Here is a 72,089-nt window from a genome sequence, read left to right on the forward strand (position 1 = left end):
AAAGAAACTTGAGTTTGCATGTGGGCTGTTTTTCCCCTTTTTGTGCTGTTTTGCTTGCCTTGCCTTTGGTTACATAACGACGATTTTTATTAAAAGTAAATAGCCTCCTGTGTTCACTAACTGCTGGATTGTCGACTGGTACTTGCTGCGTTTCCCAACGGCAACGCCAATGGTCTTGAATCTCCTGTATAATTTATAACCCAATCATACAATATAATACATGATAAAAAATGTTTGTGTACACCGAACTGAGTCTAATATAAAAAATTATTTAAATTAAGCGCAATTTATCACGTCATTAGTATGTATTGTGTAATTGATCAAAGAGCTATTGTTTAATAGTATTCACCTGTTTGAGACGAGCTTGCGACGATCGTCCTTTCTTCTGGAGTAGAAGAACTCGACGTGTTTATGGACGAAATTTGTTCAGCCACCTTCAGAAGCGTGTCTCTAACTTCGCTCAATCCTGAACGATCCGCCATATTGACTTCGAAAGGATGAATGAAAGCGCGGGAAAAAATCTGAGCCAGCGATTAACGAATCGATATGGATTGCGGTTGGATTAAAAATGTTGTTTGAAAAAAGTTGCAGTGAAAATACAGTTATACTGCGAAAATAAAGTTGTGTCGGGAATACGATGTTGTTGAAACTAAAAATTTCTATGTTAAAGATGTTTCTTGTCTGAAATTCCGTGTTAAATAGGAAAAGTTGTCAGAAAAAAGTTATGTTGAAAAAAATAAGTTGTTGAAAATAAGGAAGTTGATTTTTGGCGGGGATTGGACACCATAATAAAGTGTTCCTGTTCAACAAATGGAAAGGAGATGTAACTTGGTGCTCTATGTCTGACGTTGTGAATGGCTTCATTTACTTATCGGGGAAATGATTTTTCTCATTCAGCTGTTATTTTATGGCATGCAGGTAAGCCAGTTTTTATAACAATTTCAGTTTTTTCGCCTTTGAACTCGAATATAAACTGATTACCAAAGGTTCTGAGCCATATAAATCCATCAACATGTATGGTACTAACAGCAAATATATTATTTTAGACCTTTGGTACATGTGCAATGTTATATAGTACTCAAACTTTATAATTTTGTTGACTTGTGTGGGGAAGGAATTCAATTCCTGGCAATGTCAATCTTTGAGTTTGGTCTATTTTGTTTTCATGATAGCAAACAATAATGTAAATAGGTAAACCTTCCTCCTAGATTCAAGCATTAATTAACATGATCTGAGTGACAAAAGTGGGTACTGATACAAAGTAATAAGATTTTTGCTGCAAACAGTGTAAATTTCAACCTCTGATGATGGTGGCTGTTAAAACCTAGTTAATATATTACCCTGTTTGCCTTGTCAAATTCAAATCTATTTATCAATTATCACTGGCTTATAATTAATTGATATTTTAGCTTCTTGCACCTTGTGAATAAATCTTGATCAGATCTCCATTTATATTTTTCAGGATGAAGATGCCACGAAATAAAGCAAGCTAGAGATGGCTTTTTAATTGTCATGCAATTTGCTGGAACATTGAACTGAGATGTATTAAGCACATTATACACATTGTTATAAATCTGCATTGTTATCCTTAATTACTATGTTATTTTATTTTGTTGTTGGCTGGTATTTTTATAACCATTGTTATATTTATAAAAGAAATAAATATAAACATGCATTGTGTGAGCAGTGTATCTTCAATCTGCAGCCACTTTTATAATTTTCTGTTTATGGTATCAAACTTCAAGAGGGCTAAGTTCAATGGGCTAATCAGTAGTAATTGAGTCTATGAAGGGATGAATATTTTTCATTAATAAGACCAGGGGTCCAGGGGGGCAATTAGATAATATTGAAAACCTTTATACCCCATTGAGGTACAATTGATCTTAATGAAAAGTATAATATAAAATAATAAACAATTATTGGATGAGGTTTTTGTGATACGCAGAGTTATGAAGGTCGAGGTAAGCGTTATCAGCCGAGCCGAAGGCGAGCATAATTATAATCTAATATCTAACAAGCAACTGAAAGTGAAAGTTAGAAACCTGCAACAGCAATCACGTCGCTGCAAAACCAAAATAGCAAATATGTTAGACATAATTAATAACTTACAAGATAACTTAATTGTCAAAAAAAAATTGCAGACCATTTGCACAAGTCTTTTGACAAACTACAGCTATCAATTTTTCACAATGCAAAAAACAATACCATGACATCACCCTGTGGCAGGAGGTACACCAATGATATTAAAAAAATTTTCCCTCACATCATACTACTATTCACCCAAGGCCTATGAATATGTTAGATCCATCTTACCTTTACCAAATCCATCACTAATTGGAAAATGGTCAAGTTCTGTGAACTGTGAACCAGGATGCTTGAATGAGGCATTTAAATCATTAAAAGTTCATGTGGAGAAACTGCCAGAGAGAAAGGACTGCTAATTAATTATTGATGCCATGTCAATACGAAAGCAGACTTTACTGGAGCCAAACAAAGAACGCTATACAGGATTTGTAAACTATGGTCCAATTCCACCAATCCATAGGGAAACAGTAGCAACAGAGGCACTAACATTTCTGTTGGTAGGATCCCGTTCCAGTTGGAAATGTCCCATTGGGTACTTCTTAACAAACAAGATGAATGCCACAACCCAAGCACAGTTGGTAAGAATGGCCCTTGAGAAGGCAGCTGATGCTGGATTGAGAGTGTTGTCTGTTACAGCTAATGGAACTTCAGTCAACATTTCCACTTTTTCACAACTAGGTTGTATATTTGGTACTGAATACAACTCCATGATTACAAAATTTAAACATCCATCAAAAGATTACCATGTATATGTAATATTAGATCATTGCCACATGTTGAAGCTTGCCAGAAATGCATTGGGTCATATAAAATCCTTTTATGATAGAGATGGTGGGGAAATCAGATGGTAATTTTTCCAACAGTTACATGATCTCCAAGAAGCTGAAGGATTTAACTTGGGCAACAAATTCACGTCACAACATCTACAATTTGAGAAACATAAGATGAATGTTAGACTGGCAGCTCAAACATTCAGTTCATCAGTTGCTGATGCTATAGAGTTTCTAGATGTACCACCGTTCAACAACAGTCAAGCTACAGTTAGATTTACTAGAATGATTGATCGACCATTCAATATACTTATATCCAGAAACCCAATTGCTAAAGGTTACAAGCAACCCCTCCAACCCCAATCTAGAAGCACATAGCAACCTATACTCAGAGATACTGGTGACAATGACTAAAGAAAAGAAACAACTTCTTTCAACGCACAGTGCCCCTTTGGTTGAGGAAAATGTGGCATCTCAAAACAGTTTTACCCAATCAGAAGAAATATTTGCAGAACAGTTGAAAACGACAAAACATTCAGAATTTGTTGAGAATATCCTATATTATATTGGTGGATTTATCATGAGAAAGCTTGTAAAAATAATTACCTGCAAAGCTTGCAAAGAATGCCTCATCTCACGTCCCATATCAACGCAGTTGATTGACCACAAATACCAAGAGTTGATCATCAACGTGGGTATGCCTTCATGCATTTCATAAACCAAGGAGGTTTGACATATCCGTCAACATCAGTCTTTTCTGTGCTAAAGTATGCCGAGACTGTCTTCAGAACTTGTGTCAGCAAAGATGGGCGGCGAATTAGTTCAAGCGATCAATTACAAAGCAAGATGATATTAGAAGTTAGCAATAATTTCTTCATTGATAAATCCTCTCTATCAACTGTTTTTGTGGATCACGATCAAGGCTTGAATGCATTGGATGATGATCATAGGGTTAAACTGATCAAACATACGGCTGACAAGTATTCCACACTTTGGCTTTTCACATACGGGAAGCTACATTGCGAGACCGTTCTAGGAGAAGGAAAACCAAGTGAGAGACATCAGTTGACAAAATTAATTTTGTTTAAAAATCAGTAACGGACATTTAACTTATGCTAAATTAAATAAGGTAATAATTGTACTTATCTTGATTGTGATTCAAAACGTTTCATAAACGTTTAATTGCTTTATTTGATTGCTTTATTTTCAAAAGCAGTGCCGCTGTTACAGTGTTACTGTAAAAACTGTAAATATTCAAGTATATTTGTATCTGCTTTAGTAGCTGCTTTCGTTCATTAGCTTCCTTCTCATGTTTTCGAACATTCAAATCCAGTTCTAGCTTTTGAAGTTCCAACTCTTTCTCTTGTAACTCTGCCTTACGCTGGTATTTCTCTGAAAGCATCTACCTTGGATGCTTGTCGTTTTTTACCTTTCAAGTGAACTGGCTCAGAAGTATTTTGCTATTTCTGGCAGTAGTTCACTAGTTCACTGTCCAAGAGACAGTGATGCCAAACAAAACGATCCCAAACAAACGAAATGAATCCTTTTGAAATATCAACTACTAAGCTATATTGTTCAAATATTAAAACTGAGTAGTAACTGTCTTGCTGCATCCAGCATGCAAAATTAACTGCAATAATGTCAACTAATTGTACTTAACATCATTAATTCAGTTTTGTGATACAGTGAAGCCACATCCAAAACAAACAAAATAAAACCTTTTGTGATTGTTTTGCTGTTTTTCACTTAACTTAACTATGTTCATATCAGTGTTGGCTCTGCTGATTTGATGTAGGTGTGTTCAGCCCTGTAAGGGTGGTACCATCATGAGTGGTAGCTTGTTGGGAATCATGTTGAATGAAATTAAAACCACCATATGGGTACATGTTGTGAAGTGATTGTTATTGAGCCATTTGGACATTTGAAGACTCTTTTGAAAAACAGGTTTGGTTTCAAGTTTACCTTTATGTTTTCTTTTGGTTGGACTACTCGAACTATCGTTTGTGCTAGCTTTTAGGACATCATCAGGTGCGGATCTAGGGGTAGGCAACATAGTCAAATGACTAGGGTAATATATCCCAGATGATTATTATTCAATTTTCATAATTAGAAATTATTCATTAGTAGAAACACGTCGGTTTATTTTTCTTACATCACAGTCCAGTAAACTCCAGTTATGTATAGCTATATAGCTCATCAGTATTTAGGCAAGCCAATGAGAGGCAGCTATTTTTCCTACGTCTGGCAGTCGATACAGCCTTTTGATTGGCTAATAGGTTTTTTGCCTAAGTTGACATAATCTGTAAGCCTTCTGATTGGATAATTCTTTAGAATTCTATTCTTTCATTGGCTTTTAATTTTTGCCTAACTTGGGCGAGTTGAACCAATCACTGTGCTTGCCTGTGTCAGTCATGTTAGGCAAAGAGTGGAGACTGCCTCTTTTGATCTCTTCTGGGCATCGAAGGAGTAAATTTCGAAGTTAGCTTCTTCTTTTTCGCGTTTGGTTTGTTCTATTGTGATATTTCACAATGTCTTCATCGTCTTGTAGTAATTTGTACAAGACAGTCCGGTCTGCGTTTGCGAAGAACAATTTAGAGTGTCTAAATGACCTTTATTTGCGTTTTTTATGCGACATTCGACCTCTGTATTCAAGCCAACAGCTGTTGGATAATATTTATGACAGCAGCCATGCTCTGAGCCAAAATTTTGATTTTAGAATTCACATCTCAAAACTTTATGGAATGTACATGAGTAAACCACACATATAAATATGTTCATATGAATGAATATTTATATGATATGAACATATTCATAATTGAACATATTTATAATTATTTATACACATCATAATATCCACATTCTACACTCTACCGTCAGTAATCTAGCATGATTTTGATTTCCTGTTTTGACTTTTGAATATTTTCTTTCCTTATAGATCTGATGCCTCTAGTAATTGTCTTTATAGTTCAGCTTTCCTGGTAGCATTTGTAATGGCACCACTGTTAGTGAAATTATATTTATCATTTATTGCTTTCATTTAGATCCTGCTTTGTCCGAGTGTAGAAATAAACAAAGGGCAAAAGAGTGTCTTATCTAGTCAAATCTTATCTGCCAAAGATTTTGTTTATTCAGCACTTCCATTAATTTGGTCATGGGAGGTGCTGTGCACACATTCTGTAACTGGCCGGAAGTCCAATGCACATAAAGAAAGAGAAGCAAAGCCCCAACTTGATGCTGAGAAAGTGGATAGTCTTTGCAGTAAGTACATAAATATTAAGACTAGAAGTTACTATCGCAAGGGGAGTGCTGCCATGCGCATAGAGAATTTTGTACAAACAAGGATCGATGATTAACAAAGACACTGTTACTGAACATGCTGAATTTCATCCTGTTATTTGCCTTTTGGTTGCTTTTACACGACAAAATTCCCTTGTCAAATTTTTCTCCTGTTGTATGTAAAGTAGATTAGTTATGAATGTATTTTATAATTCGCTTTACTGAGCAACCATATTGTTTTGAACTTGAATACGCTCAATCACATGCATCAAGATGAGAAATTTGTCAAAGACAAAGAGTATTTGACCGTGCAAAAGCAGCCTTAATCAAGTCAACTAGACCAACAAGCGTTATAAAAACAATTCAACATGAATCATGTTGAATTGTTTTTATTTACATGATTGCTCTCATGAAGGCTTGCAGTTTACAGCCGAAATTTAAGTTGTATTTAAAGGATTTCACCGCTTTAAACTTGGAATGTTTTTAACTAGATCAGTTTCAAAACTTAAATATTTTATCATGTACTCTACTGATTGCCAGAATAACAGCATATACATATATTCAATTTAGTTTCAAGTGGGATTTGTTTAGAGGTTGCTTCAACAACAATTTAACCTTTGGCAGATGACGGTTTGTCATCAGGCTTCAAGTTGTATCCTGCTTGGAATTAAATTGGATTATATGTAGAATTCAGATTTTGTTCTTGTTGTTTTAGCTGGGGTAGAAAATAATTTGTACTATAGAAAAAAACAGTTTCTAGCTAGTGGGATTTGTTAAGAGGTTTTTACTTTTATTTTAACAACAATCATTAGCATATAACTGTTTGTCATCAGGCTTCAAGTATTATTCAATTACATAGAATTCAGATTTTCTTCTTTTAGTTCAGGTTGTTTTACTTGGGGTAAAAAATAATTTGTGCTGTTGGAATATAGCTGTTCTGTTTTCAATACGAACTGAAATACATGTTTATTTTTTATTATGTCCACACTTTGGTTGTCTCCATTGGACCAATCCTGGGGTCATTTGTGTAAAACTTTTAACTTCTAAATTGTAGTAACTCCAAAATTCACAATTCTTTTTAGCTAATTTCTTTCATAACTATACTTATACATAACTGTTCTTTATACCACTGGCTTCGACTCTACCTTTCTGATTTTAAACAAAGTAACAAAGTAGACAAAAGTAGCTATAGTATCGTTACCATTAATTGAAAATCAAAACAACACATGCTAAGCACTTTTGCAACATGTTATTAAATTAAAATAAAATTATATTTGGTACTATATGCATATACAAAAGGATAAAATGATATAGAAATTATTACATGCAATGGATTCCAAATGTGGTATGCCTCAAACTAATAGTGAAAAACATGTAATGTCTTGATCAGCATAATTTTATACCTCTGCCCTGATGTACAACTGAAACATTTTCATTATTGTTAATAATTTTATTTTGTACAGGCTATATCACAATCATTGTCCACAGCTAGAAAAAGATAATAGATCAACACCTGGATTTAGAACAATTAGGCCACTATTTAGAGCTGTTAATTACATTATTTTAGTTGCAGTAAGACATTCAAAGTTGTTTTTGATCAATCTATACATTTCTTTTTAGCTAATTTCTTTCCTAACTATACTTATACATAACTGTTCTTTATACCACTGGGTCCAGGTAGAGCTGCTCCCATCGGTTAATTTTCATAATCGATTAATCGTTGTCAACAATCGATTAATATCGATTAATCGTATTGATAATTAATTTAAATATGACATGGTGGTTTGTCATTAACGTTTTTGCTAAATTTTTGGGGGTTGCACCAGTCACTATAAACGTTTTAAATCTGCGTTTAAAATGAACGTTAATCACAATTATACTTATAGATTGCCGATTGCGCACTTTCTCGCGCTCTTACGCTTCACACAAGAGACATGCATGAAAAGACAGAGACGATATTAAGGATGTTTAATTGTTTATGAATTATGACAGGTTTAATTAACTAAGACGTATTCGTAATCATAGTCCCTTATTACCTATCTGTTTAACAAAACTGTCAAATTGAAAACAAGATGTTTTAAGAATAATATTATCACTCTACAATAATTTTTCAAGTGAACAAAAAGTCAAAAACTAAAGAACGTAACAAATACAATGTATGTAAACTGTCTAAATTCTAATGCAGTTAATTGAAAACGTGACTCTCACCCAGAGTCTACATGTTATTTTTGTTTAAAAATAAAAGTGCGTCTACAACGGCTGGCTTAAGTGCGGCACGTTTCTTTGAGACGACAAGTCCAGCCTTGCTGAAAATCTGCTCGCTTGGCACAGACGTCGGCGGAGCTGCTAACACTCTGGCGGCAAGGTTCCGTACGAGAGGGTATCGTTTCTCGTTTTCTTTCCACCACATTAACGGATCTTCCGTCAAACCAATTGGTGCCTCGTTGCTGAGCTGCTGAATCTCCTTATCAATCCTTTGGTTCTTTTCCGCGCGAGATTCTACTTCGCAGGTGGATTCCCCAGAGCTGTTCAACGATTTTCCTTTACCAAGCAACTCTTCCATGGCTACCTCTGACTTGGACTTTTTCTTTGGCGGTGGCAAGATCTCCGGTTCCAATGAAGTGGCAGCAGCAACATCGCTGCTTGCAGGTGATGATGGCATGGCTTTCAGGGTCTTTGACGCAAACTCCACTAATGCACTCCGCTCGGTTTCGCTCAGAAATGACAGATCACGAAACCTGGGATCCATGAATGAAGCCAACAGATAAAATGGAACCGTTTCACAGGTGTCTGTTTGTTCACCGGTAACATCCAATTGGTCGAGAAAGAATCTGTCAGTCAGCGACTGGACCAGGGTATCCCTAAAATTCTGACCTGGCGGAGTGGTTGCTCGCCGTCGGCCATCGGTTACCGCACGCTCGAACGTCATGGCTTTCAATTGATGAACTAAACCGGTAATAGCAGGCAGGACAACACCGGATGTTGTTTTGGACTGCGAGCTAAAAAGAACAGTAGCCAGCTCCACCTTCCTAAGAACTGGAACTACTTCCTCAGCAAGTTTCCAAGATTCAACGGGCATATCTAGGACCCTTGCTTCTTGTGGCTTGGTCAGAGATTGATCAGACAACACCGCAACGACTGGCCAACGCAACAGCGACAGACGCTCCAACATGTAAAATGTTGAGTTCCACCTGGTAGACACGTCCTGAATCAATCCCTTGCCATGATGTTCAGACGCCATCATCTCTTTCACTTTAGCACGAAGACCATTTGTTGCCAGACTGGACATTTTAAAGTGCCCCACTAGCCTCCTGGCTGCAGCAACCATCTTTTCAAAGGGCTGGTCAACCCCTTTCTTCATTGCATCTCCGATCGATAAATTCAGACTATGCGCCGCACAGCCGATATTGAAGGCTATCGGTCTCTCTTTTGTGCCATTGATCATTTGGCCGGCGAGATTAACATTTGCAGCGTTATCGTGAATACAGGCAAACACATGATCTTCAAGGCCAAATTCTTTCATCGTCTCGTTCACCTCAACAGCTAAATTCACCCCGGTATGACGATCAAGGCTTGCTCTTGTCGCGAGGACTTTGCATGTCATTTCCCATTCACGAAGAAAGTGCACTATAAAAAATATTAAAATAAGATATAAATTAGCAGAGCAAAACATGAAAACAGGTGTAGATTGAAAGTTAACTTAGGAAGAAACTGTCAATTTAAATCTGTGACTTACCGGTAATTGTGCAGTAACTATCCTGAGCCATACTAGTCCAGCCGTCAGTTGTAATAGAGACGTCTGATTTCAATCTTTCCAGTTCGCTCTTTAATGCTTTTATGCCTGCAGTGTGCCGAAGCATGATCAGTTGGCGGATCGTTTCTCGTTTTGGAATTTGATAGGTTGGCCATGCATGCTTAATGAGAGCACGGAACCCAGCATCTTTAACAATACTAAATGGACGCAAATCTTTAACACAGACGTTGGCAATATGCGCAGTGATCTCTTTTGCTTTGTCTCCTGATGGGTCAATCTTCTTTTGAAAAAAGCTCGTTATCGATGAACTGCCAGCGCTAGTTGATGCGGTTGGTTGGTAAACATTCGAGTGGCGTCTAATAAGGTGTTTTCGAAGATTTGTTGTATTGCCATGTCGGCGAATTGTTGCATCGCAGTGCTTGCATTTTGCTGATGTTTGATTCTCGGCAACAAAATGATCCCAGACGTCACTTCGGCTTTTAGACATGACGAAAAAACAGAAAACTGTGCGACAAAGCGCAAGGTGAATGCCTCTCTAAGACTCTAACTTGATTAAAACTTGCGTCCAACCTTGCAGCATGCGGATTTTAAAACCTTATTCACGTTTCAAAACGTTTGTTTCACCACGCCAGGTGTCATGTTTGAGCAATGAAACTGACGTTTGGGCGGTTAAGTTAGCTAACAATAACAAACATGTTTTGCTCATGGGCATGGCATGCACTTGAAAGGCTTCCCGATTTTTTCGCACGTTTGTAAGCAAGTATTATACCTGTGGGCTGTGGCATTACTGAATAAAGAATACAGTTGTATTTCAAAACTTGATTGAACGTAACATCAGCATCATAACTTTATTCTTTATTACCTTACAACGTTGCTTACAAACGTGCGAAAAAAAAGGAAACCTTTCTCTCACGCTGCGATTGAATTTGATATTTGCCTTAAGGTCGACACAGACCGGACGCGAAGCGGCAAAGCGACGCGAATTTTGAGTTTTCAGAAGCATATAAATTAAATACTGGACGCAAAATTTGGAAACTATGGACGCTAGAGCAGTCAAAATGTTTTATTGTTATGTAATCTACAAGAATATTATGATAGGTTAAAATTTATTTGATTTTGAAAAATTAAAAACGTTGAAAATTCGCGCCGCGTTGCCAATTCGCGTCCTGTCTGTGTGGGCCATTAATGTTTGTCATTTGATCACAATCTTGTCGCAATATTTTTAATCCGGAAAGAAATTAACTAATTCCCGCATCACGCTGTGTGGTGTTATAGATGATCCGATTATCTGATTACTGTTAAGCATAATCGATTGTGGAAAAATAATCGATTAATCGATCAATCGATTAATCGGGAGCAGCTCTAGGTCCAGGTCTACCCTGATGTTAAACAAAGTAACAGAGTAGACAAAAGTAGCTATAGTATATTTAATTGTTACCATTGATTGAAAATCAAAACAACACATGCTTAGTGCTAAGCACTTTTGCAACAATTTATCAAACTTAAATAAAATTACATTTGGTGCTATATGCACAAACAAAAGGATGAAACCATATAGTAATTATTACAAGCACATTCCAAATGTGGTATGCCTCAAACAAATAGTGAAAAACATGTAATGTCTCCGCATAATTTTATTCCTCTGTCCTGATGTACAACTGAATCATTTTGTATAGGCTATATCACAATCATTGTCGACAGAGAAAGAGAATAGATCAACACTTGAGTCTAGAACAACTAGGCCACTACTTAGAGCTGTTAATTACATTATTTTTGTCGCAATAAGTTGATTGTTTTTTATCAATCTATGCATTAGGGCCATTTATACGAGCGAAAATAAATCGCAGCCTAAATAAACCCAACCTTTTATAGTAGAGCTCGTCCAAAATAAGCCGCGGCAAACATTGGTGTTCAGCATCAATTTACACTGCAAAAACTGTCTTGGCCGCCGGGACTTGCGACCGCAAATTTGAGTCGTTTATACGAGTGTTTGCATGCGACCAATTTGAAATAATATAAACAATATCCCAAATAAACGCGCTGTTCGCGATTTAAATAAGCAGCGGCTTATTTTCGCTCGAATAAACAGCCTTGTTGCTTACCTCCATATTGAACACAAAAATGTTCAGTACTTTGATGTAAATCAGCCGTATTGAAAGGCCTATTTAAAAAATTCTCTTCCGATTCCTATCAGCATATGGGTGAAATATTAAAAACGCACTCATTCCGTAAAAAAAACCCCCGGAAATCTGTGACAGACAGAAAAACAGACAAAAAATCGAGATTTCGACTATATATACGTCCAATGTCAAGAATAGTGTGCTGCCGTGCTGGTGCACGGCAGCAATAAACAATATTATCAAGTGCTGCAAACAACAAAAAATTGTTGAACAAAAAAATGATTAAGTATAATATATGAAACGTTTATTTATACGACCCATATATAGGTAATATATATTATATGTACCAGTATTTATTTAAATCCTATTGCTCTATTTTAAATTATCTGTTGATTTAAATTAGCCCCTATTTACACTATACCGGATTCGCCTCGCATCACGAAATTTTCGTTTGCCGTTAAAGAAGCAATTAATGATTATAGTAGCAAATGCATATGTAAGCTTGACAGATTTGCCATAATTTTTTCAGTCTTTGACATTAAAAATCCTGACAGTCCATCAATACCTAGATGTAACCCACTCCTATAACATTCCAGTATAGTGTAAACGAGGCCTTATTAGGCTTATATATGTAATGTACATCCATGTCAGTATTGTAGAAAAAAGGACAGGCCTGCATGGACAGGCCCAACATTAAATTATTGTTAACATTAGAAGAAAATATCCTCATTATTATTATTTATATTTGTGCCATTGGTAAATTCCGGACATTTGCAAAATATTTCTTTAGGATTCTATAAGAATTAACATGGGATTCCACAGGAATTCCTGTAGGATATACTTTAGAATTCAATAGGAATTCGTTTTGGGTTCTATAGGAATTTCTTTACGATTCCGTAGAAATTCCTTTAGCATTCCAACATGAGCTCCTGACCGAATTTACTATATTGATAAAATGTCAAATGGCACTAAATTGACTAATATAATAAATTCGCAGCACCGACCGTGTAGATCTTTCAACATCCTGGGACGAGTGACGCACACGGTCGGCGTTAGATCATATCGAACTAACGTACATGACGTCATAAATTTTGCAATAACGGAAGTATAATAACAGAAGTCTTACATGAAGTCTTTCTAGAGCTGGTTCATAAAAATGATAAAATAAAAATGGCGATGAATGATGTCTTATGATGATACATTTATACATTTATAAATGTACACGAAAGTGTAAATGTCTGTTACCCTCATACCCAGTATAGGAGTGATCATATACTTATGTAATAGTATCTCTGGCTTTACCTTAATTATCGATCTTAGTTGAACGACGTGGATTACCACATTGTGAATTTTTTCGACCAGTATACTTTAATGCAGGGCTGCAGGAGGACGTCAGGTACGTTCGATAAATACTTGAATATAAGTTATATAACATATATATTCTTCATTTTCATATAGAACTTTCATCTTTTAATATTATGGGGTAGGTGTATTTGACCATTAAATCTGATATAAACAAATTACTAAATTTACAAATTACTAGTATTATAATACATGTATGACAAAGTTCTGTGTAACTATATAAATAGTTTTTTACAGTTTATATACACTATACAGTTGGTAGCAGTAGCATATGCCTTGACCATCTAGGAATCTAATAGGAACTGAAATGTCCTATGCTGTAAAAGTCATATTTAATACTATTTAATCAATTTAGGACTCTAACTAACTTAGGTACAATTATAGAATACCAAACCAGTGAGTCATGCATTGGGTTACATGTCTGTATGTTGTTGCTCTCACCAAATTTTGTTGAATACATACAGTTTAGGTTAGATTTTGGGGTTATGGTTTATATTTTATATTTATATATAGATGATATATATATATATAGATGGTATACCATGTGTGTGTATACCATTAACATTGAGTGTTTGAAGTGGCTTGGTTTTCTATCATTGTTTTGGTTGAGGTTATCCAATTGTCCTGTTCAGTTAATTAGAAACCTAGTTTATAGCTTTTAAATTGGTTCCCTTGGTTGTTTTTTGTATGTGGAAACATGGCCATTTTTTTATTTACAAAACATTCATGAAGATGGACTCTCATTTTGATTTGATCCCATACTAAGGAAGCTGGATCTACTCCATAAACCAGTGATGTGGCATTTGCAATAGAAAATAGGCCACAGTCATTCATGCCTTTTTGAAGCTGCTGCAGGATGACAGTTACTGTGAGGCTTCTGTTGTCAGCGCATTCTCTGTACAAGTGCATTAGCTGTTGGACCAGAGTGTTGTTCAGTCCAATTTTCAAAGTATCATACACTATTACTTTCCCATCTTTGGATGTTGAAACAACCCAGTGTCCCCCAATGTTGTGACACTAAATTGTCTGACCATTCTTGTTAGCTACAGCGACTTTAGCTTTCTTGAAGTGGGTCATGACAACTATATCATTTAGACCAGCCACATTAGCTCCATTTGATTTGAGTAAACGTGTTGCTGCATCCATGTGATCATCTGTTAACCAGCCATTTGGATCCAATATGATTTCCTCCAGCTGCTTTGTCAGTGTAATGCCCTCGACTGTTATCCATGCTGGTGTCTTGTCATCCAGTTGTTCATCTATGACATGCACTTCTTTGGTATCCTCCTTAAAATTTTCAGTGATGGTTATATTTGATGCCTTTTCTCGTTTGTCAGCTGCAACACCCAATCGCTTCTTTTTTCATTTCCTCTCAGCCCGTAGCGACAAGTTAGTTTTTGAACGTGGATGTGGGTATTTCTTTACTTTAGATTTTTTCTTTCTGGGCGATAAAGACTTGTCCTTTAAAGGTAATTTGTTTTCGGCTGGGTGATTCTGCCTTGCATAAGTCAACGCCTTTGTCATCATGTCATTTATGGTAGCTAATACGCCACGGTCTGTTATCATATACAGCTCGTCATGCAATGCCTTTACTGTTGAAACACACTTATTTCTACCGTTACTTAGCATTGAACTTTGTCTCCTTCGTTTTAATGGGTTGAACTTGGCTTCACTGTCGTTTTTACAATTGTTTTCTGGCGGCGTTGTGGGCAAGTTGTCGGATGATTCATGCAAAATTTTGTCGTCTTCAGGCAAAGCATTACTTTCACATTTTTCATTACCGAATGAAATGCTTGGTACAACAATAGGATCTAATCTAAATAGAGGATAGTTTCTGAAACTAGCGCCAACAGATTCCCATCCGACATCAGGGAGATTAACTACTGCACATATGTGCTTGCACGGGAGCTTGTTTCTCTTGTAATCGAAACACTGGCAACTTGGTAGCTGCGTTTCTGAACCAAGCCAAACCTGGTATTTCTCATCAGCGGTGGAGCTTTTAACCATGAAGAGGCCATTGCCACAAGGCTGGATGTAGCTACTGGGATACGGTGGATAGGATCTATTCATTATATGCTGAACAACATCTTTTGGACGATTGCGTAGGAAGTTTGGGACCTTTTCATCATATCTTCTGTGCATTTCTGAGGATCGCAAATTAAGTTCTTTGTACCTGGCATAAAATTTTTAGTTTTGCATTATATATTTGGCTTGATGACTTGAGCCAACAATTCTGTCTTTCAATGCCGTTGTTGGTATATATGGCAATTCGCAGGGATGTGTCGTGGTAAAATCTCACCCATTTCTAATTTTAAAAAAAAAACAACGTCGTCTTTCGAATGGATCGATGCGGAAACCTCGGATTAGTCCTACTAAACACGATTTCACTTTGTCTCATTGCCCTCAGCTTTTCGGCTGTGTATCGACGACGTTATTACGTTTAACCCACAACAACACACTTTATATTTATACCTTTGTTCAAATTACATGAATACCTCGATATGTTGTTGCCAGTGCTCAGTGAAATATTTTTGTAAACGACGTGATTGCTTCCAGATTTCACTATTCTTGAAAATGTTGATATTCTTCTCAAGCATCTGTTTATTCGCACTGGTGGCTATGCTTCGCAAGTACACCAGTATTTCCTCCTTGTGACTTGACAAACCATGATCTCCCTTCGACAACCATTCGTTCCAAGCCTTTTCTCGATGGAAGTCACATAAATGGATTTTGCAATCTGAAAAAAATATTAAATTTTATTGCAACTGCAGTAATAAGAGTGCAGTAATTTGTTCACATTTCAAAGTTCAAATGAATTACACAGTAGTAGTAAAGTCTCTACAGTAACAGTAACTAATTTACTATAAAAGCGTCCATTAGTTTATGGTTAGCATTGTACACCTTAGTGAATACGTAAAAAACAATTAAGAAACTAACGTGGCAGTGTTTTTTCAATTGCAGCAATCTCAGCCATTGAAAAATCAACTAAAAAATTCCTTGGATTCCATCCTGGGTTGAACAATTTTATTTTTTCCAGCACTTCTTCCAATGACTCTGTATCTTCATTTTCCGGTATGAACACCGCCACGACAATGTAGCCAACATTTCCACGAACACAAATAAAAAACAGTGGAACTGCATACCTGCGAAATTTACATAGGAACGTAAAGAGTGAGTAAATATTCGAAGCATTAACCGATTACACTTATTGCTAGACTTACCTGCACACTCGATAAGTCGCATCTAAAAGGCACATCTCTTGACCATACAGCAGAAGCAACCTTTTCATCCACGCAGATCGGTATATGAATAAAAATTTATCCTTGTCTTTTATTGATGGCTACCATATAAAAAACAACAAATTAAGACGTGAAAGTATACTGTATATTCTGGAGCGCTATATGTTATCATATGAATAACAAAATGCCAACTTCAGAAGTGTGGAGTCAACACTTTTTCTATTTATGCATTACCTGCAGGCTTATAAAATTTACTTGAAAGATCATGCAGTTTTATAAAGCATTTTTTGTATCAAAAGTTCACACAGGAGAAACATTTTCAAATGGTAAACTTCTGTTCAATTTTAATGACGAACAGAATTTTTTTTACTTTTGGCGTATTAATAGAAGTATACAGGTGTTTGCTGCCGGTAATCCACAACTAGCTATAGTGTTCAAGTGTAAATAAGTTGTTTGATTTCTATTTTACCCTGTAGAATATCGAGTCGTTTATGTTATTTTCTTGCCATTTTTCACAATAGATGCCAAGATTTTCTTGATCATCGTTCGCTTGCCAAGCACCTGTACGTTGCGTATTTAATATGTTGCGTATATCCTCGGTTGTTGGGTAATATCTTCTGCGGGATGGAGAAGGTGGTTGGTCACCTCGAAACAATTCATTTTGAACATAGTCCTTGACGTGTCGTTGGACTTCAGCAACATTTTTAACTCCGACCTGATGCAATTGTCGAATCTTCTTCATAATGGTATCATCGATTGGTTCGCGAAGATTGGCACTCTAAAATCATGACGCAATAATGTTGAGGAGAAGAAAATAAAAATTTGACGCGCTAAACGGTTACTTTAATTTATAGTTCAATTTATTCAGTTCCGCATTTTGTGGTGCACCATTTCAATCCCATAGACTTGCTGCCCAGTTGACTGGAAAACCGAGGGGGGCTAGGTTTTAACATCCTTACCCGAGAAGACATGAAAGTATGACTAATTAGTCATATCTGAGTAGTAGAGATCTGACCAAGGTTTCAGGTGCCACAAAAGTTTGTTTAAACCAATGAAAAATATGATAATATTAGTGAAGGAAGAACTGTATGTGTGATGTAGTTTGATGATCAATGCAGTTGTTAATGATTTCTTTCTCTCCTCCTAAGGCTGTTTCTTTTGGCCTATCCATGTGGCTATGCTTAATTGTAATTATAAAGTTATTTAATGTAACCTATTGAACTTACTTCTCCTTCAATAGCATGGTACTGATGGCTGTTCTTTCCTGGTAATTTGAGGGCAAATTGCTAAACAATTGTTTTTACTTTTCTATCTTGAATGTTTGCTTTCAAGGATGATGCCATTGATCTCATCTGCCTATCAGGCTTTTTACCATTAGGACCCACCTGGACCTATTTTTGTTAAATTAGAAAACTGTCACAGGGGCAGTGGAACTGGGGGGGGGGGCATGTCATGCTCTTCTGCCCCTGTGGCAGACCATCCAGCAACCCCAGATTACTCTTAACAGCTTTACTCAGATCATGGGTATTTTAGGCTTGGGGGATGAAAGAAAGGAAATGGGTGAACAGGGTTGGGTGAGAGCATTTCCCAAATTTTAGGATTTTTCTTTATTAGGGGGCCTCTCCCACTTGGCCACTTTTGTCTAATACTAGCCAAACTAAACTGTTTTAATTATTTTAAGTACCATTGCATATGGGCCAGTTAATAATTCTAAGGAAATGTAGTATGCTAGATGATAAATTATGAGGCAAGTGGAGGGGGAAAATGCACCCTTGTTTTATGTGGCAATTGTCCTCTACCCCTCCTTTAAAATTATCCTGGTATACCTTGTAATCTGGAAATTTCAGAATCCTTGAGAAATACACTTTGCTAGGACAACCTAATTTTTTTGATGGTTGTATTAATGTTCTCCTTTTCAAAAATACATGGTCTTGTTCCTTTAATGAAATACACATATTAACTTGTATTGTATTGTTTAATTCTCGAGATGCTCTGTTAATGAAGAGACAACTTGATAAAGAAAGCACAGCCTGCCGTGCATCCTGCATGTAGCTATAGAGGCTCCTGACATAGGATGAGGTGAAATTATATAAAATAGGAAAATGCATCCTTTCTGGCAATTCTTGGAATAGGTTGGTAGCTAACACCCAACTTACTCAGGAGAATAGAGAGCCAACCAAGACAGGCAAATTGAGAAACCTTTTCACACCCTCTATAGTCCATATGACCACATGTTAATCGTACCACTGACATACAGTGACCTTTCTTAGTACTATTGAAATACACTGGCGCAAAAATAAGCACCTGCATTTCATCTTTCTTTTGTTTCCTCTTATTTTTCTGGACTAAATCTATATCAACACCCTGGTGACAATGAAATCTGACAGTACCAGCAGACATAATTGGCACACCATCAAATTCAAATGCTACTCCCTCATTCCTAGCGGATATTGACCATTTGATCCTTGAAGTATCCTTTGCAGCTTTGATAATTTCGTTTACATCCATGTCTAGAAGATGTTTTCAGTTACATAAATTGCCCGTGCAAAGACCGTCGTCTGAGCATTTATGCAATGCATAGTCAACAGTTTATCATTGATAATATCATACTAAACTGGGAAATGTGATCAATAGACTATTAAAGGCGGATTTCCACTTACAGCGAAATCGTTCGCTGGCGAAATATTTGCATATTTTCTTTTGAATTGAGAACACTCAAGTCGCACTAATTTATTTATGCTGTTTAAATTCAAAAGAAAATATGTAAATATTTCGCTAGCGAACGATTTCGCTGTAAGTGGAAATCCGCCTTAAGACTAGCAACTGAATGCATAACTTAGTGAAACACCTTATCTAAATTTCTTATGAATTATTCAAGCATAGTCAACTTACCAAAATTCTTCTCTTTTCCCACACATCGCCATCCGCTACAAGTATCTCTTTTAAATTCCTCAAACGCATTCAGCAATTCATCTTTCGTCGAAAACAGAAGTAACTTTTCTTCTTCCATTCTAACAATTCTTGTTTATACTAATATAATGCGTCGTATTTATCGCTATTTCCTAATTCCCGCAAAAAATTTAAATCCCCCGCTTTCCCCGCCATTATAGACTGACTTCCGGTTTTGCACTTCCTGTGCTCTTAAATTTATGACGTCATGTACGTTAGTTCGATATGATCTAACGCCGACCGACGCACACTCTCTATCAAGAATCAAGATGGCGGAAAAACAAAAACGTTCTGGTAAGTTTATGAATATTGATTTATGGTAATGGTTTAGCAATTTGCATCGATTGTAAATTTTTACCGGTTCGATCACTTAAATAAATTTACTACCTCTCTTTTCTATTTTGGTTGTCTTTTGGGCCATTCTGTCTAATGTTTATAAAAACGAGTATTTGCTCCAGATTTCAGTCATTTCACAGACACAAATAATTCGGATTTTATTCATTTAAATTTTAATATACTTTCCAGTTTCCACATAGAACAAACTGTATATTTTAATACAAAGGTAACGTTAGCATTTACCGTAGTTAATAAAAAAATCAGCAAGGATGTTTATACTTTAATACTTGTATTATTTTGAAATCAGTTAGCAATGTATTGTTGTATCCATTTTAATACCAGACTGCAGAGTTAGGCAGTTTTCGAGGGGATCTTGGGTGTGGAAAACAGATTGCAAAAACCAGAAAAAACCTAGGTTTAGGTGCCCAATTCATTTCCCAAGTGTAAGCAATGAGGTCACAAAAGTAGCCAAATATGTGTCAATAAAAACAATGAAAATTAAAGATTTAGGGACCAATCACAGTGCAAAAATTGGCGTATAGTACACCCTAGGTGCGCTAAACGTTTTGGGTGCGACATTGCCCAACTTTTAATTATGTGATACAAAATGCAAATGGTTACTCAGGAAAAAAGTAAAACACCAGCCTATACATACAGTATTCAGTCTGCATTTTATACTAGTTTGAACTTAAAAGCATCTAGGGCTTTCCAGTTGTCACAAGCCTCATGTTTTAGGGCAAAATAATACAGTAAATAGTGCTAATGCCCACAGTGGGGGCCAAAAACAAGTGAAAAAACCCATGAGTAGGTTCATTAATCAGTGGCAAATTCCCCACCCCAAGAAACTGGATGTCATAACAAAATATGAATAAATGAGAGGATATTACATGAACATGATTATATGAATATATATGAACATGACTATATGAATATATATCCCCCTCCTGGCAGCTAGTTATGTTCCTGAGAACGAAAACATCAATAATATTTTTAAGGGGTAAAATATGCATGTTTTAACATGGCAATGTGTTTAACAATCTATATTGTAGATGACCTGCAACATTTATGTTGCTGGTACACAAGCAACATGTTAGCATCAACACCAGTAAAAATACTCTAAAATAGCACTGTTAGTATCATAAAGTCCATTCTAGAAAATGATATTACAGTCAAGATGTGAGAAGGTTCATGGAAAAAAATTAATGCAAATTGATTCCAATTTTTAAATATATTCTGGTCAATGTTCTAATAATCTAATTCATTTCACATTATAGATTCAAAATCTGTTTAGTTAAGGAAAGGCTTTAAGGTTAGAATATATAATTATATACAGTAAGGTTAGAAAGGTATGCATGCTATAGAAAATATTTTGGCAAAGTTCTTTTTCTATGTGTTAGCTACATCATCCAGTGGCATCGCCAGCTTGATAAGTGAGGGGGACATATTCATATATTCGTGTTTTACATTATTTATTTTCAAATTGATTGTTTTAACGGTCTGTGAACAAGAATATATGAATATGTCCCCCCCCCATATGAATATACCCCCCCCACGATGCTGGTGATGCCACTGGCATCATCTAACAGTAGGTACAATTATAGAATACCTGGCCATAGTGTTAATGTTAGGATTAAGGGTAGGGTTTGGATTGGATTAATTGGCCTGGTACTCCAAAATTGCTGATCTTTTAGTCTAAACGCTTTGTATGAATAAAGACTATGTAACTCTGTATAATTATTGGCACTTCAGAAATTATAAGAGTTGCGCGCAGAATAAATGAGCAATTTGGCAACATTTTTAAATTTGGCAAACACACAAGCACAAATATACATACTAACACAGAAGCATGTAATATCCAGGGTTGGTAGTGTATATTTGTATCCTGGTAATATCTTCCTACTCTCTACACCTGGTATAATGTAGAAATTTTTTGGAATAATTCATTAAAGCTTTAACATGCATATCCTTAGGATAACTTATTTTAGTGTACTTTAATTCTTTATAATGAAAGCCACTAGAAAAAAACATAGAATGTTTTCATGGATTGATTTAGTAAATTCAGCTGCTATATGTTACCAGCACTGAAAGAGTACAGTGCATAAATATTTATGCATAATAATCAGTTGCAAATATAGTCTGATTTATAATTTCATATGCTGCATTTTTCTACAGTAGCTGAATCATGTTTTTATATTATTTTTCTATCAAGTGTCAACCTTTCGAATGTAAACAGTAATGTTGTTTTTTATGTGCATAGAGCTGATAATCATGAAGGACAGGTTTAACATAAACCTTAAACACCATAACCTACATAAACAGTATAGCAAATCTCATGCTGCACTGGCCATAGAAGAGGTTTTGTAAGCGATATACATGTTTTTTTCCTGTAGAGATGTTCTAGCTGTGGAACAGAGCAAGGAATACGAAAGAAAGTTTGTGCTGGTGTGAACTGTGGCTTTCCTTTTAAGAAAAAAGAAAAGGATATGGAGTCGATTATAAATATGAGCAATCCAAATCCAACGCACCAACGTGGGTTGATGGAAAAGCGGGTAAGGAAATGAGACTTCACATCTATAGTGAAACCAGTTCAGCATGTTGCTTTTGAAAACCTTTTGTACTCTAATTGGTTAGAAACCAAGTACCACTTATTAACCAATTTTGTATACAGTGTATGTGTGTACACATGCATTAATTATACCCCAATACTCATATTTCTCAGTATGTGCAGTGGAAGAACCGTTGCAAAGAGTATTCATACTATATCCCACCTGTTAATTGAATAGACTGCTGTAAAATTGCAGTTACTGTAGCCCTGTATTCAATGAGACTTACTTATTGAGTTTGCTGTATGTTTTTTAAATATTAATTGCATAAATAGCGTGGTTGTGATTGAGAACGTTTGATTGGAAGGCGCGTTTGCGAGTCTTTTCTGATGCTATTTGTGATATTTACAATCATGGCTTAAATGTATAAAAACTTCAATTCTACCAACTAGGATTTAAAATATTTTTTTAAAAATGGGGTTATTTCATAGTCCTTTTGAGGTATGTGCCATTTTTGTACCGACTTTTTTATCAGTGCTTTCCGTGATGGATCAGCTAGAGTCAATGAACAAAAACATGTTAGGAGTGGACGTTTTCCCTAGTTCAGTGTTGAAATAACTTACTGATCTGATAGTGCCGCAATTTTAAACCCTGCCAACAAAAATTGAAATACAACTGTACTTGGACATTATAAATGCTCCAACAGGTGTAATGTTTCAGTAATATATTGTTTTGTATGTCAAAACACACACTCACAATTATAAAAAGCTATTAATTATAGCTCTTAGTTAAATATTCTTAATTCCTTATTTTAGGCAGATATTTTAAATATCCACAATGATTGTGAAGCTGTGATTTTAATGTTCCATAAGCATGGCAGTGGAGATACGGTTACGTTTTATGGAACTGAAGGGGCTGGAGTATCCTTTATTGGAAATAAAGAAAATATCCCAACATCAGAGGGAGGGGAAATCGTGATAAAGTTATTTAGAAAATTTATGAAAGGTACGTTATATGATTAGCGCAATTTCATTAAATTGTATTAAATGCATTTAACACTGCATGTAAAGGGCCGAGGTTGCCTAATTTGGCCTAAACAGCCAATTGTCAGTTTTGCAAAATCTAGACATGTAAGTTAAATGCTAAGGCATCATCGCATGCAGTCACATAGTGTACGTCGTGTAAATTAAAACATTAAACGTTAATTCCTGTGTGTAATACAGATTACAAACAAGAAAAGTTGCAGGAGAAAGCGGAACAAACCCGGTTGGCAACACAGCAAGAACAACGTGAGCACCAACCACGGCAGCCGCAACAAGCACAGAAACAACAACAACAACCACAGGAACAGCAAACACAGCCGCAACAAGAACAGAGGCAACAAGCACAGAAGCAGCAACAACAACCACAGCAACAGCAAACACAGCCACAACAAGCACAGCAACAAGCACAGAAGCAGAAACAACAACCACAGCAACAACAAACACAGCCACAACAAGCACAGAGACAAAAACAACAACCACAGCAGAAACAACCACAGCAGCGACAAGCACAACAGCAACCACGAAAACAACAATCACAGAAGCAACCACAGCAACAACTACAGCCAAAGAAGCAACAACAACAGCAGCAACAACAAGTACAGCAGCAACTAACACAAGAACCACAGTATCAGCAACAACTACAGCAGCAAAATCTGCAAAAGCAACCTGGTATGTATTATATAAATGTCTTCTCTCGCTATGTTCTGGAGGCTGCATGCATGCACCAGAGATAAAGTATTTAAAGAACGTTGCGACTCCGCATAACCACACGATAGAAGCTTGATCAGATTGAAAAGCAATTGGACATATTTTGATATATTTTCTAGAGTTAACGCCTGTTGCATATATGGCGGCAAATTCCATTGTTGCTGCAGGCAAACTGATGCATGAAAGAAGGACACTGCATGGAACCAGCATCCCCACAGATCATGTACGCGTCATGCTAACCTCAGCCCAACAAAATTATCCAGCATCATTACTACTTGGCGACGAGTCCGAAAACTCAGTTCTTGTTGCTGGCCAGTTTTTTGCATTGCCAATTAAGTCACTTAGGCTGGTTTCTAAAAATTCCAATACTTTGCATTTAAAAGCAATAACATGATAACAATATATATGTAATTAAAAAACCTAAAGTGTGGTTTCTATCACGTGTTTCCATTTAGTTTTAACAGTGGTAGGCACATCAAAATGGCTGATGTACACTTATTAGATGTCAATATACCTCTGCATTATAACCGAGTGATTACAAGGACGAAATATAAGTCCAGAGTATTTTACGTTGTCGAATGTGACCTTTTGCATTTCTCACTTTCTTATGGTAACTTTATGGGTTACTAGTTACATTTTGCGAAGTGGTAACTGTAACTAGTTATATTTTTGCTAAAAATGAAACTATAGCGCGTTACTTACTTCAGTTAGCAGCGCTCACGTTACTTTTCCATTACATTTCTGATCGCTTTTACGCTCTAACATTATTAACATACGAACATCTTCAAGATCTGATATTTCAGGGCGAATAATAGATTGTCAAGTAGTAAAACCAGGCTGCTCATTTGAAATTCGGGTTGCTCAGGATTCTTGGAACATTAATGGAATTACGACAGAAGACAGTCAGACTGTTCTGACATTCTGTTACTTCATTCTGCTATATCAATGAAGGTTGTCAGTGACAGTAGTCAAATTCAATATGTTTAAAACATCAGCGGTTTGCAGAATGACAAATGCATAGTTATTACGTATAGTGACATTTGCATCTAAATACAATATTTGTAATCCCACGAGACTATACTGATGTGTTAAACACTTAAACATATTTAAAACTATGACTTTTTCCATCATTCTTTTGTGCTTAACTGTACACTTGACTATTGTCAGTGACAACCCCAACTGAAATAGCTGTATAAATTTAGATGTATTCAGTTTAGTTAAAATCCGATACACTCCACTGGAAATGGAGTAAGTTACTATTCTCATTTTTAATGCACTGTATATCTTCCGAACAGATCAATATGCCGTCCATATATAGATGAATATTGAGCTTCTGTTGTGGTTTTGTAGCTTTCGTTGCATATCTTGCAGTGGTAAAAGTCGATGCAGCCAGTATGTGCACCCACACTTTTCCCATGTGGAGAAAGGCATCTTTTGCAATTGAAGATGTCTGGGCATCGGACGGCTTTTGCTGCTTTGTAAAAGGCATCGGTTGCAATGGGGCAGTCGCAGTTTGTTTTCTTTCCACACGCTAGACAGTTACCAATGATGAGATTGCTGGTATCAAATGGGAAACACGCGTATTTTGCCTTACGATAAAACGCAACTAGGTATTTCCTATATCTATATATTTCAATCAATGTGGATAAGGAGATGTCGCCAAATATCTCCCTACAAATTAATGAAGCATGAAAACTTGAAATGGAACCTCTTTGTACATGCGCACACAAAGCTAAAACACCATAATGTGTTGTTTGGTGCTTAAGGTAGCATAATCGCACAAAAGAGAATTTGTCATCAGTTATTTTATCCATTTCATGATGGTCTGTATTGAAACTTCTGCCGCTTTGTGAAAGACGACCAGGTGGTAATGAATTTTTAGTACTAGTTGAAGGTGTTGTGAGAGATGAAACAGTGGATTGCGGAGATTCAGGAATATGAGATGGGGACATAGTTCGGGTAGGTATGACAGTATCAGAGGTAGATACAAAATGGGTAGATGCACAAGTTTCGTCAGAAGGCAATGAAATATTGTTGTTTAACATCACCTTATATTTTCTAACAGAGGGCTCATGGGATTCATTTTCTTTCATATAATGGGTTTTCTTTAGATACTCTTCCATTCCAATCTTGTGCATATTTTTCAAATGTTGTCTCAAGTGAATGACTTCTTTTCCACAACCAAACAATAAGCATTTCACCCTTTTTTCGTTCACAGGTTTCGACTTTAGTTGCTTGTTGTCATTCTCGCCTCTTGTAACACCACGATGATAACAGTATAAGTGGTTGTCAAGCCTTTTTAAAAATTTTCCAAATTGTGCGCAGTCAGAAATATGGCATCTACCAGCTTGTCCCTGCAAAAAAAGTAACACTGGTAAAGGTACACTGCTACTGATTTCAAAGCAAGTTAGTTGAAAATGCTAATAAATAAATTATAAATGTTGAAATTAGTCTTTGTGATACTCTGGTATATGATATGTGTAATATATAGGGGTAATTTTTGTTCAATGTTAATGCCTGCCCTTGTGGCCCCATCAAAAATTCTTAAAAAGAATAAGTTAATATCCATTAAGATATTTCATTGCATATACGTGTTGGAACATGCAGCTGTTGCCTTGATAGTCAAGAAATGGTAAAGAATATAATAGATTAATTAAGATACATGTATATCAGGTAGTATGATTAAATGTGGATTTATGGATCACTTTATAAAAACTTTAAATAGTGAATGTGCCTTTTGTTATTGCATGTCAGTGGTGGTGAAGTACCAGTATTATGAATGACTTCATTATTCACATGACCTATTTACAAGGCATTGCTAAAGCTTAGTATAATTGCATTGCTAAAGCTAAGTATTGCTTAAGCAAAGTATATTCAAAATTTACAAATTCTAACATCTAATTTTTCATTTCCACCAGCCTTAAAAATAATCATAAGCCTATAATTAGGCTTTTCTGGTTGTAAAATCATTAATACAGCTTTTTACACAGCTACAGTAGTCAGCTATCACCAAAATGTTTTAAGAAACTATTGGTATCTATCAAATTGATTCATTTGTTCAGTATAATATTCCTCAATCTAGTGTGCTAGATGATTTTACTTGCAATGTATGGTACCATATACTGCCAATTACTGTCAATTTCACAAAACCTTGACCCGCATGCATTTTTGTGAGGGCATACAAAATTGGGCATAGATATGATATTTCACTTCAAAGCAACACAAATAAAAACATTTACAAGTATTATATACCAGTTTCATATTACTGGTGCCAATTGATATTAGATGTGCAATTAAATTAGACTGACTATATATAACCTTCAGAGTAAAAAATCTTTTGAAATGCTAGCTAGTAGGGGCCAATTTTAATATGCATGTATAAAGGTATTCAAATCTTCAACGTCATGCATGCATATTTTAAAATAAAGTAAGGAAATGCACTTACTTTTGAAGGAAAATTCTTCCGATATCTCTTCATTTAGAACTGATACCAAAGAAAAATCTATGGTAAAACAAGCGACAAGAAATAACTAAACAGCAGATATTAAACTGTGTATATATATGGCAGCCAGTATTTTCATTCAGCAATTGTAGCCGGATTCACGCGCGTAAATTTGGCGCGAAAACTTCAAATGAGCCGTTAATCTAATTTGCGACCCTCCACCACCATCGAGGGCCATGGATAATCAGGGAGTGGGACAGCGCCTAAGAATGAAATATCAAAGAGGTAGACTATGTAATTATCCCCACTCAAAAAATTGATCATATTCAAGGGGTAAAAGGGAAGCTACAGCATCATATTAAACTACTGAAAGTGGGGTGCTGTCCCTAACCAGTGCACCGCTATATTTCTTAAAATATCAAGAATTGGCAGAATATTTGAAACTATTTTAGTTTCCTATCCTTCTAAATGAATATGAGCTAGGGTTTATGTTCAGAAGTATCAAATAATAATCATCCATACCGTTTTTATCAATAACCGAAAATCAGGGTGTGTTCATGTGCTCTCTTCAGTACTGCATATAATAAATAAATAAATAAATAGCATATAAGGCTATTGTGCGCACGGGCGTCGTTTTCGAGCGTTTTCAAAATCGTTTCTGTTTCTTTCACCAGTTTTAACGCCCTGTTCACATCGTTCAAGGCAAAATATTCTCAATATACTAATTATACCTCTGTCCTATAATGAAAACAAAAAAAAACGCTCGCAAATGTTACCGTATGCACGTAGTCCAAGAATGGTCAAATGATTACAGCACATGGACACTAGTCAGTCTTAAAGTTGATAAGCATGCATATTAATCGGATCTGTTATATTGTAATGTTTTCATATGCCTCCACATCGTCATCGCTGAAGTCAGATTCTTCATCGGAAATGCTATCATCATTTTCATAATTAGCATCTTCGGTTGTATCTTCTACATTACATATTCGGATAAACTCCTCTAAGTCATCCATTGGATAGTCCAAATGTGAACTGAAATATTTAATTCCAGCAACAATTTGGCCAAGAACAAATTGAATCCCTTCGTTGACCAAGGCAAGTTTTCTGCGCAAAATTCCTTCTTCCTCTAACCTTGTAGAGTAGGAGGCATTCTACATGAACAAAAAGAAAATGTCAGTTGATATAGCGATGATATACCAAATATTAACTTCTTGGAGATATTTTATTGAATATAATACAGTATGATTGTCATTTGTTAACAGACTCATTCAGGGGAATTGTAAGATTAAGCAATAGCAAGATTATGCTAAAAGCATGGTTTGGATGATCTTTATAAACTTGGTTGAAATACCTTTGGAATCGTATATGAAGTTTTATTAATAGTATTCCTGACATTAGACGTTGTACCCACGTTCACTGGAAAGTTAAAAAAAACACATGAAATTACAAAGTCGAATAAAAAAAACGAGAGAGAGAGGAATTAAAAAAATGATCGAAACATTCTACTGCATAGGAAATTGTAAAAGTTGGCTACTTTCATTGTCAGTCGCGAAAAATGTTTTCTGCCCTCGTACGCCTAAAACCTCAAATGAGAAATTGCATAGAAGTTTAGAAAAGACACTCTTCTTAACAAGCTTAGCTTTCATTCGCCTCCCCCTATATATCTAAAGGTTTTTTCTTTTTCGTGCCCCATGCCAAAAACTAACATCATTGATACACTCTAGTTGCCCAAGGATATGAAAGAAATGCATGCATGGGTATCTGATTTGCATAATTACAATTAGATATTTTTTTACATAAAATCAACACATACTTTGTAAAGTAATTTTGAGAGATTAACGCTTTCTCTGCAGTTCTGGAAACTTCCTTCTTGTGTAAAATGTAAGGAAGCGAATCATTTCTTGTTGAAGAACATGAATTTCTTCCTTAAATCTTTCACATTCCATGTATTTGTCCACAAGCGAACGTTTGATAGACATAGGTACTATAAAAGTACGCATGCGATAAACCAAATTAATTAACAAATCATCGAAAAAGAAAGAAATGGCAACATATATATAAGTATACTAAAAAATAAAACGTTTAAAGGTAGGCCCAGAGAAGTAATTAATTGCAATGCACTCGTGTATGAAGGAAAAGATAAAAATTGTTTCTTTTTGACTATTACCATCCAGGTGATCTGAAAAGGCAGGAAAAGACTGGAACTAGTTGTCAAATACAAATCCATTTCTCAATTAAAACAAATATACTTTTTTTCGGTTCCAAATTTATGTCAGAGATATGGGTTCAAATACGAACGCAAGATCACCGTGATACTGACTACAGCCACTGATTTTCATAATAAGTAATGACTTACCTTGATCAAAAAAGTCTGAATCATTTTTCCAGGGAAATTTACCGTTAAGGATATCATTAACGTTTTTCAGTGGTTCGGGCGAGACTTTATTGAAATTAAACAACGTATTCTCTAAGCTACTTTTCTCGTTGGAAATCTTCTTTCGGATTCTTTTACGTTGCTTTGACGAATCTAAAAGTTATATATGCATTACTGTACTTACGATAATTAGAAAACAGTAAAAATGCACAATACAATACAGTACGAAAGTTACTGTAGGCATATTAATTGAGAGACTATCTAGAATGATAGTGTGTTATTTATAACACAAAGTCTCTTAGAATTGTAAGGCTACAAATATTATGACATTGCATTTAAAGAGTTCAAATGAGCAAATTATACCTGCCAGCTTCCCCATATTGAACGCGAGTTGGGTGATAGAAGCATGGCGATGTTCCATATCCAACTTGAAAAAGTCCAAAGCGTTTTCCCTTAATTTCTTTTCACCAAGGGAATATTCGAGTTGCTTTTTCGCTTCCAGTTGTTTAACATGCTTTCCATATAGTTTCCCGGCCACATCAAACAGAATTTTTTGCTTTGGTGTAAATGCATCCAGTGAAAGTAAGTGCTGTAAAAACGTTTTCTCTTCGGGTGACAATATCGCTTTTTTATTCAGTGATTCCTGTTTTACTAAAAATATACACATGGAAGAAAATTAGGCTATGATAAAAATGAAAAAACATTAGAAACAAATGCAAGTTGCTGTTCTAGCATATAAAGTACTACAGTACCGTAGAGACGCATATACAGAATATGTTTAATACTTGAATTTACAACTCTTACTGCGAGCAGCTATTAAAAATTCATTCTTCCATATTGACAATTGACCACCCATCGTATCTTTGTCCAAGTCATCAACACCTTCAACATCTTTTTTTAATTGTTCTCTAAGGGAGGTTGCTTTGCTTTTGATCTTAAACATAGACATACAATATGTTTGACATCATGCCATGATCATGACTTAAAATTTCTCGATTTTAGTAATATAACTATATAAATTAGGACCTATTTTCGTGGAGAATACAACATGTGTAATTTGGTAAGTGGTATGATATCCTACCTTGGTATATCTCTTAGACAAACTGCTAGCAAGTTTTTGAATCTTGTTCCTGTTCCAAAATAACGCATGCTCGGTAAGCAACTCTTCTCGACCTATAGTAAAAGTATATAACATAACATCAATTAAGAGAAATATTGGCCAAACCTCAATAACCCCTGATACATTTCTTTAAATAGGGACCCAAATATAGTCCAAAGTTTTAAGGTAATGGATATAAGTCAACGTTACACGGTACCTGATAAATTTCATGAACCGTGTAAACATACAGTAGCCGAGGTTTTATACTTTCAAGGTTTTGTACTTACTTATTTACTGTATGATGACATGTCCACGCATTTAAAAATCAATGCTTCATTAAATTAAGGTTGAATGACATCCACACTGATATTAATAGCAGAATACCAAGCAGTTCTAAACACGTCTACTTTTAGTACGCGTTTAGTTCTAAAACTGCTGAATGTTTCAAGTGTAATCGTAAGTAATACTAACTATTCATATAATTGTATACAGTTATACTGGGTGTATTACATAAGTAATACAATTTGCTGCGTATATTATCTCGGAATACCTTCAGGTAACATGTGCTTTGTAGACGTTCCCAATCTTGAAAAATGGCTGTTTATTGCCTCCACTTCTTCACCTGTTGTTGCTGCTGCACCGACCTGCCATTAGCCACCCCAAATATCCTATAGAATATGTACAGTATTTGTTTAAGTTAGTGTGGATCAACTAAAAATATTGCCCTGATTGTTATCTGCTTCAATCAATGAGTGCAAATCTTCACTTGGTTTTTTTTTGTCTGTGCATGGTTTTTTTTTATGAGTGGATCCATGCGATTGACGGTACAGTCACAAGGTTTTAGTTGTTACTGTAGTGTAAGCAGTGCAATTTATATGGTATTCTTTTTAAATTTCGTTATGTATATTTGGTTATATTCAATGTAATCATCATTGTTCGACATCACTATTCACAAGAAAGTTTAATACACTACCTGACAGTACCAAGCATGAGCTTTAGCATGCATAACAGATAAAGCAGGTTTCATAAGCTGTTTTGTCTTCTTATCAAATTTTCCTAACGAAGGCCAGTATTGCAAATGACATCATACCAGAAATACTCCACCTTTGGGCTGACGTAATGGTTCACTTGCATGTAGTGAGCGTACCCATATATTTCACCCCGAGTCATACTGACAGCATGTTGGGCCAGACCGTGTCTACATCCAGCAATTTCTAGATCACTCTCGTCTAGATTTTTCTTCTTCGGATTATTTGACGCTGCATGCCAAGTTGAGTCACCACATTTAATATCTTCGTCCTCAAATCTCTATCAATATTTTAAGAATTTACAAGAATATTACTTAATGTTGATATATATACAGTGTACTGTATATGTAGCTTCAAACACACTACATCAAAAACTTTTCCAGACCATTCGAGAATTTTATTCCTAAAATGCCATATTGTATCTTTTAAAAAAGTTACAATTCAAAAAGATTTTCAATCAAAATCAAAATGTTAGTCTATCGAATGAGACACATAGAAAAAGACTACATCATACAAGAGGCCAATTTTTGAGAATGTCAGAAAGAAGTTTATCAACCTTTTCTTGTGAGGCAATGGATACCTCATCATAATAGCAATTCTTTCTGCGGCTGTAACAAAAATATGTAGGGAAAGACCCACATTAGTGGCAATAAATATTTCAAATACTGTAAATAACTTGTATGATCTTAGATTCACAGTGCAGCCATGCATTCTCAAAATGCATTAGACATGTACTGTAGTCTCAATCCACCAAGCAAACACACTAGAGAATATTTTGGGAATCAAAATTCTGAAACATTACCCACTTAAATACCAACAGGATAAAGATGGATTTTTAGAAATTACTGGTGTTGCTGAGCTAAAAAGGTTGTGTATATAGGAATATACTGTGAATTACATTACATTCCTTATGGACTTCTTCATTACTGTACCTTGTGAACCACACCAGATAGACTTACTGTTATTCTCAGATTAAAGTATATATAGAAGCTACTGTATGTAACACATACTTTCCTGCTGATTTATAACGGTATAATTTCATATTTCCATCTATATGAACAGAATGTTGATGTTCTGTACAGCATGGGCACTCCATCCAGTTCATTTCTCTCATACAATCTAACTCAAACTGGAGGTATTTCCACTCACGAAAGGAAGCTGAAAACGCCTTGTCATTTATCACACCAACCTAGTAAGCATAAAGTATCACAACCTTTTCTATTAGAAAAAAATCATGGCTTAAGGGAGTATCTACTGTTTGGTATCTAATATCGAATACATTGTGATACGCCTGCAAATTTCAGATGTTATTCAATGTTTTTTCCCATTAAGAGAGAACAACACATTTATATTTTACATACCCTTCCTTTCTTTATTGAGTAACATTCCAATGACTTGATAAAACTGGTTTGAGAAATTCCAGGCACACTTTTTTGGAGAATATCCCAGTGGAGAAATAGGTCTTGATGAAAGACATATTTTATATCTGTGACACTTCCAGGCCAAAATCCCAATTGCACAAGCACTAAATAATCAGCTGTCAAAAAGACACAATCACATTTTGGGCAGATATACTTCGCATGACAAACATCAAAACGACCTGAAAGATAAAAACATGCAATGCCTGAGTCAGACAAAAACAATATTTGACAATGACAAAATTATGTCAAAGGCAACAATGGCCCATACACAAAATTATTTTAAAGAAATTTTGGTATAGAAGTTTACAGACCTTTCATTGTAACAGCAATGCAATGACCTATCTGAACACCTGATTCAACTTGCTGTAATGCAGTACACATTACATTGCATGAGGGACATGTAACTTCACTGACTGGGAGAAATTGTCCTTAAAACAAATATTTACAATTTAATAAATATTTATGTTTAGTAAGACTATTTATTAAACATTAAGCATACAAGAGATGATGGGTAGCAACTTTTTTGGGCATTAAACCTCAGGAAATGAGCGTTTGTGCATTTGCCTCTATCTACAGTATATGATGTTGAGCACTCCTCAGTATTTTGTGGAACTGGTGCTCACTAAAGCCTGGTTTCCATATGCTCATAAACGTGCCGTAACTGTCGTAGAAATAGACTGCAAGTCTATCTCTACGACAGTTACAACACAGCCCCATTATGCTTTGCACATGCATATACAGTACATCCTGATGTCTCCATGTTGTACTGCTATTAATGCATTGCACAAATATTGTGTAGAAACAGGAGTGAAAGTATAATTCAGTGAGACTGTTTTACACCATATATTCTAGCAAATGAAAAAGATTTCACTCAGGCCAGTGAAAAATTATGCATTTTAACTAGCAGCTAGATTTGAAATTTTGCATTCTTACCAACAGCAGGTTTCCAATTATGATCATGGTTGTCCATTATTAAACTTGTGGAAATTGGTTCAAAATAACCATTACTTATAGCCTCTCTATCATGAAACAGGAAATGTTTATGCACCTTGACATCACAATTCTCACACAAGTACCTCTTGAGGCCACATTCCTCACATCTGACAACTGCTGTTTCACCACAGTGTTTGCATAGTAATTTACTTTGAGTAACACCAAACTTTGTCTTCAATATTGTCTCCAAAAGGGGCTGCCTAATTTCAGCCCAACTTTGATTCAACAACTCCATCCTTTCATTCCAAGTCTTGTTTATTTTCTTTTTATTTTCCCATTCCAGCAAAAGTCCACTTGCTTCACTAAAAATGCTTTTTAGTGAATCTTTAGATGTAAATTCTAATAAAACAGAATGCTATTTTTGAAAATAAAAACAGATGACACAAGAAAAACAGTTAACATTTTGAATGACACTACAAAAACAGTTATCATTAGGAATAATGCTACAGAAATGTAAGGTGCTGAATATGCAGAGATATCAAATTATAATATGACAATTTAGTTTAAGAGACACTTTAGTTCTGTAGTTCTTTAGTTTAGACACTTTAGTTCTGTAGTTAAGTTTCGGTTTCTCAAGGTGGATACAGAGACTCTTTGGCATGGATCATAACAAAGACCAATGACTTATCTAGCATTCTACAGTTGTTAAAAATCAGTAACTCAGAAGTTAAGTGGTTAAATGCTAATAATAATAAATGCTGTTCACAGAAGCAGTGGCATAACTTTGTGCCAAAAGGCTCCAGGCCTAAGATGATTGCAGAACCCTCCCCCACCTGTTGACAAAATTTATACACATTTCAGGCATATTACTATGCTTATACCAAGAATTCTGTATTCCACTATTTATTCAATGGGACTCTTTGGCAGCTGTGCCCCTAGGAGTTATATTAGCTGGCTTAATTTTGTTCTAGATGATAAATAAAGATCATTTCACACATTTAAAAGAAAAAAGAAATGGGTCCCCTGGAAATCCTGAACCCAATGGCCCTAGCATTGGTTAGGTTGGTTCCTCAGCAGTTATGCCACTGCTGGCACTGCACAGAAGCTTGTGGCATCATATTGGTAAGTTTCTACTTCAGTTAGGGTACATGTGATATTGTGATTTGGACAAAACTGCAAATAGCACTGTTAGTAATGCATGTAAGGTCATTTCATTTGTAAAAACTAAAAAATGTAAGTAGATGTTAAAGACTCCATCACTCCAATTTACTAATCTTCGTCAAAAATATTTTATGAGTACACTTGCCTTCAAAGTTTGGCTCTATAGTTTCTCCAAGATAATCAAAGGGGCTGCTATCATGTACTACCTGTGTCGAACTTTGCGTCGGCAGATGACCATGGAGGCATGGACCTTGTGGTGTGTAGGTATTTTTGCAATTGCTATTACCAGTTGTTGGATCAGTACTAAACTCATAGTGCACTGGCTTTCGCTTTCTTTTTCTTTCCCCTAACAAATTCTTTCCCTGCTGAACGAGTTCTTCAATAGGAGGCAACTTTTTCTTTCTACACTTTTTCGAAACTTTATCACTCTTGGCTTCCGCCATCTTGATTCTTGATAGAGCGTGTGCGTCACTCGTCCCAGGATGTTGAAAGATCTACACGGTCGGTGCTGCGAATTTATTATATTAGTCAATTTAGTGCCATTTGACATTTTATCAATATAGTAAATTCGGTCAGGAGCTCATGTTGAGCATTCAATAGGAATTCGTTTAGGATTCCGTAGAAATTCCTTTACGATTCCGTAGAAATTCCTTTAGCATTCAATAGGAATTCGTTTAGGATTCCGTAGGAATTCCTTTAGCATTTAATAGGAATTCGTTTAGGATTCCGTAGAAATTCCTTTAGCATTTAATAGGAATTCCTTGAGGATTCTATAGGAATTCCTTTAGGATCCTATAGGAATTCCTTTTAGATTCTATAGGAATTCCTTTCGGATTCTACAGGAATTCCTTTAGGATTCTATAAGAATTCCTTTAGGAAATCCCATCAAAATTCGTGTTACAATTCCTATTGGAAAAGTCCGAAAATCCTATAGAATATCCTGTAGGAATTTCCTATAGGAATTCCTATAGGATTTTTTCGTAAGGGACTAGTAGGTAACAATACCTTAGTCCCACCTTTGAGAATATTAACATCACTTTAGCTATTCATTCATGCCAGTTTTTATGCTCAACACCCATGTTTTTTGTCTGTTTTAACTGAGCACAGTGATTACTTTGCCAAAAGTTCTAAAAATCTTTTACCATTGTCTGTGTCAAAGGAATGTTTGGATACTGGTTGCACCACCCAAGAACTGGTAAAACAAGAGGGTATTTTAAATTGTAATGACAAGAAGTGGTCATCCTTTCTTTGTATTTTGGGCCTATCTTCTGTTTTAGGTAGAAATATTCTTACTTATTATCCTGATTGCGGTGAACAAAGATATAAATTACTATTTAATGGTCTGGTTGAACCTCGTATTTCTAACAAGAAAGGTTTGGAAGATATTCATAATTCATTTTGTCATGAAGGAGCTGTAAAACCTGGCGAGTCCTTTCAATCCAATCATTTTGTGCCCCTTATTTTTCATGAAAACAGGCTTAAGCGAAAATCAACAGCCTGCAAAAGCTCAAGCACCTTTAAAGAAAAGAGTAACAATTTTGCCAAAGACCACCCAAAATACAACAGCTGATATATCAATTTTTTTCCCTTTAGCCAAGAAGCCTCTTGCCAAACAACTTCAAGGATGCCAAATGAGAGTTTTTCTTCAGCTGTAGCTCTTGCTGCTCAGAATTTAGATAAAGTAGACCCTCTTCCCTCCACTTCATCACAAGCTTCTATTTCTAACACAACATCTTCTGTAGTTACAGGAAATACATTGAATGTTCCAGCAGACTTTCCAACTTCAACTTCTTTTAAACAAGCTAGTAAGGAACACAATTCTGATGTACAACCTAATTTTATACATCATTTTGATATTGCTCTGTATAGGGAGAAAGTTGAAGGTATGGATGTTTCAGAGATATGTAATTTGGTTAAAAATGTATTTACACCAAATAAAGAATTCTCTTTTCCAAAATTTAATGGCAGATCCTTCAGATACAATTGGCTAGAGTTGCATCAATGGCTTTGCTATTCACCATTAAAGAATGGTGCATATTGTCTCTCATGTGTATTGTTTGGAGATGAATTTCCAGGAAAAGCCAGTAAAGTGAGATTATTTTCATTTATTGAAAAAATGCTACTTACTCTTTCAATCAACATGCTGGTCAGGGTAAGGGGAGAGAGATAGGGTTGCATACATCTACATTTCCAATTTTACTTTCTCAAATATCAGGTACCCTGGAGCCAATTGAAATAACCTTGGATACTGGTATTAAAAAAGAAAAAGTGCAAAATAGAGAAATACTCTCCATTGTTGATTCTGCCATTTTTTTGTGGTTGTCTAGGTTTACCTCTTCGTGGCATGGAAGTATCACCCATCTGTTGGTTGTTATTCTTCTGGGGGAGTTGGTAATTTTATTGAAACTCTTAATTATGGAGTACGCGGAGAGGGGATAAAGTTTTAGAAAACCATTTGAAGAACTGTGGTAAGAACAGAAGTTATATCTCTAAAACTAGTCAGAACAAAATCATTAAATGCTGTGGCCAGGTAATCAGCAATCAAATTAATGATGTAAAAGAAAGTAAGTTTTTTTCTATCATTGCAGACGAAGCATCTGATTCTTCACACAAAGAGCAAATGTCTCTTGTTTTGCGTTTTATTGATACTAATATGAATATTAGGAAAGAATTCATTTAATTTCTTCATTGTAAGTGGATTTGAGTGGTTCTCAACCTGCCAAATTACTTTTAGAAGCCTTGAAGGAATTAACTTTACCCATTGAGGATTGCCAACGACAAGGGTATGATGGGCTGGTGCTGTGGCAGGTTGTACCAATGGCTTAGCTGCTCACATTTTAAGGCTTAACCCCAAGGCATATGGGCCATTTCACATCCATGAAATGTCCCATATAGTCACCCATTTTTTTCAGGTAATTTCCAGGGCAGTACATTTTCGTTTACATTTACATTTTCCCTTCGACTTTTATCTTTCCCGTTGGTTTTCTTCTTTGAACTTGTCAGATTTTAAGTACTTTTCAAGATCTTTTGCAATTCCTTCGTAAACAGACAAATTTGCAGACTTTTTTAACATGAGTGTTTCTAGTTGAACAGCGTACTGCTTCCTGTCATCTGCTAGTACAATTGCAAAATATTTTAGCTCGGTTTTGGTCCAAACTCGCTCTTTTTTAACCTTGTTTCTTTTGTTTGAATTACCAACACGAGTATTGCTTGCATCAGAAGCATCAGCCATATTGGATTTTTTGGGCTAAATCCGCTGAGTGCGAGTAGCGAAATATCGGTTTTTCCGGAGTTTGTTCACATGCTGTATTTATACTCACAGACGGATGATCCGTCCAGACGAACTACGCATGCAAGTTTGTCTAAGTAGACGAACTACGCAGATAATTCGTCTTGACGGATGATCCGTCTGTTTGCCCGCGCTTATACACAGACGAACTAGAAGACAAACTATCTTTCGCTTGCCCAAGTTCACCCAGACGGATGATCCATCTCTAGTAAAAATCCGGCCAATTTATCTTTAGCAATTAACCATAACGAAAAAGATGGCGCCGCGCAAGGCATGCTGGTAAAATGTACATGTTGTCAAAAAGAAAACAAACATGGTTGGTCATTTGCTGGCAAGGTTAGACTACACAAATGCCCAATAAAAAATGCGTTGTCGCAAGATGTACTCATACAAGTAGGCGACATAAAACGCTGACTTTCTATTGCTTTCCGAAGGACGATAAACTACAGCGGAAATGGATTAAAGCTGTTTCTTTGAGGGCGTTATTAAACTACCGATGGAAGCCGAGTGACCGAATATGCAGCGCTCATTTTCCAAACGGACGCAAGCTTGGAAAGAACAACATCCCTTCCATCTTTCCCAGATGGGATTTCAAAAAGAAACAAGTTGTGTGGCCTGTTGATATCTCGAGTTTGCTGAAGGAAAATTTGTATCCTGTTGATAATAATGACGTGTTTACTTCCAAATCTGATATTGAAAACAAACCTATTCATGGCGAAGATGAAGTTGACCGTCCTAGTGAGATAAACGAAACAAATATTTTCCATATCAGTACCGAAAACACAACGATTGTTGATGAGAGCGAAGATTTGAGGGATGAAGTCGAATGTAACAGCACAGGAAATAAAGAGAAAGTAAGTATAAATGATGGTGACTGTCCTAACTGTGGCACGCTACGACAACGTGTGCAGGACTTAGAAAAGCAGCGAGATATTCAAAGGTTTGGAGTAAAAAGATTCATGCTCTCCGATAGTGACATGAGATTTTACACTGGTTTGCCAGATTATCGAACTTTCCTTGCATTGTATAATTTTTTGAAGCCACAACCAGGGTTTCAGTTGAACTACTATAATAACTATACAAATAAAACTGCTTCTGAACACCAAGTGGTAAGAGGAAGACCTAGAAGTCTGAACAGTATTGACGAATTATTTTTGACATTGATTAGACTACGGCTAAACTTGTTTGAAAAGGACCTTGGAGATAGGTTCAACATTTCCCAGTCTACTGTGTCTGAGATATTCTCAACCTGGATAGACCGCATGCATGATTGTCTTGGGCAGTTGAAGTTCACTGCAAATCCCAGTATGATGAAACAATACTTACCAGCATGTTTCAAGTCAGGGCATGAAGATGTTTCTCTAATTATTGATTGTACTGAGATATTCCTGGAAAGGCCTTCTCAGGTTATTCAACAATCAGCCACCTGGTCGGATTACAAAAGTCATAATACTGGAAAGGCCTTGTTAGCTCTATCTCCTGTTATGCTCCCAGTATTTACATCTGACATATTTCCTGGCAGTATATCAGATGAAGAAATGGTAATTGAGTGTGGTGTCCTACAGTATGCACAGAATGGTGATAGATGGTTGGCAGACAAAGGTTTTTTAATTCAGCATATTTTAAATAAGTATGGAGTAAGAGTTGACACACCAGAAAAATTAGAGGGAATGGGCCAGTTTAACTATCAAGAAGATTGCAAGAACCGAAAGAATTCACAGGTGAGAGTTCATGTTGAAAGAGGTATTCGTTGAGTAAAATTGTTTAATATTTTAAAAGGGAATATGCCAATTCGATACCACCATCTTTTATCAAAGATTTGGAAAGTCTGTTGTTATCTAACTGCCTTTCTTCCACCACTAATCAAAGATAAAAGTGATATTAATATCCAGGACGATGAAGAGTAACACCATTTTACAAATTAATTAAGTAACAAATGTTGTGATTTCTTGTTTGACAAAATGCAATGGTTTCTTACAGTATTGTGTGTTAAACTATTTCTAAGCTGTTTTAATGTAAGAGTGTAAATATACAGCAGAATGCAATGAATAATCTAATGTGAAGAAATTATTTAATATATATTGTAATAAATATGTACAAAGCAATTTAATATTAAAATGAATGGAATGTTTACATTGTTTTATTTAAATACGATGCATGCTGACTTGGGACTCAATTTTTGCCACAAAGGTCTCTAATCAAAAGTGATTCTTCTATTGTAACAAGGTTTCACAAGGTAAATTTCGGCCATTAGAAAACATACTGTACAATTACTTAAGAAAAAGCTATTTCTGTACAAGATTTAGAAAGTTGATTTGCTTCTTGTCTTAATGGTAGCATACTTTCAAATTCAGGAACATTTCCAGCCAAAGTATCACAAAGTTTCTGGGATATTTTGCATTCTGCTTGAGGAATAGTGCCAATTTTTTCATTGTTGAGGACTGCATTACAGACATGCATGAACAAGGCAATAAAGTATTTATTTCTAATTATTAGAAAATACTTGAAAACTTTATTTTCTGGAACAAAAGACTGTAGTATACCAAAAGAAGCATCTGCACATTCCAGTTGTAACTGAATTTGTGTGTAATGTGCTCCTGTTACTGATAACAGTGGCTCCATATAACCCTCAGCTCTAGTTTTAGTTTCCAGAACACAACGACCAGATAGAATATGTGTGTTGTTTGTTTGAACTTCAGTGACTGTTTTGCAGGATTCGCCTTGAAATATTCTATCTGGTGAAGCTCCATAATTTGGGTCAGAATCCAGACAGAAAAATCCACATTCTTCAACATCTGCTCCACTTTCCCTTGAAAAACAGACTGCTGCTTCATCTTCAAATTTTATACGTCTTTCAAAGTTTCTTAAGAACTTTTTGGGTTCTGGTTTTTTTTCTTTTACACAATGCCATGTAACATCATATTCCTTTCTTCCCATCAAGCCAATTAATGCTGGGGCTTTAGACCCAGTAATTTTACCAATTCGTTCAGTAAACCATTGCACACTCCTTTGGGCAGGTCTTGTTTGGGTTTCAGCTTCAGGTATGTTTGCACTTGCTTTAGTATGGCATGCATCTCCACTGGTGTACAGTATGTTTTCTGTGCTGATGGCTGTTTTTGCAGTACTGGGCTCAGAACTGTCTGTAAAGTTCAATCTTAATATGTCAATGACACTCTGGGAGCATTTTGAGCCTGACAAATCCTTGCACAACTCGTGAACACGTTTTTGATCCACATTTGGTTCACCACATGGTCTGGAGATGTAAGTGGAACTTACTTCAACTGGAAGTTTTCTCTTACGACCCCCTGCTTCATCTCTATGTGCTAAGTGTTTTTCAAATGTTAGTTGCTGAAAAGGCTTGCGTTTCATAAGCTCCTTCTCAGGATCTTGTTTCGATTTGAGAGAGGGCAAACCCCACATTTGTCTAACCTCGGTGTAGCTAACAGGCTTTGGAAGTTCTTGTTCTGCAGACATTGTTGCCTCGGCCAGTTTATACGATAGGGCAGCAACGTGTTTACAAAAACCCCGCCTTCCAGCTGCACAAGAGAAGTCTCTAGCTCCAAGTATTTCCGCAGTTTTCTTGTCAAAAAGTACACATATTTTATATGTTTCATCTTGTTTAGTTTGTTTCATTGCTGCCCGTGTATATCCACGAAGCAAGAGCATGTTGTGCTCCTGCAAGACATTGATTTCAATCCTTTTCCCTGAAGTTTCAAATTTTTTGGTTTTTGAAAACGCATAACCTTCTAGTAAGTGCCTCTTCCCTTCTGCTTTTGCAAAATAATTTTCCACAATTGAATGGGTTATTACTGGTATGCCATGAAGTGAAATAGTCCAGTTTTCTTTGTTGATAACGTCTTCTGTTTCGAGGATTTTTTCGATTAAATTTTGTTCCTCGCTGAGGCTTTCTTTCCTCTTCTTCTCGTACGTATCGCCACTTGGATCTTTTAAAAAATTTTTGTCCCATCCCATTGAAATGTAAACCTTAATTCTGGCAAGAAACATTAACAGAAAACATTTCAATTAGATATATTCTATATAAAACAACGTAAAGACATTTCGTATAGGCTTTCAGCAAGTGTCACCAACTTACTTCTCTATCAACTCTCCGCGTCTAAGTCCACTTAAATTTCGACAGCCTCTGCATTTCAACCATAAAACAGCTTCTGCCTTTGTTATTTCATCGACCTTTTTACAAAGTTTTGCACCTGGAATATCATTTTCATTCAACAAAATGTTCGAACTGTTTTCTCCCGCCATATTGTTCTTTTTGACAACATGTACATTTTACCAGCATGCCTTGCGCGGCGCCATCTTTTTCGTTATGGTGAATTGCTTGTAAATTAGCCATGCTTGTCAGCCATATTTTTGTTTTGACATTTGACATTGACTGAATTCCAAACAAATATTTCTGTCAAAGATAGCTGTATTTTATTTTATTCTTTGCAAGAAAGAAAGATATAATGATAATAAAAATAAGTGCAATAATCATCAGCGAGAAAAGTATAGAAAAGAGGGTAAAAACCTTGAGGGAAACTACTTACTTGAAAACAGCCTCCTTCGTGTAAAAATGTGTACTTCGAACATCTAAGCTGACGACAAGATACTTATCACATGATTTTTAGCTGTTTGCGGTAAACACGAAAATACGCCAATCTAAGACTCTCTACTGTTAATTGAGACAGAACCAGAGGCAGAAGGCATTTGCAATCAGCCCAACTGCCTATGCCTGAAGACCAATTCCGTGGGTTAGATCTAGTGATTCACCGCTCCACCTTATTAAAGGACATGAAAACAGCATTTTCTGATCCAACAATATTAGAAGTTTTAACATTTTTCAAAGTTGTTTATGCACACAGTGTTATAGATGAGGGTGAGGGAAGGGGTGTGACTCGGGAAGTTCTAACTGAGTTTTGGCACCTTTTCTATCAGTCGCTAACCATTGGAGTATCTACCAAGGTACCAGTGAACCGTCATGATTATCAAAAGCATCAGTGGAAAGCTGTGGCCAGAATTTTATTGTATGGCTACTGTAAAGAAGGAGTATATCCCACTCCACTGTCTTCAGCGTTTGTTGCTTGCACTATTCTAGGTGAAAATCATGTTCCTAACGAAGTCCTAATGAGCTCTTTTATGGCCTACATAGCCCAAGATGAGAGAGAAGTAGTTGACAAATGTTTAAAAAATAGGTCAACAATTGCTGATAACAAAGATCTATTAATGTTTTAGGAGGATACAAATGCCATCGTAAACCTGACGAGGAAAATATTGAAGACATATTACACCAATTAGCCCATCAAGAGATCATCCAACGGCCCCAGTATGTCTCCAATTGCTGGGCAACGATATTACAATCACTAAAGAGTCGCCCTCCCTTTCAAGATACGGCAAGCATTCTTCAATTTTATGAAAATATGAAACCGACGGCCAAAAAGATTTTGAAAAACCTACATGCATCTCCAATAAACGAAGCCCAACGAAACGCTTTGGATCACCTGGCCCGTTATATCAAGTCTCTAGGAAGTAATGTAAGCGCATTTCTTCAGTTTACAACGGGTGCCGATATCATGGTTGAAGGTAAAAAATTGAAAGTGACATTTACAGATCTTAACAGGCTACAACAACGACCTGTAGCCCACATGTGCAGGTCAGTGCTTGAGCTTCTGTGTACTTATGAATTCTATAATGAGCTAGTTAAAGAATTTTCAGCCATACTCAGGGAAAAATCTGCATGGTCATTTGATATTGTGTAAACTTCTTTGAATATTCATACAGACTTGACATAGAAGAATTAATAGCATTAATGCATCTTAGCATTACTAAAGAACTTTTGACATTTCGATATTTAACTTTTAAGCATTAGTAATTGTTTCTTTACTCAGACTTTAGAGTTGATATTTAGTCTGCTAAGATATGTTTAACATACATTTACGGGCATACATACATTTAGTTTAAAATTAAATGTAATGATTGTTTGTTGTGTTTATATAACTGCATGTTTAAGCTGCTTCCACTAGTTTTTCATATGTCACTAAAGCCTCCCTCCATGTCTGCATCTGTCCTATTGCTAAGACACTTGCACTATTTGAAAAATACTCCTGATATAATGAATCGTTTTCTGTTGTTACATTCATGGAATCCTCAATTCCGGTGAGGTTGCACTTGAGAAACTCTTTATTGAAGATAAAGTTGACTGGGGATGCCAGCTGCAGTATAGTACCTGGATTTGCATACATAGTGGTTATTCCAAGAGTCCTTAATTTCTTGAAGACCACTTCTCAGAAGTGGGCTAAAGCAAAACCAGAGACACTGCAGGTGAAGAGTGTTGCTGGTGTCTAATATTCCTCTGGCTATCATATCCTTAAAAAAATTCATCCACCAGGAAGACCATGATGGACGGAGGATAGTCCACCATGCCTCTATTTGTTGATTGGTGTGCGATGATCCATAACAGTGTGCATTGATGCCACAATTGACATCAGTATGGTTTCTGCGTAAAAAGCACTGAGTGGATGCCATGATTCCGTTTTCTGTCCCCCTGTCTGTTCTTAGTATTTTTGGACAGAATCCTAAATTAGACACACAATCATAAAAAAGCCTACCTACAACTTTGGGGTCATTATTTGATGGTACAAGTTCGAGCCATATTATTTTTTGACTAAATCCATCTATGCAGCCGTGGATTGGGAAGCCGTACAGCGCTTAAGCTTATCATAGCCGTCAGCGTGCCAACAATAATTTGGCCCTGGATTAAGGTGGCTACTTCTACAAAGACGGTTAGCTCTTCTTAAACACGTTCCTTCAGGATCGACTTCTGAAAGGATTGTTTGAACAATTAAACAAGGAGCTTGCAATCCATATTTTGACTGCAGTCTTCTCCACATAGCTCTGTAGCCTAACATTTGACCACTTTCATCTAGCTCTTCAATAATATACCTTTTTACTTGATTTCTATCTATTGAGTTGTTTCGACGTCGCAATCCATATTCCTTAAGCTTGTTTAATAAAGTTCCTGTCTATATTTTTATTGAATGATATTTTTCTAGCAACTGTAAAATAGTTTTATAGGTGTAGTTCTTACTAAAATAGTCCCGGATGATATCCTCCATTTGCCCACCGAAGAATAGTGCTACGTACCTCACTCAGTATTTACATTTATTTTTATGGACGTCATGGCCACCTTTTTATTTGTGCAAGTATTTCAATTTATTTGTTGTAACATTATACTATTTTAATTTGTGTGCTTGTCTTCAATTTGTGTGCATGTTTATTCATGTTTTTTTTATAGTATGCGTGTATATGTATTGGTTTGTTTGATATATGCGTGTATTTGAGTTTGTATGCGTGTACTTGAATTTGTATGCGTGTATTTGACTTTGTATGTGTGTATTTGACTTTGTACCTGTGTACTTGAATTTGCATGCGTATACTTGAATTTGTATGTGTGTATTTGAATTTGTATGTGTGTTTGTACCCCTGGGCCACCATAGTTTAGTGATAGATCTTGGCATAGGATTTGATTCCTATGCTCACTTGGACAAAGTAATGCAAGCATTTCAGAAGAGCAATTTTTTACAACTCTACAAAAGAAGTTCAAGAAGTCTGGAAGGTTACGCAAAGAAGTGTCCAAAGAAGAAATGAAATCCAGAGTTGTTGTATAGGCAGTTGGATTTTGCATGTATACATGGAGGCAAGAAATTCCTGACTAAATCCAAAGGAACGCGACCAAACCAGCAGTAAGTATAACTTCAATTCAATAACAAGGATTTTATTCTTTTTTCACAAACATGAACTGATGTAACAATGCAGTACATTTAATTCAATTGTCTTACGATAACGTACGAGCGACAGGTAGGATTATGTTTGTACATTTAGTTAGGCAATGAATATTCATTCATTCGTTCAGTCATTCATTCATTCACTCAACAGCACCTTTCAAATGGGTTGCCCGGTGGTCATAAAACTAAGAACTTCGAAAGATGGCAGTAAGCTGGTGATAAAAGAATTTGTTAAAGAACACAATCATGTGATTAACAAGGTATAGCGTAATTATAAAATTTTGTAGAATATTGTATCAAGAATTAAGAAATGTTTTCAAGCAGCAGATCGTAGTACTAATTACATGATTGTAACTAATGTGCAGGCTGGCTTTCAACATCTTCCGCGTTAATGGACTGTCAACAATGATACTAAAGAAGAAGTGAAATTGATGCTACAGATGAAAGCCAACAAAAAGCTCATACAACAGCATATAAGTCAGGGAACTGGAAAATCAGTGACCTTAAAGGACGTTCATAATATGGCAAAGAAAAGACAAGGTGGATTAGCCAATCTAATTGATGAAATGAAAAAACTACCAGGTAATCATGAACTTAATTATCCAAAATGACCTCCAATATGTAGTGTACATGCAACACCAGATAATTTTGCTCATTAAGAAGAGAGCGAGAATTGCACTTCACAGAAATCAGAATGTAACTAATTTGCTTTGTATGTTTTAGGTGCAAAAGTTGAGGTATATGTAGACCATGAAAATAATTTCAAAGCACTTTTCTTTCAAGACCAGGACAGAGATATTTGATGCCTATCCAGAAATCCTTCTTGTGAATGCAACATATAAACTTAACAACCTGCGCTTACCTCTGTACGTCATGCTTCTATCTGATGGAAATGGGGAAAGTGAAATTGTAGGCGTCATGTTAGCAGCCAATGAACACGAAGACACAATTAGGCAGATGATTATCTTCTTCAAGAACCTTAATGCTAAGTGAAGGCAAATAAATTGCATCATGGCAGACAACGACATGACCGAACGTCAAGTGATGAAAGAAGAACTTCTACAAGCTGCTCTACTGAATTTGTTTACACTCCTTACCATAACATGACAACAAAGAAAAGGAAAAGACACCGCTTCTGGGTGAGAGAAATTTTTAGGGAAACGAGAAGAGCTTGGCGTGTAGCATAAATTAGCCCAAGAACTTTGTCTACATGATAGGGAATATTTCTTCAGGTTGGTACTTCACAATAATTTTCTATTTATAAAGTTATCTTTTACTTCATAAAAAACTCCCTACTTATTTGGCATAAATTTCAGATTCTTCTGTATGTCACCGGACCGTTTTGACCATCTGTTATCACTTCTTGGACCACTCATTGCGAAAAAGCACTGCAAGTCACATAAATCACTTTCCGAGCGTCTTGCTGTTACCATACGCTATCTTGCCACTGTGACTCCCAAAAAAGTCACATATTTTATTTCAGAATTGGGCGTTCCACTGTATCTGATATTGTGAAAGAAACTTGTGCCGCTTTATGGACTGCACTGAATCAGGAATACCTTAAATCACCAAGTACAGAACAACAGTGGACTAATATTGCTGATAAATTTGAAAGAGAATGGAACTTTCCTCATTGTCTTGGTGCATTAGATGGAAAGCATATCGCAATGGAATGTCCTCCTAATGCAGGATCAGCGTTCTTCAATTACAAAAACTTTCATAGTATTTATTATTGGCAACATGTGATGCCAAGTATTGTTTTACCTTAATGGGCATTGGGGTATATGGACGAGAAAATGACGCTGGAGTTCTCACAGATTCTGCCTTTGGTGAAGCATTTGAATCTCATGCAGAACACCTGCAATTGCCCACGCCAGGCAAAGTTGGTGCAAGGTCTCTACCTTATGTATTAGTCGCAGATAATATATTCCCTTTAAAAGAATGGCTAATGAAAGCATTCCCAGGGAAGAATTTAACTGACTCAGAAAGAGGTTTTAATTATAGATTATCAAGGCCACAAAGAACTATAGAAAATGCTTTTGGTTTACTGTCAGCAAAATGGCGTAGTTTTCGAAGACCAATACGAGGCAGTGTTAATTTAGTAGAGAACTTTACTAAAGCCACAGTATGCCTACATAACTATCTACAACTGATAATGTTGCCTACATTCCAGATAGGTTTATTGATAATGAAGACTCGACTGGCAACATAGTTCAGGGTGACTAGAGAGAAGTTGTGGAAAACAATTGAGGAATGAGGACAAGTGCCTTGGCACTTATGTCATCTGGAAGGACAAGTGCCTTGGCACTTATGTCATGTTCGAAGCTGTAGTACTGTTAATAATTAACAAGATTTTGTTCAAAATAATGAAGAAAGTAACTATCAATTGAGTAAACATTCTCTACATAGTGCTGCCTGATGTTTTACAAATGGATTAATCATGTGTAACACAAGTGACTTGATAAACAGTCCATGTTTGAAAATTTTCCTGGCAAAGAATTGTTTAGTGTATCATAATGTTTAATGATGTCATGTTTATTACATCTTAATTACTATTGAGGAAGAAAATAACAAATAGCAACACACAACAAATGTAATTATGATTTTTTCACTTTCTAATAAACTTATAATATTGTAATATATACACTGTATAATATAATGAAATTCAAAAACTTACAATTTAATGAAATGTAACATGTAATAAATATAACTTTTAACAACATTTAACAATATATTACGAAGAATTTGTATAACATTACTGTTGTGTTCACGGTCGGAGGACTGAGGGAGAGTAGAAAAGCAAGATGGCAGATATACGAATGGTGTACGTTGTTATAATATTGTTATAATACAAATAAAATAAAAGGAACATAAAATTGGCGACGAGGATAGAAAATTTGCTGTACACTAACTTTATAGTTTTCCAGATGTTTCAATTACCGGCAGTTAAGCCGTTTTCGTTTTCTTCGGAGTATACAATGCTGGAACAGCGTTGAGACAGATGGGTTCAATCATTGGAGTATTATCTCGCTGCGTCTAACATAACAGACAGTGTTATGTTATATATATATATATATGAACTTGGTTTTGGTTAAGATTTCTTCAGACATAGAATTAAAGCACACGAGGTGTATCTCCAAACGTTTCGCCTGTTATGGCTTCTTCAGTGGAATGCTTTACAATGATATTTCCTCCTATTTATATACAACTAATTAAAATGCTAACTTACCAATGAGTATGCAATGTCTATAGTGTTCCATTATTTTAAATTCTATAAAAGCATGCTCATGCATTTAATGTGCCATTATTAGGCAAACTTATTAAAACTCACTAATTTATAATCTATATAGTCCCGTAGTTTAAAATTCTATACAATGTTAATAGTTTAGAAATAATTCAAACACTGATTGTTCTGCCAATACAGCTGTTCATCAAGTCTCCAGAATGTTTTTGTATTTCAAATGCTTCAATGCATTTCCTCTCCACGTTATTCGCGATATTTAGCATGTAAAATCATCCATCTTATTACAGGTAACCTGGATTTCTTGTGGGATTCCAAATGTTTATAAACCGTCTGCTTTTCCATTTTCAAGTGTTCTTTAATCCTTGATCCGATTGTTCGCCCCGTTTCCCCAATGTATACGATATCACATGCTGAACATCCGATTTTGTAAACAACATTCTTCTTTAGACACAAGTTCGATTTCGAAGATAATTTGCACGTTTCACATTCGCTCGGACAGTTCTGTTGCGTCTTTGGTGGCGCAAAAACTTTAGACAGGGGTTCACCATTGATGAAGTGTATTCTTACATTCGGTATTCGTGATCGCTTTACTACCCTAATAGCCTGCTGCTTAAATTCTTCGTTGATAAATGGTAGCTTTATATAGATAGATCGTTGTTGTTCTAATTCCTCCGGTTCATTATGTTGCTGGATATGTCGCTGTTTATTTTCATAAATCGTCTTCCTAATTATAGATTTAATGAATGTTTTAGGATAGCCATTGGCAGTAAATAATTTTGTGATCAGATTGAGTGATTTCTTTCTTAGAATCAGTTGAACATTTGATAGCCCTATTTACTTCCCTAATCACTATGGCTTGTTTGGAGAATATTGACCCGTGACTGTCCCAGGGTGTGATGCATCGGCTGTGAATTGGTTTTATATAAAGGGTTGTACTAAATGTTTGAGTGCCCATGTTCCAGGTGACAAGGGTATCCAAAAACGGTAGTTGATTGTTGTTTGGCAATTCAAGTGTGAATTTGATTGCGTTATTAAGGTCATTTGCTAATGTTAAAAGCTTTTCTCCTGAGAATTCTTTACTTAACAGGAAGGCAAAATAGTCATCAATAAATCGCTTGAGAGTGACATATCCATTGGACTTAATTAGGATTTGGTTATCGAGTTCGTTCATGTAAATAATCGCCAAAACGGGGGCTAGGTTGTTTCCCATAGCCAAACCTGATTGTTGTTTGTAGCCTTTGCCGTCAATCAAGACCTTGTCGCTAATCAAGCAGAGACGAACCAGTTCTTCGAAGTCTTGGTCGCAAAGGGCATGTAATTGGCAATCAGCTTTGTGTTGATAGAAGAAACGCCGAGTGACTGTGAAAATACTTGGAGTATGGTCGTCTATATCAACCATTGGTATAGACCCATATAAGTTACATACGTCCAAGCTGCAGAAACCATGTACTAAGTTACCATCTGTATTCGAGATAAAACTGATAAACTCGTCAGTGTTTTTTAAATGTGCTAGAACGTGTTTTAAAACACACACACATATATATATATATATATATATATATATATATATATATATATATATATATATATATATATATTATGGGATTAAATGGATTAAATGTCAGGGAGGAAACTTAAGGTTAATTTATGTATGCAAATTTGTTGTAACTACATAAGAAGGCTTAGGATTAGTAAGGAAACATTTCTGACGAAGGGGCTGCGCCCCGAAACGTAGTATATATTACAAGATGTATTTGATTTGATTTAATTTATTAAAAGTTTAATTTTTGAACACCGCGATGTGGTGAATTGAAGCTATATATTTAAATAGTTTTTTCTTTTGGACTGGCTCCTGATGTATATATATATATATATATAATTATATGTGTGTGTGTATATGTGTATATGTGTGTATATGTGTATATCTACTTACATACATACATGCATACATGCATACATACATACATCTTTCCAGTTTATTTATCTTCATTTACGTAAATTTAAAATAACACTTATAATTTAGTAACTATATAGTTCTGTTTTTTATTTGTTGCAGCTTATAATCGAGATGGAAACAGTAATCATGAACATTCCCATGAAGATTTTCACCGATAGCATCCATTAACTCTATGGTGTCGTGTTAGTTAATTAATTTACCAATATTTAATTAATTTGTTAAGGAAAATATTTACCATTATCCACTATATTTGATCTCACTAAATCTCCTTGTTTTGTAGAAAGGAAGTGTTTCAAATGTGGAAAGGTGGGGCATTTGGCCAAAGCCTGTAGATCCAACATCAAGCCCGCACTATAATATACCGGGTGTATAAAAAAAAAGTAGACAATTTTGAAATGTTTAGAAAACTATAAATTTATCAAAATATCTCATAGATTTGTGCTAGTATGGGTACTTTGGCATCTTCAGGTCATTCTAACACTGAAAACAAACAGAAAAATTAACCTCGAAAAATGGAAGAGCAGTTTGTGAATAGTGCTACGTACCTCACTCAGTATTTACATTTATTTTTATGGACGTCATGGCCACCTTTTTATTTGTGCAAGTATTTCAATTTATTTGTTGTAACATTATACTATTTTAATTTGTGTGCTTGTCTTCAATTTGTGTGCGTGTTTATTCATGTTTTTTTTATAGTATGCGTGTATATGTATTGGTTTGTTTGATATATGCGTGTATTTGAGTTTGTATGCGTGTACTTGAATTTGTATGCGTGTATTTGACTTTGTATGTGTGTATTTGACTTTGTACCTGTGTACTTGAATTTGCATGCGTATACTTGAATTTGTATGTGTGTATTTGAATTTGTATGTGTGTTTGTACCCCTGGGCCACCATAGTTTAGTGATAGATCTTGGCATAGGATTTGATTCCTATGCTCACTTGGACAAAGTAATGCAAGCATTTCAGAAGAGCAATTTTTTACAACTCTACAAAAGAAGTTCAAGAAGTCTGGAAGGTTACGCAAAGAAGTGTCCAAAGAAGAAATGAAATCCAGAGTTGTTGTATAGGCAGTTGGATTTTGCATGTATACATGGAGGCAAGAAATTCCTGACTAAATCCAAAGGAACGCGACCAAACCAGCAGTAAGTATAACTTCAATTCAATAACAAGGATTTTATTTTTTTTCACAAACATGAACTGATGTAACAATGCAGTACATTTAATTCAATTGTCTTACGATAACGTACGAGCGACAGGTAGGATTATGTTTGTACATTTAGTTAGGCAATGAATATTCATTCATTCGTTCAGTCATTCATTCATTCACTCAACAGCACCTTTCAAATGGGTTGCCCGGTGGTCATAAAACTAAGAACTTCGAAAGATGGCAGTAAGCTGGTGATAAAAGAATTTGTTAAAGAACACAATCATGTGATTAACAATATAGCGTAATTATAAAATTTTGTAGAATATTGTATCAAGAATTAAGAAATGTTTTCAAGCAGCAGATCGTAGTACTAATTACATGATTGTAACTAATGTGCAGGCTGGCTTTCAACATCTTCCGCGTTAATGGACTGTCAACAATGATACTAAAGAAGAAGTGAAATTGATGCTACAGATGAAAGCCAACAAAAAGCTCATACAACAGCATATAAGTCAGGGAACTGGAAAATCAGTGACCTTAAAGGACGTTCATATATGGCAAAAAAGACAAGGTGGATTAGCCAATCTAATTGATGAAATGAAAAAACTACCAGGTAATCATGAACTTAATTATCCAAAATGACCTCCAATATGTAGTGTACATGCAACACCATAATTTTGCTCATTAAGAAGAGAGCGAGAATTGCACTTCACAGAAATCAGAATGTAACTAATTTGCTTTGTATGTTTTAGGTGCAAAAGTTGAGGTATATGTAGACCATGAAAATAATTTCAAAGCACTTTTCTTTCAAGACCAGGACAGAGATATTTGATGCCTATCCAGAAATCCTTCTTGTGAATGCAACATATAAAACTTAACAACCTGCGCTTACCTCTGTACGTCATGCTTCTATCTGATGGAAATGGGGAAAGTGAAATTGTAGGCGTCATGTTAGCAGCCAATGAACACGAAGACACAATTAGGCAGATGATTATCTTCTTCAAGAACCTTAATGCTAAGTGAAGGCAAATAAATTGCATCATGGCAGACAACGACATGACCGAACGTCAAGTGATGAAAGAAGAACTTCTACAAGCTGCTCTACTGAATTTGTTTACACTCCTTACCATAACATGACAACAAAGAAAAAGGAAAAGACACCGCTTCTGGGTGAGAGAAATTTTTAGGGAAACGAGAAGAGCTTGGCGTGTAGCATAAATTAGCCCAAGAACTTTGTCTACATGATAGGGAATATTTCTTCAGGTTGGTACTTCACAATAATTTTCTATTTATAAAGTTATCTTTTACTTCATAAAAAACTCCCTACTTATTTGGCATAAATTTCAGATTCTTCTGTATGTCACCGGACCGTTTTGACCATCTGTTATCACTTCTTGGACCACTCATTGCGAAAAAGCACTGCAAGTCACATAAATCACTTTCCGAGCGTCTTGCTGTTACCATACGCTATCTTGCCACTGTGACTCCCAAAAAAGTCACATATTTTATTTCAGAATTGGGCGTTCCACTGTATCTGATATTGTGAAAGAAACTTGTGCCGCTTTATGGACTGCACTGAATCAGGAATACCTTAAATCACCAAGTACAGAACAACAGTGGACTAATATTGCTGATAAATTTGAAAGAGAATGGAACTTTCCTCATTGTCTTGGTGCATTAGATGGAAAGCATATCGCAATGGAATGTCCTCCTAATGCAGGATCAGCGTTCTTCAATTACAAAAACTTTCATAGTATTTATTATTGGCAACATGTGATGCCAAGTATTGTTTTACCTTAATGGGCATTGGGGTATATGGACGAGAAAATGACGCTGGAGTTCTCACAGATTCTGCCTTTGGTGAAGCATTTGAATCTCATGCAGAACACCTGCAATTGCCCACGCCAGGCAAAGTTGGTGCAAGGTCTCTACCTTATGTATTAGTCGCAGATAATATATTCCCTTTAAAAGAATGGCTAATGAAAGCATTCCCAGGGAAGAATTTAACTGACTCAGAAAGAGGTTTTAATTATAGATTATCAAGGCCACAAAGAACTATAGAAAATGCTTTTGGTTTACTGTCAGCAAAAATGGCGTAGTTTTCGAAGACCAATACGAGGCAGTGTTAATTTAGTAGAGAACTTTACTAAAGCCACAGTATGCCCATAACTATCTACAACTGATAATGTTGCCTACATTCCAGATAGGTTTATTGATAATGAAGACTCACTGGCAACATAGTTCAGGGTGACTAGAGAGAAGTTGTGGAAAACAATTGAGGAATGAGGACAAGTGCCTTGGCACTTATGTCATCTGGAAGGACAAGTGCCTTGGCACTTATGTCATGTTCGAAGCTGTAGTACTGTTAATAATTAACAAGATTTTGTTCAAAATAATGAAGAAAGTAACTATCAATTGAGTAAACATTCTCTACATAGTGCTGCCTGATGTTTTACAAATGGATTAATCATGTGTAACACAAGTGACTTGATAAACAGTCCATGTTTGAAAATTTTCCTGGCAAAGAATTGTTTAGTGTATCATAATGTTTAATGATGTCATGTTTATTACATCTTAATTACTATTGAGGAAGAAAATAACAAATAGCAACACACAACAAATGTAATTATGATTTTTCACTTTCTAATAAACTATAATGTAATATATACACTGTATAATATAATGAAATTCAAAAACTTACAATTTAATGAAATGTAACATGTAATAAATATAACTTTTAACAACATTTAACAATATATTACGAAGAATTTGTATAACATTACTGTTGTGTTCACGGTCGGAGGACTGAGGGAGAGTAGAAAAGCAAGATGGCAGATATACGAATGGTGTACGTTGTTATAATATTGTTATAATACAAATAAAATAAAAGGAACATAAAATTGGCGACGAGGATAGAAAATTTGCTGTACACTAACTTTATAGTTTTCCAGATGTTTCAATTACCGGCAGTTAAGCCGTTTTCGTTTTCTTCGGAGTATACAATGCTGGAACAGCGTTGAGACAGATGGGTTCAATCATTGGAGTATTATCTCGCTGCGTCTAACATAACAGACAGTGTTATGTTATATATATATATATATATGAACTTGGTTTTGGTTAAGATTTCTTCAGACATAGAATTAAAGCACACGAGGTGTATCTCCAAACGTTTCGCCTGTTATGGCTTCTTCAGTGGAATGCTTTACAATGATATTTCCTCCTATTTATATACAACTAATTAAAATGCTAACTTACCAATGAGTATGCAATGTCTATAGTGTTCCATTATTTTAAATTCTATAAAAGCATGCTCATGCATTTAATGTGCCATTATTAGGCAAACTTATTAAAACTCACTAATTTATAATCTATATAGTCCCGTAGTTTAAAATTCTATACAATGTTAATAGTTTAGAAATAATTCAAACACTGATTGTTCTGCCAATACAGCTGTTCATCAAGTCTCCAGAATGTTTTTGTATTTCAAATGCTTCAATGCATTTCCTCTCCACGTTATTCGCGATATTTAGCATGTAAAATCATCCATCTTATTACAGGTAACCTGGATTTCTTGTGGATTCCAAATGTTTATAAACCGTCTGCTTTTCCATTTTCAAGTGTTCTTTAATCCTTGATCCGATTGTTCGCCCCGTTTCCCCAATGTATACGATATCACATGCTGAACATCCGATTTTGTAAACAACATTCTTCTTTAGACACAAGTTCGATTTCGAAGATAATTTGCACGTTTCACATTCGCTCGGACAGTTCTGTTGCGTCTTTGGTGGCGCAAAAACTTTAGACAGGGGTTCACCATTGATGAAGTGTATTCTTACATTCGGTATTCGTGATCGCTTTACTACCCTAATAGCCTGCTGCTTAAATTCTTCGTTGATAAATGGTAGCTTTATATAGATAGATCGTTGTTGTTCTAATTCCTCCGGTTCATTATGTTGCTGGATATGTCGCTGTTTATTTTCATAAATCGTCTTCCTAATTATAGATTTAATGAATGTTTAGGATAGCCATTGGCAGTAAATAATTTTGTGATCAGATTGAGTGATTTCTTTTTAGAATCAGTTGAACATTTGATAGCCCTATTTACTTCCCTAATCACTATGGCTTGTTTGGAGAATATTGACCCGTGACTGTCCCAGGGTGTGATGCATCGGCTGTGAATTGGTTTTATATAAAGGGTTGTACTAAATGTTTGAGTGCCCATGTTCCAGGTGACAAGGGTATCCAAAAACGGTAGTTGATTGTTGTTTGGCAATTCAAGTGTGAATTTGATTGCGTTATTAAGGTCATTTGCTAATGTTAAAAGCTTTTCTCCTGAGAATTCTTTACTTAACAGGAAGGCAAAATAGTCATCAATAAATCGCTTGAGAGTGACATATCCATTGGACTTAATTAGGATTTGGTTATCGAGTTCGTTCATGTAAATAATCGCCAAAACGGGGGCTAGGTTGTTTCCCATAGCCAAACCTGATTGTTGTTTGTAGCCTTTGCCGTCAATCAAGACCTTGTCGCTAATCAAGCAGAGACGAACCAGTTCTTCGAAGTCTTGGTCGCAAAGGGCATGTAATTGGCAATCAGCTTTGTGTTGATAGAAGAAACGCCGAGTGACTGTGAAAATACTTGGAGTATGGTCGTCTATATCAACCATTGGTATAGACCCATATAAGTTACATACGTCCAAGCTGCAGAAACCATGTACTAAGTTACCATCTGTATTCGAGATAAAACTGATAAACTCGTCAGTGTTTTTTAAATGTGCTAGAACGTGTTTTAAAACACACACATATATATATATATATATTTAATATATATATATATATATATATATATATATATATTATGGGATTAAATGGATTAAATGTCAGGGAGGAAACTTAAGGTTAATTTATGTATGCAAATTTGTTGTAACTACATAAGAAGGCTTAGGATTAGTAAGGAAACATTTCTGACGAAGGGGCTGCGCCCCGAAACGTAGTATATATTACAAGATGTATTTGATTTGATTTAATTTATTAAAAGTTTAATTTTTGAACACCGCGATGTGGTGAATTGAAGCTATATATTTAAATAGTTTTTTCTTTTGGACTGGCTCCTGATGTATATATATATATATATATATATATGTGTGTGTGTATATGTGTATATGTGTGTATATGTGTATATCTACTTACATACATACATGCATACATGCATACATACATACATCTTTCCAGTTTATTTATCTTCATTTACGTAAATTTAAAATAACACACTTATAATTTAGTAACTATATAGTTCTGTTTTTTATTTGTTGCAGCTTATAATCGAGATGGAAACAGTAATCATGAACATTCCCATGAAGATTTTCACCGATAGCATCCATTAACTCTATGGTGTCGTGTTAGTTAATTAATTTACCAATATTTAATTAATTTGTTAAGGAAAATATTTACCATTATCCACTATATTTGATCTCACTAAATCTCCTTGTTTTGTAGAAAGGAAGTGTTTCAAATGTGGAAAGGTGGGGCATTTGGCCAAAGCCTGTAGATCCAACATCAAGCCCGCACTATAATATACCGGGTGTATAAAAAAAAAGTAGACAATTTTGAAATGTTTAGAAAACTATAAATTTATCAAAATATCTCATAGATTTGTGCTAGTATGGGTACTTTGGCATCTTCAGGTCATTCTAACACTGAAAACAAACAGAAAAATTAACCTCGAAAAATGGAAGAGCAGTTTGTGGAAGCATCATTTTGAATGGCTTGTGCAAACATGAATGAGAGGTTTAAAATCCAATTTGAATTCAAGGGCTGAACGTTTGGGTAATTGTTTACAAAGAATCGAAATTTCAGAAATTTTGATGAAAATTAAGTCAGCCGCGCAACTGCGTAAATGTGGGCTTTTTTCTGTTTAACTCGCAGCTTGAGTAACTTTTTTCATGCACGAATGATTTCATTTGCGTGATTTCATTTGCGTGATTTCATTTAAGAATTTGCGTGGAAAGGAACGGCGGACATGTTGAGGACTGAAGATAACTTTTGTAAATTCTGCTTTTGTATTCTTTAATGTTTTGGTGTAACAAATTATTATTTATGCGAACTTCTAAATGAAATTATTTTTTTTACAACACTATTGTTAGCTTAATCACCCGAGCAATCACTCATGCATGAAATCATTCGTGCATAAAAAAAGTTACTCATGCTTCCACAAACCGCTCTTCCATTTTTCTAGGTTAATTTTTCTGTTTGTTTTTAGTGTTAGAATGACCTGAAGATGCCAAAGTACCCATACTAGCACAAATCTATGAGATATTTTGATAAACTTATAGTTTTCTAAACATTTCAAAATTGTCCACTTTTTTTTTATACACCCTGTATATTGCAGAACTGTACGAGTTGCACCATGAACTTTAGTGCATGCACTCTACCTAACAAATGTTAAGATTAAGGGTATATGCTAATGATTCCAGGATCATTATGTATTGCAATATTCAACATTCTTGGTTTCCTGAAGTATGCAAAATCTTTGGTTAATTCTATTTATGTATTATATTTTACATGACCAGGTAACCTGGGTAAAGTGGCATTCAATTAATTTGTTAATTTTGCACAATGCAATGGAATATCAATAAGCATTTGAAATCGAATCCTTCCATACCTATAACATGTTTTGTTTGCATTGCTCACTCTTCAAAAAGAGCTTTTTGTGTAAAAATGTAATGCATTTGATTAAAATATTTGCACCAATTCTTGTTACAATGTGTCAGCATTTATAATAAGGAGGCCAGAATAACATATTCTATAATTTCTTTGAGCATTTCAATTTTCATTTACTGTTTAGAAGAATCAATGAGTTGAAAATAATTCATGTCCACAAACTATGCATTAAACGTTTGTAATGTTAATTGAATTGTGCAATATTAGTTAATTAAATAACATGAATTCAAAAATTGTTTATACACAATTGTTTATAAAATGTTAATAAATGATAAATAATGTCAATATATATTGTTATATGCTCATGTTTTAATTTACACATTGTTGAAATAAATATTTAAATAACTCTTTTGCATATAAGTATTTTGTGATTCCTCACCTTTAAAACATGAAAATGCACCGAGTAGTTTAAGCATTATTAAAATTGTAGTCATCAGAAATTGGATCTAAAAAAAAGTATTAAAATTACTTTCCATATATAATTTTAAATTCGTTTTCACAAAATGTCAATTCTTGTAAACATTTTGCCTGCCAACTGCTTTATACAGTATCCTGTTAGTACAGATGGTTCTCTATTAATTTACATCTGTATATAAATGCAAAAACTACAACTCTATTGGTGAAACAAAGCCCATATTATTAAGCCCAAATAATTTAGTAACTCATATTTTTTACCTTGATAGCTTATTGACAGGAAAGGTGGAGTTAATTCTGATGGATGCAATTCAAATCCCAAGAGGCGATATTTTGAAAAAAAAATACCTGAGCTTGAGTCAGTTCATCTGCAATCGCATTGAAAAAATATACCGCCTTTTGTCACTTTTCTTACGCGTTTCTTTCGCTTTCGTTATTGACATTCAACAGCAGACAAATAAAGTGTTAAAGCTCATAGTAGATAACATATTTCTCAAATATTGACGAAATGTGTGGTGTGCAAATGTGCAAGTGACAAAAGATCGTTTTTCGTTCTTTAATTAATTATTATAAAATTTCAAAATCCAGGGGAGAGAATGCTGCTGTAGCGGGCTCAGAATTGAGCCTGGTCAGTGGTAAATACCATGGCCAAAAGGAACCATTTGGCGTCAGCAGAGCTTCTGCGTATGCGTGAAGGGCGAAGTCTGCCATGTTTTTGGCGACAAAATATGGTGGCGAAGTTACCGAAAAATTACGAGCATTTTAATATAGCTCAGTGACATGGATGCACACCACTAACAGCTGCACAACTTCTGGAAGTGGGGAACATAGTTATTGATTTCAAAGTACTTTTGGCATGCTATTCATTATTCATATGTAATTGTACATGATTTCCAAAGGTAACACAGCATAAGTATTAAAACTTGCTTATATCGTCCATTTCATTTGTTGATTAATTTCAAATAGTTAAATTTAAAAAGGTTTGAGCTAAATCATAATAGATTTTAGGCCTGTGGAAACTTAAACTGGCTTTTGTATTGTAAAACAGAGCGGATATTGCTACACCCTGTATATTTAAGACTTTGTATATATTTAATGACTTGTACATACATAGAAATGTTAATTTGCACACATTTGTATTTTTTGAATATGAAATATTTATATTCCATTTGCTTCAAAAAGATCAAAATATTAAATGCTAAATCATGCTTCCTGTAAAGGAAGGTTGAGCTAAGGAATTATACTTAAATTAACAAACAGCATGTTGAAGCAGTGGAACAGGGATACAAACAGAACATATTGATTTATAACAAGATCCCAAGGTTTAGTTTCTTTATACTATTTGGATGAAACTGACAAAAGTTATGCTTCAGTTTTGAATGAAACTGGCAAAAGTTGTATTTCAGTTTCATGAAAAATCTAACACATGCATCGAAAATGTGTCAGCACCCCTTAACTACCGGTGAAAGATGGAAGGAAATGGCTGAGATATCTAAAATGCAGGGGACTTGATAGATCAGGTTGTATAGAAAAATAGTAATCAAAGACCAATATAGTCATTGCAACAAGTCCTATTCCCAAAATTCCACGTTTAGACATATAATTCATATAAAAATTTTACTCACGTTAGTTTAAACTCACAGACAATGTGTATATTGTAGAAGCATATGTGTATGTAAACTACTGATAATATATTCAAATCAAGACCTAACATATATGTATAAGTTCAAAGTCATATACGATTCTTTAATTAAATATTATGAAATATATAACCATTTTGTCAAATAACAAGCATCAATTGTCACTAGGAAGCTGTAAACAACTTTTGTAAATATGCTTTTATATATGTTATTATTCTGTCAGTAAAAATGTATGTAAATTAATACAATAAAAAATTTAAATATATATTGCAAAAAAATCGATTTTGTGAATTTGACTGGCTAACATATGGCATTAGAAAGTAAAATTATAAGCATTAGTTTATATTGACTCGCCACTATAGCAGCCTGTAGTTTGACATTGAATCAAACTTGAATTTTTTTGCCAAACCATAGCTTCATCGCAGCCAATGATTTGCAAATGTTTTAGAGGCTACCCACATGTACGCATTGCGTACCTATCTTTTTATTTTTTACAAGCAGTTTTTGTAATTGTTCAGTCCTAGTATGAAAGTCCTTATGTTTTGACATTATTGATTTGTAGGGAGATATAAAACCCCCTTGCTCTAAATGTGAATAGCTTATTTGAAACATTCAACATATTATTTACACTCTTGGGTGGGAGACTTTGAGACCATTAATATTAGGGACCATCCTGGGTGGGAGAAGAAGGGAAAATGTGGGGTAAAATTTATACTAGAAATACATGCATGCAGCAACCCCTTGCCATTTCAAACAAAGCAAAATATTTCCTGAGCTAGCCAGACCTAACCTTCAATATTATGAAATGTCCTAAATGTAAAGCCGATAGCTGATGTTTCAAATATTTAGGAAACAACACAGTCGTAAAGGTGAAGTTAAATCACCCGTTTTCCTGCTGCTTTCTGTTGCATTAAGTTATAGACTTTCACAGTTTAAGTGAGAGTTAATACTTCATTATAGCTAAAGCTTCAAAACATCAAAACAGCCCAAATAATATAAATAACCAAGCAGTGAACGTCGAATGTTGTTTTTCGATTATTAAATTCATGCAGTGATTGCAGTCGACTATATATAAACCTTTAAAGTGATATTTGTTATATTAAAACTCCGAATTACACTTTTAAGCCCTCTTTTGGAAGTTAAAACGATGATGTAAAGCCTTAGATAGTCGGTCACGTCTTTGCAAAACTGAGCAAAACGACATACTGTACCAAGGTCATAAAATGTATTCGTACAGCAAACACGAAATAAACCTCAAAATAAACAAAATAGACTTCTACCATTTCAAGGATTATAATCGAGTTTGTCCCTTTTCACCACTAATTCCTCCAGTTCTGATAATATTCTAAACTCTTCCCAGCGTTTTATCTGTTATTTGATTCCACATTTCATATTTTGTTTTCGAAATATTTTTTTAAAAAATAGTTTGCAAAATGACAGTTAAAACTGTTAAATTGCTGACGTTTTTCACGGAAACACAAACGTTTTGTCTTAGCCAATCAGGAAGTAGCTGATTACCAGTCTACACTCGTTCGCATTTCGCGCATGCGCACAAGTACCATGACCATTGAACGTCCATGACATTTGGGCAACTTTGGATTCTGTTATGTTCTCCCGGGTCCCGGGTGTAATTCCTAATCTCCGGGCGGAATTAGTACCCTCGCACGGTGCCCCGCACTGGCTCGGGGATTATATTGGGTGGGGTAGGATATGAGAAAGTGAAAGATGGGGCGAGAAAAAACCCACAATAAAATTTTAAACCAAATATGAACTGTACAATCTAATAATTATCTATAAAGTGACTGCATGCATGGATGGTTTGCATTGATACAACAAACATGGCTCTTCCCCTTACAATCAGCATTCAAAGCTTATACAAATGTTTTAATGCTTGTTGTAAATAAAACTTATAAAAGGTAACTATTTTTCATTGCCTAGAAGTGGTGTAAACTTTTTCTCAGCACATAAAAAGTGGGGTTGGAAAATTTTGAGACTTAAAATATTTTCTCCTCAGCCCACTCCTGCCATAAATAATGACTGGCTTTGTAAACACCAAAATTATATCACTTGGTGCCTTATATCAATTCTTATTGCTTGGTTGTCATGCCCCTTAAATTTCAACCTAGCAGTAAAAAAGTTCAATTTGCTTCATTGAACCCTGTCAATCTCAGTTCACATGCAGAGATTAATACCACAAATTACTATATATATATAAATGTTATATATTTGAAATCAAAGTGATATACAACCACTGTCAACCAGAACTGTTTTGTTACTATGTGATATTATTGTATGATCAATAATTAATACATACAAACATTCAGCAATGTCTAATAAAAAAAATTCCATATTCTAATATGCTGTTAATCAGTCCTAAGTAAAAAAATAACCAAATCACAAGACCTCCTTTTTGTTGTTACTATCGCTAGCATAGCTTCTGGCATCAAAAATACCTTGTGTAAAGTGATGAGTCTATAAGGTGGGATTGGTGGGTGTATAGGTAGATTCTTTAAAACAGCTTGTGTGCATGTGATCTATGAGAGATTTTACCTGAAGATATAAATAAAAGCATTTAGCATATTTTATTCCCCCCCTTTGTCAAGAAGAAAGTAGTAATAGTATATAGTGAGTTTAATAATTTTTCACTATATGTGTTGGCTTTGTGTTTCCTAGTAAATATACGCAATTTCTTATCATTTGCCCACTCAAATCACTCTGAAGTATGGTGAAATCCACCAATAGCTTTTTGTTGTTGTTTAATTAAACATATATGTCATTGTATTGATATAGCTTGTTATTGAAGGATTAATGCACTCTGTGAGTGATCACTCTGTGAGTGCATTATCGGGCTTTACATCATGCACAAGTTCATGAACAAGGAACGAAAAATTCAACTATAATAGAGTGACAAAATATTTGAATAATAGTGACAAATACTTCAATGCCTTTTGAGAAGTCGCAAAATTTGCCAAATTCAAAAAATGAAGGTGATGTGCACACAGAGCGATTAATGTTAACCACCAATCACTAATCTTTTCGAACTACAATCATTTTCAAAAGAGTTGGGACAGGTAGCCAAATTACCGATTTATAACACAAACCCACATTTATTCGCTTCAGCCGACTTGAATCTTCGGGAGCATCCTATTCAACGTTCTACAGAGAGATTAAGGGTGCAGGATTCAAGTTTTTGAACACTAGAAAAAAGGGAGTTTTGAATCGTCGTGATTATGTCAAACGGTACAAATTTGCGAAAAAATGTTAAAAAAAATTGAAAATCAAACCTAGTTTATTCCACTCTAACATTTCATTTTATTTGGATGGAGTTTCGTTTGTATTTAAGCGCCAACCAATACATGATGCTACTGCCCCAAAGGGTAAGATATGCCAGAGAAAAAAGTCCAAATGGCTACGAGTAACAAGCAAGGGCTTGAAGAATTTAGCTGGAGGGAAACGATTACATCTCCTTGTGGCTATTGCCTATAACAGAGGCGTAGTTCTGGCCAAGGGGTATGAGCATATGAGTGTGGAATACTTCAGTGATTTCGTTGAGACAAATTTTTCAAAGCTTTTCACTGGAGAAACAGAAGAAAAGTGGTTCGTTATGGATAACAATCCTTCCCAGAGAAGCAAGGCTGCCAGAAAAGCAATAATGAAAGCACATGCTACATTATTATTTGCTATTCAGCCACGTTCACCAGATCTTAATCCAATCGAGAACTTATTTCATGTAGTCAAACCAGAGCTTGAGAGGCAAGTCATCGCCAGGACATACACAAGAAACATGGCAGGAATTTAAAGACATGTATCAAGCATATCAAGTATGCCTAAGCGCATTGAGGCTGTTATCAAATGTAAAGGATTTAGAACAAAGTAATAAGCAAGTGAAACATGAGATCTCAAAACGATGCATGCGTGCGTATAGGTGGTTCACACTTTGATTCACACAAATGTTTATTGATTTTCTGCTTGAATTTTACGCTGTATATTTACATTTGTCTTTACGTTGAGCAAGCAGTGACATCAGACCTATTTCTATTCGCATAATGTGCTTTTAATTTAACGTCAAAATGAACCAAATTTTATAAAATGAAATGATTCACACCCAAATCTATTAATACTTGAAAGGTCTGATTTATAAACCAAAGTGTGAATCATGCCAACTCTCAGTTTGGTCATTTATTCTTGTCTGAAATTTAGGGAAAACAATATTGGACACTTCCAAGATACTATTCCAGGACCCAGCTTAGGAAAAGCGAAGGCTTCCAGCGAAAATCGTTTAGCCAAACCACCTCAGCATCTTCAATTCCAAGCGAAGCTTCCAGACACTGGGTTCATGAAACATCGGAAAATCTTTGTCAGGGGGCGAAGAATAAAAAATTTGCCACAATTTGCCGGCCCATGAATATATATGTTGCGATATTTCCCCTGATCACATTTCAATGCGTCATAGATAGCAGACGCGAAACACTCTTTGGCTATTCCATTTGTATCTAAAATTTCATTCGCAGCTGAAATCCACGCACCCTGGCAACCATCGACACATGAACTAGCCGCACTATCTTCCAGCAGTTGAAGCTGTGATTTATTAGAGCGTTCCAGCTTTGCTTCCACCTCGCTCAGCTTTTTAGCAGTATGATTGTAACTTCATTTTGTTTTGTAATTTCACTAAGTTTTTCAACGACCCTAAACCACATAAACACAATAAACGCAAGACGAAAAGAAACAGGAAGTTTTAATTAATAATTTCAAAGTTAATAATAGAATCCATGTAATACAGATGTGCTATTGGCTTGCTACCTTCGCTACCCAATTAGAGCTCTAACCAATAGAAAACAATCTTGTTCAAGCTGCTATACTACAGTCAGTGGAAGTGCTCCTTGAATTTCAGTAACTTCGCCGCCATCTTTTTGAAGCAAAAAACATGGGCCTAAATGGCCATGGTAGTTACCACTGACCAGGCTCAAATCCGGGCCTGCTTCGAAAACATTCCCCTGCTGGATTTTTGGGAAATTTTTATTTTGTGCGAAACGGTTCGAAACCTCATTTTTTTTCAATATATTTTATTAACTGATAATACCAGAAAACCATTATTTGTACAAGATGTATACAAGGCGTACACATTGTTTTTACCAATACCAGGACAAATATGTCCACCAGTCATATTTGATTTATAGGATTGCTCATTTAGCATTCCTGACCATAGATATCACCTTGATACAGTGTAATACCTGTGATATTGTCCATTATGACAGTGTTTAATACACATTGAGAATTGTATTTCAGAAATTATAGCTGATATGTTACCATGCAACTGGTGCAGGTTTTCTTTCACTGCAGTTACAGTGATGTTTCAATGAAATTTTCTTAATGCAACAGGGCTTATTTACTCTTATTTACTCTCAATTTTGCTGAATTATCCCCATTAACTAGCCCTCTTGGAGAATAGTTTAGGAAATTAAGAAAGATTGTTATTGATTTGAGACACAATGCTTATAAAGTCCTTAAACTTTCCATATGAGGGGCTATTGGGGAAAACTTGTGCAGGTGGAGTAGGTGAGTCATAGTGCTGTCTATAAAACATTCTCCTAAAATGCTGAACATAAGCCCATACATCAACACCCTTCTTCATGAACAACAATACCTCCCTTGCTTCCCCCTCAGGAGCAATCCTCCGCCACTCAGGGTAGTGATTATAAAGTTCTCCAGGAATAAAAGAGGTTGGATGCCGCAAAATGGCATCCTTCTGACCCGCTAAAACCTGACAATTGGATATCATGACCGGCGAGGGTCTAGGACCGACAATACTAGTGGGTGAGTAATGATGGTCAATCGCACCATTTGACTATTGGTTGTGGGTAGCTTCTGCTGTACAATTCCCGAGAAGGAAAGTTGCATTGACATTTTGACGCAGGAAAACCCTTGGAAGAAAATTATTTAGAAACTACCCACAGCCCTAACTCACCCTCTATTGCCAGTCCCAGGTAACCCCTAAGGGTATAAAAGGCATTAGACACCTGCACCCAGGTCCGACAACAGCCGAGTCAAGTAATGTCGCATGACGACCGAGAGAAGGTCGTTAGTATGTTTTTAACAGAATCATTGGGTGGGCACCACCCATATGAACAGGCCTTGCGATTTGTTGATTGTGAAAATAAGAGACACTGAAGCAATAGAAATTGTCATTCTAAAGGAAGGGTCAATTATCACTATTTTGAAAAAGGAATCACAGAACGCAATAATTCCGGCGCAACCGTAAAGAAGAACAACAACAAACACAGGAAACAAATTATGTCGATATCCTGATATTTTCCCTATTAGGAAATAATTCACAGTTCATGTGAACTACAGTCTGCAATTGTTACCGTTATCTAATACTCCTTGTATATCATGCCTCAATTTGAAATGTTTCGTGACGGACAGTTCCTCCGAAAGTGTCCCGGTTGAGAGCAATAAAAACACACCCCTTGGCCACGACTTGGGCGCCAAGTGGTGCCATGACTAGCGAATGGAAGCCAATATGGTTGAAAGGCCGGTTGCCGAACAGGGGTCTTTATCATTTTTGCGATTGTGGACGCGACCACAGTTTCCTCTTTAGTGCCCAACAACCGAATAATAACATAGGGGAATTCTGGTCAATATGTGAGAGAGGTCTCGTCTGGCGAAGAGTAGCTCCATACTCTGCTGTTCGGTACATCTAGCCACGTCTGAGCTTTTAATTGATCTTCAAGCTAAGATAATAAAAAAAGGAACTCACAGACCCATGTTAAAACTGCTGTAAATGTCTCCAAACTCAACAACTATACTTAAACTCAAGCAATACCCGCAAATGGCGTACCCAGGACAAGGGAAAATGATGTGAAATATTTGTGCGTCAGCATGCAGAACAAATACGTTACTACCGAGTCATCAAACATGTTTCAAATGTTCCTCTCGGCAACTACCAAGTTGTTAAGGACATTAAAAAATTGTTTTCTTATCCACTGCAGGGGGATCATTTAGCATGCTGTTCGCAGGCCAATATTGAGCCGTTAAACATATTTACAAATCTCCTCTCTGTCACTACTGAGAGAGTCATATCTAAAATTCTCCTCTCGGTCACAAGCAAATGATTAGACACATTTAAAATTCTCTTCTTGGTCACTACCGAGTTTTAGACACATTTAATTGCTCTTCTCTGCCACTACCGAGTCATCAAAACACATTTAAAATTCCTCTTTTCGGGTACTGCAGAGTCATTACACATTTAGAATTCTTTCATCGGCCACTACCGAGTAATTACACTTTTAAAATTTTCTTCTCGGCGGCCATCGAGTCATTATAGGTTTAGAATTCTCTTCTTGGCCACTACAGAGTCATGAAACAAATCCAGAATTCTCTTCTCAGCCTCTACCGAGTCATTAAATGCATTTTGAAATTCTTTCGTCGGTCTAAGTCATGACCCATTTAAAAATTCACTCCTCGGCTACACCCGAGTGATAAAACACATTTCAAATTCCATTCCCGGTCTTGGAGTTTAAAATTCTCTTCTCGGCAACCACCGAGTCATGAAACAAATTGACACTTTAATTCTCTTCAGGTCCACTGCCATGTCAACACATTTTAAAAATTATCTTCTCAGCCACTACCGAGTCAAAGCACTTTATGCATAAACGTTAAGATCTCCTCTGTCTCCTCGTGATAACGCATATACACAACAAGGCTTGTGTTCACTTAATCAAACACTTAAGCTTAGCACTAATAGACACACCCAAAATGGTCATGAATCGCACTACCAATTTGTAAACCATTATGACATTTGCGTACCTGAGCAAAATTACACCCAACAAATTGTAAATTGAGAGCATAGTAAAGCGCCGAAAGTTTGAAAAACCCAGACCCTTACGAAAGAAAGGGGGAAAATGGAGCTTAGGAGGACAAGCGTATGGGTACAGACAGTATAGGAACAACCCCTTCAAGCAAAGTAATCATTCACCGTGAAATGAGTTGCACAGGGGAATTTTATTGTGCTCTGAAGTCATAATGACATGGCAAATCCTAACATAGCTAAACCCGAAGTCCACCCGACTTTCGTTTTGTTTTGTTTTTGTTTCTTGGACTACGCAGTAAGTACCCTGGAAATCTTAAGCAAACATTAACAACCAACAGAAAAGTTGATGTAAAGTGACAAGACCCGCTAAAAACTTGCCTATATGAAACATACCTCAACTGGTGGAGCATGACCATGTGGCTGAGCATCTGCTTGATTGCAAGCAGGTATTTGCTCTGGAGCAACTTGCGGCTGCTGTTCCACCTCGGCTTGTTGGATGACGACTTGTGGCAAAACAATTTTGACCTCGGCTGGATCTTGGCTTCGGCCATCTTGACTGCTTCTCAGGAGTAGTGTTCAACAACTGACACTGATTTACTAAGATCTCGGTCTTATATACCTGATGTTACGCCTGACTGCACTTAGTATACTAATATAAGTATTGCGGTAAAAGCTGTAACTGAGTTTGCAACAATGATTAATTCTGAAATAAAAAGTCCTCATGAATGGTTAATAGCCAATAGACTGAGCCTAAATGTTGCTAAAATGGAATTCATGGTAATCGGATCACGTAAAGGCAAAAAATACACAATGATGAACAAATAAATATTGAAATTGAGGGAAAGACGATAAAGAGAGTCATACGAAATCATCAGGCTTAAAAATTGACGAGCATCTCATATGGGCACTGGTGGAAAGCATTTCTAAAAGGATCGGCCATTGGAGCCCTTAAAAGGATTATTACAAATTATGCTTAACGAAGTTTTAGTTGCACAGTGTTGTGGAATGAGTTACAACTAAATGTACGAGGAATATGCTCCCTTAACTAGTTTAAAAAAGAGATTGAAAATCATCTCTCTTTACAAAGTAGACTCTGGCACGGCAATCTTGTAAATCAGTAATAGCAATTGGAATGGAGGTGACAGAGACACACTGTTGGTTGGACTCGACAGTCACGTTATACTGGATCAATGGACAAGGTGAGTACCAGCAGTTCGTATCCAATCGAGTGAAAAAGGTCAAAGAACTCGACCAGATTAGACGGCATCATTTCAAATGAAAAACCTAGGTGTGTTGTTGTGGTTTTTAGGAATAGAATTTAACTGTACAGAAGGCACTATTAAGATGAGTCAGACTAAATACATAGAGAAAGTCCTATCTAGATTCACAATGCAAAACTGTAAGCCTAGGACCTCACCATGTGAAATGAACTCAATGAAGAATGTCAGAGACAGAGTAGAATCAGACCCGCTGACAAACGATTATATAGGGAGATAGTTGGCAGTTTAGTCTATGTGATGACTTCTACTAGACGAGATCTTTGCTACAGCGTGACAAAACTCTCTCAATATTTGTCCGCTCCCACGGTGGATCACCTAAACACTGCTAAGCATGTCCTACGATATCTGAAAGGTACTTCAAATAAAGGTCTTGTTTTCCTGACATATTTACGAAGCCAGTCACAGGATCAAAAATGAAAGTATTTCTGAAATGTATTCTAGCAGAGTAAACTCACTTTTTGTAAATAGTTCTATTTCTATCAATGTTAATATTATATGTTTAAGTGGGGGTGTTAAGATAAACAATATTCAGATGACGTCAGTCTATCTATGAACATGTGTCATAATCACATGAACACTAGTAGTATAAAGTTTTGTTTCATGTAATTGTTAAGTTAGTTGGAACTGTTCAAGTAGTTGAACTGTTGTAGTAGACTCCAGTACTTGTAAGTTGTATGAGTTTTCGTTAATAAATATTGTTATATATAAGTCTTCCACTGTCATCAGTTTAAAATTTTGGAATGTTAAGACTCTCTGGTTTAAATAGCCAGCAACATTCCATAATTATAATCAAATTAATTTTAATCTAATATATAGAGTTAATGTTAGACTTTTTAATTAAATTTAACATAGTAATTCCAATTATTCCTATTCTGAGTAACACTAACACAACAAGTAACTTCAAGGGTGCTGGTGCAGTTGGGAAGCCTGCCCTATGTATGCTCATGGCCATTTGATGTATTAATCTTACCAGTCTAACTTTTCCAAGTTAAGATTGTCTAGTTTGTTGCAGTTTGCGTGTTTATATGATTTTAATTAATTGAATAAAGACAGACTTAATAAACTGAAGCGCCTTATCTGTTATGCTACCCCCGCCTGCCCTTGATTGCTTCCGGTGCCTCTAAGTAATTTCTGGCAGATATACACATAGGATAAACATTATT

At 35.7% G+C, this 72,089-nt stretch overlaps 3 protein-coding genes and 1 long non-coding RNA gene across 4 annotated transcripts; 2 read left to right on the forward strand and 2 right to left on the reverse strand.

Annotated features, from left to right (window-relative positions):
- Nucleotides 1-8,346: 8,346 nt before the first annotated feature.
- LOC114518576 (zinc finger BED domain-containing protein 1-like) lies at nt 8,347-10,372 on the reverse strand. The gene is made up of 2 exons (XM_028538597.1): nt 9,868-10,372; nt 8,347-9,758 (listed from the first exon to the last, which is right to left on the reverse strand). The coding sequence occupies exons 1-2, from the start codon at nt 10,370-10,372 to the stop codon at nt 8,347-8,349; spliced, it is 1,917 nt and encodes a 638-aa protein (XP_028394398.1).
- Nucleotides 10,373-16,299: 5,927 nt separating this feature from the next.
- On the reverse strand, nt 16,300-19,791 carry LOC114518577. The gene is made up of 7 exons (XM_028538598.1): nt 19,499-19,791; nt 18,911-19,116; nt 18,433-18,543; nt 17,833-17,997; nt 17,076-17,384; nt 16,589-16,707; nt 16,300-16,510 (listed from the first exon to the last, which is right to left on the reverse strand). Exons 5-7 carry the CDS (start codon nt 17,346-17,348, stop codon nt 16,300-16,302), a joined length of 603 nt encoding a protein of 200 aa, XP_028394399.1. The 5' UTR covers nt 17,349-17,384; nt 17,833-17,997; nt 18,433-18,543; nt 18,911-19,116; nt 19,499-19,791.
- Nucleotides 19,792-39,285: 19,494 nt separating this feature from the next.
- On the forward strand, nt 39,286-40,689 carry LOC114518578. The gene has a single exon (XM_028538600.1). The coding sequence runs from the start codon at nt 39,286-39,288 to the stop codon at nt 40,687-40,689; it is 1,404 nt and encodes a 467-aa protein (XP_028394401.1).
- A 5,756-nt stretch (nt 40,690-46,445) lies between these two features.
- On the forward strand, nt 46,446-47,288 carry LOC114518749. Its single transcript, XR_003686517.1, has 3 exons — nt 46,446-46,671; nt 46,865-46,973; nt 47,079-47,288. It is a non-coding gene; the product is annotated as an uncharacterized LOC114518749 (long non-coding RNA).
- Nucleotides 47,289-72,089: the final 24,801 nt, after the last annotated feature.

Source organism: Dendronephthya gigantea, unplaced genomic scaffold (genome assembly GCF_004324835.1).
Source record: "Dendronephthya gigantea isolate DGI-Jeju-01 unplaced genomic scaffold, DenGig_1.0 000011F, whole genome shotgun sequence".
NCBI lineage: Eukaryota > Metazoa > Cnidaria > Anthozoa > Malacalcyonacea > Nephtheidae > Dendronephthya > Dendronephthya gigantea.

Excerpts from the sequence above, each read along its gene's own strand:
- LOC114518576 (XM_028538597.1), bottom strand. The coding sequence starts at position 10,372 with ATGTCTAAAAGCCGAAGTGACGTCTGGGATCATTTTGTTGCCGAGAAT. Across the intron at positions 9,759-9,867 it reads TAGTTACTGCACAATTACCG|TGCACTTTCTTCGTGAATGG; the intron begins GTAAGTCACAGA and ends TATTTTTTATAG.
- LOC114518577 (XM_028538598.1), bottom strand. The coding sequence starts at position 17,348 with ATGAAGAAGATTCGACAATTGCATCAGGTCGGAGTTAAAAATGTTGCT. Across the intron at positions 16,708-17,075 it reads ACGACTCGATATTCTACAGG|CCATCAATAAAAGACAAGGA; the intron begins GTAAAATAGAAA and ends TTTATATGGTAG. Across the intron at positions 16,511-16,588 it reads GCGACTTATCGAGTGTGCAG|GTATGCAGTTCCACTGTTTT; the intron begins GTAAGTCTAGCA and ends TAAATTTCGCAG.
- LOC114518578 (XM_028538600.1), top strand. The coding sequence starts at position 39,286 with ATGCCCAATAAAAAATGCGTTGTCGCAAGATGTACTCATACAAGTAGG.